The sequence below is a fragment of the Anser brachyrhynchus genome, assembly GCF_964034855.1.
Source record: "Anser brachyrhynchus genome assembly, chromosome: 1".
In the NCBI taxonomy this organism is placed as follows: domain Eukaryota; kingdom Metazoa; phylum Chordata; class Aves; order Anseriformes; family Anatidae; genus Anser; species Anser brachyrhynchus.
The window spans coordinates 128,287,758-128,340,935 of record NC_137694.1 but is presented as its reverse complement, the minus strand read 5'-3'; the positions used below and the strand labels follow the sequence as shown (position 1 = coordinate 128,340,935).

Here is a 53,178-nt window from a genome sequence, read left to right as displayed (position 1 = left end):
ATGGGATCCCATGGCAACTCCACCCTCAGTGAAAGGGTTTAGATTGCTCCCAGATATGGGGCCACCTATAATAGATATTTCCAACTTTGTTAAAGGAGTGGCATGATGTTTTTGGACATTTATTTTATCTTAAAAATATATAAATATAAAAAATATATATATAAAAAAAAAGGTTTTGTCTTAAACTACTATTAAATTGAATTTCAGTTTCAATAAAAATACAGCAAAGGATTCAGTAACCTTTCCGGATAAAATCAAATATAATTAATTACCAGACCACATTTACCAACCACCAGCGTGTATGAAATCCACCATTCAGGGCCAGAATATTGCCACTTCATTATTACATTGCTGGGTATAAGACTTGCACTTAGTCACAAGTCTTCTGTATCTTTGAAAACATCTACTTCATAATTACTGCACAGTAGCATAGTGGGAAGTGAGTATAACATCTGAACAGGCCTGTTTATTTTATAAATGACTTTAGTCTGCTTCCAAGGACTCAGAAAAACTGAATTTTACCAGCTTTAACTAATCTTACATCCAACCATTACTTTTTTCTCTCAGGAAAACTATTGGAGTAAAGTAATGAACAAAGCTGCAGTACTTTTTGAGGGCTGAAAAACTGGTATTAGTGGGAGTTTCCTTCATAGTTATTAATGCATCAGTAGTACTAGGCAGCTCATAAACCAAAAAAAGGATTTTTTGTTATTTATTTATTTATTTGCCAAGCACACAATTTAATCTGCTTCACCTATAAAGCTAAAACTCATTCAAATGAAATGTGCACACGTTAGGGAAACCTGGATTTAGTCAGATGAGCGAAAGAAATTTGTTTCAACATGTTGGCCCTAAAACTATTATCAAGAAAAATACAACTACTTTCCTCAGACAGCTCTCTCTGATTCCCTTCTCTCAACAACATCAATTTTTTATAATACAAAATGGCCAAAGTGCAGGATTTTTATTACATATTCCCATAAATAATTCACTGACAACATGGAACAAGAGATAAATGAAAGAGCCATCCTTACCACTGACGTGATCACACTGAGCACAGTCCCGGTAAGATGCCACTGAACTCAGTGAACTGTGTCTCAGGGCTTTGATTTTGGGAGTTCACTTCCACAAACACCGTTCCCTGTAGCTACAGATGTTTTACTGGTAGATCCCATTGTGAGAATATCCTCTCAGCATTTAGATGGGCCTCCCCATTTCTGTATTTTGTCCAGGTGTGGCCTTTAGTCCTTCATTAGTTGGTGCTTCTGCCTGGGAGTCAGCTCCCTGTCATGTGCTTGTAAATGGATGAGTAGAGCGGGGCCTTCCTTTTGCTACTAAATATAATAGCTTATACCACCAGAGAAATACAAAACCATTCTATAATTCAAGAATGCATAAAGCAGAGCCTCCTGAGTTTTAAGGCAAGCAGCACTATTTGTTTTAGAAATACAGAAGCATTATAATCTTTTAATTGGAAATCATTAAACTAGAGTCATCACTTGAATTATATTCAAACTCGTCAAAATTTTCCGGGTAGCAGTAATCGCTACTTTTTCTCTACCTTTATCTTTACCTCTAAGTTAAATGTGTTTGGATTTTTCTGTGCAGATGATCAGAGGAAACATTAGAGCACATTTTTGCTCAGTGACCAACGACTGAAAGTGTCTTCCATGTGCTGAGGTTGTGATGTCTCATACTAAATCCTTTTCTGGAGGCAAAGCAATAACTACTTCTGTTTTTCTAAGAGAACTTATCTCCACCATGTTATTGAATAGTCTGTCAGAAAAATATATTTGATTAGATTAAAGAAGTCCCTCTTTCAGAATTTGTAAACAAACAAACAAACACAAATTACAGTGCAGAGAACCAGATAGAAAGTTAGCAAAGGAAACTCCTCCTCCACTGTACATGAACTGAGCTTAGTGATGCCAGGGCATTATTATCCCTTTGATTTACTGCTATGCCAGCACCATGCAGAGAACAGAGCAAAGGGATGATATTTAAATCTCATAAAGTATGTTAGGGGATTTCGGGTGGAGGGGAGTTTCTCTCTGTGGTTCATTTATGATAAATGTCTATTTTGCTGCAGCCATTTCTCTATCTTCACTGTCTAGAGGTGGTCGTGTATCATTTCATTAGTGAGGTGTCAGATAGCTCTTAGTGAGTTTGGTTCACACCCACGAAGGCTGATGTGTAACCAGATGAAATAGGTATGATTTTAGCAAGATCTGTTATGTATTTTTGTACTCATCCTGCACTGTAAAACCTCAATCTTTTCTTAAATCTGTGACAGAATCTAACGTTTGGGGTGCAAAATTTTGCATGCCAGAAGAATGCAGAGTTAATGGGACATCTTTCACTGGTCTGTGTATGTGTGTATGCCCCGCAGTCAGACCCTTACATAAGATTTAGATGAAAAGTAACAGAACTAGCACATGCTGGTTCAGACCATTTGTTATCAGTGTACTAGCTAAGACATGGAGATCCTTCATGAGCTCTTTTTGTGTTATTTTTCTTTCTTTCTTTCGTTCTCTTTCTTTCTTTCTTTCTTTCTTTTCTTTCTTTTCTTTCTTTCCTTCTCTTTTCTCCCTCCCTCCCTCCCTCCCTCCCTCCCTCCCTTCCTTCCTTCCTTCCTTCTTTCCTTCCTTCCTTCCTTTCTTTTTCCTGACACTTAGTTTCTGACTCTATGCTTTAATAAAGATTCATTGCAGTGCTAAGACATAACTTGGGGTCTTTGTGTGGGAATCTCACTGATCCCCTGTGCCCCACAGTTTTCAACTTCAAGACAGTTTAAAATTATATATATATTGAAATTTCATTTAAAATACAAATCAAGCTAAGAAGATTATTATCATTATTATTATTATTGCCATTAAGATGTTTCTATGGTCACCAGTGGTACTACTCCACTTTGGAGGAAGAAGTTGAAATATGGCAAAAGATGCACACTTCTGTGTCAGGGATAGATATTTTCTTTTACTTATTCAGATGCGATGACTTACACAGGAGTATCTGAATCTTTACAGTCCTGTAGGTTTTATAGGTCATCCTACAAGAAGATAGGCAATCTTCTACAAAAGCAATTATGAAACAGGGCTTGTTCACTTCCTGAGTGGAACAGGATTTCCCTTGCTGTGGTCTCTGACCACATGCGATGTGGGTCTAGCCTTTGAACCATGGAGAGGGCAGGGCTAACGGGACATCTCCCACTCATCCTTGTGTAGTGCACTACTAACATACAGAAGAAAGCAATAGGCATCTGCTAAATAAAGGACAATTCAAGGACAATGATAAAAAAAACCTTTTGTATGGGAAAGAAAATTCAGAGTGGATTGAGTCAGTAGGACTAAACAGTTACTCAGTTTATTTTATTTTATTTAATGGGGCTTCCCCATCGCTCCCAATTCTCCCCATGCCCTGCAATTTCAGTTATGAATGTTCCTAGTTGTGAAAGGAGGGGGAAAACGTGGCTTTACCTTTCTGCAGTTCTCTGAAGTATTTTTAAAGTGAGTAAGGAATAATAAAAGCAGAGTCCCTGACTCATCTCGCCTTCAACATGCTTTTGGCTCAAAGGATTGTGTTTTCTGCTCTTTTTATCACTTCCATATTGGCAGGAACAATGCAGTCCAATATCAGTGACTGATAGTGCAGTGTGTGGGAAAATTGTTCATTTTTGATTGAATAGACATGTTAATCTCATCAGTATGTAAATGAAAGGTGCTCCTGAGGCATTCTGCCTCTTGACACTTTCACTTCAACCTGTCTTTTGGGGATGTTCGCCTCCAAGGAATGCATTTAGAGAAATCAGCCATAAGCATATAAGGATGAAGCAGGATACTAAGCAATGTTGGTAGCACATATTGAAAGTAAAAAATACAAGAATGTCCTTTGAACTAAGCTGCAGTGAGTAAGACTCCTTTCTAATTTCCTGTACAAAGCCATGCAAGTATGTGTAATAACTTAAAATATAAAAATATTGCCAGTCAGTATTTGTACTTTGTCAGGTAGCAGACAAGAATTAAATGGATGTCATTGTTAGCAACATTCAACTTGAAACCTGTTTTCTAACCAGAATAATCTTCTTTATTTTAACTAAATAAACAAGAGCCAGGCAGAGAGTTTCAGAGCACGTAGAATATTTTCGATCAGTGGTAGAAGAATATTATTACAAAACAGCTCCTCTCATCCCTTCACAGTAAACAACACAAGAGAGACCAAGGAAACACAGTGTATTAAATTTCTCTGACAATAAGATTTCATTTCCAAAAATAGAATCTGCATTGAACAGTCTTCATTTATGTACAGTTCCATATAAAACAAGTGTCAGGGACTATTCATTATATGTTGGTGTGATCATACATGATTTTCACTTAGCATCAGTATTTCAATGTCCCCCTTTTATTTGTGCTTTTGAAGATAGTGATCCTTGAGCCTGCATTCATGAACATGTTCCTTCAAGGCTGGTTGACCTGTTTATTTGTATAAAGGTTGCAGGTTTTTTGTCAGCCAGTTCACATCGTGTACCTTTATTGTACAATGTAAGGGTGAAGCATAAATATCAGAACATCAGCACATTTTTAAATTCCCAGGAAAAAGAAATACTTCGGCTCTGCCATGAGAGAAGAATTTAACTAAACTCACTATAAAGACCACCCCTTTTAATATTTTATCTTCCTATTACACAGGATTCATGATTCCCATTCTAAAACCAGGAATACAAAACTAGAAATCAGACATTACATTCCTCACTCATTCTGCATTTTGTGAAATCATTTTTAAACTCTTTTTTTCCATGTTGATTTTTTTTTTCAAAAGGAAGGAAACCAAATTAATTGGAAATAACGATTTTTTTTTTAAAAAAGTGTTTATTCCACCTTTTTTCAAACTTCTAATTACACTATTCCCTGTTCTCAGATTAAAATCATTCCTGAATATATACACATTCAGTATTAGTTACTGCATTCTGTTTTATTTCGTCAGTGCTTTTCTATATCAAACAAAATGGACAAGAAGAAAATGTTGACATAAATGTACAAAGAAGATGCTTCCTATGGGGCATTGCAGAGTTAGGAAGTTCATAGTCTTCATACAAATATATAAAACATTTCAGACGATCTCCATTCATTGGAATCTGTTCAGTTTCTCTTGTCAGACCTGTGTAACAAATACAAGACCAGAAATTAATAATTTATCAGGGTACTAACAGATGTTTTGAGAGAATGCAGAGAAGTACCCGTAAGTTGTGAGGGGGTGTGTATTCCCAGCACCTGCAATTTTGCTTTCACTGAGTGTACTTGTTTACACCTGAGCTTGGGGAATACGGAGTGGGCGTGAAACAAATCGTTTTGATCCACTAGCTTTTTCCACCCACTCTCCAAATCTCCATCTGATGAAACTTCATGACTCTCTTAAGAGCTCATGATCTCTTTGCAGAGTAATGTTTTGTCCTCAGTACAGGGTATCTGCCACTCCTGCCCCATCCTATTTCCTTGCTGCCCCCAGCTGCCTGGTGGGCCATGGGGGGCTCCTGGGCTCCTCCAGCTCCAGCCCCAGCCCCAGCCCTACATCAACCCTGGGAGGCCCCTGCACTGCTTCTGCAAGCACAGGCAGCAAATCCTGCAGCACGGCACAGCAGGATTTAGGATTTAGTAGGGACGCATCAGCTGGTTAGAAATCAAAGCAGTATTTACTTTTACCAGTGGCACATGTAAATATTTAAGATGCATATAAATATATATATATTTTTTCAACTGCATTGATTATCCTCTTCCCTTGCTTTCTCTGTTCTGTCCATTTGACCCCTGAGTGGTAGCAAGTCTCCTTCTTTGTCTCCTTTCCAAACTGGACAGTTGCAGGGTTTTTCAACATCTTTTCTTATGGAAGTTATCTGTCCCTATAACTATTTTTGTCACATCTTCAATCCTCCCCTCCTTCTGCTTTAATTTCCAGGAGTTGCCAGCACTGAACACAGTATTCTGGATGTGGCAGCACAGTATTTTCTGTCCTGATTTTATATATCCTATCAGTGTTCATTTATTTACTTATGTGAAGCAACATAGGGGGGTGTTTAGCTGCTGTCTGGAGAATGAGCAATTTCCATTGACCTGTCTGCAGTGACTCTTCCCTATGTTGCCACAGCTAATCTGAAACCCAGCATAGGGTCTATTCCTGTTCTCTTTGAAGTTAAGAGGTATCAGTGGTTGCTGTTGATATCGGTGGTTCCAGATGGTTCAATACTGAGGAAAAGAGGTTTTGAAAGTAACTTCCAAAAGTTCAAGACGTTACCTTTCACAGGGTATACGTTTAATTAGATAGGATGTAAATATTTGGGGTGAAAGATTCTCTCTAATTTCTCATAAATTTTCTTGAACTCATGAACCTATATGCTCAGAAAATAAAGAAAAAGTCATAGGGCAGAGAAAAATTACAACCTTCTATATTTGATGATGTGTTATATAAACTGGAGTTTTGCTGCTCCTGAGCATGCTGGGGGCTGCACACATTTGATCAAATATTGGAGGGACATTCAAAAGGCTGGGACTTATAAGCTTTGATAAGAAACAGTTCACTGGAGAAAAGAGGTGCTCGTCAGAAAAACACTGCATGGCTTATTCGAACTCCTTGAAAGTGTTGGTGACTTTTGAATAAAGAAGTTAAAAGTTAAATAACTGGGCTTGAGAAAAGTGAGGGGGTGTCGATGTCCTAAGGAAGGAGGTCAAAAAACAACACAGTGCTACTGGCACACTCCTGCCATTAGCAATCAAACTTAATCATCTCTTAACCTGACTCAGTGAGGCAATGTGCTAGTCTGCTTCAGCTGAAATTTCCTTCCAATCAGGTAATTTTATGTACTTATTCTTCAGATCTCAAAACCAAAATCAAACCTTAGAGCTGTATTTGATGGCTCCCCGGGATATGCACGCACGTGTAATCCCGTCCTGTATAATTACCGCCTGCCTACACACGTTCTCCTTGCGTTTCAATCCAGTATTCTCTTTCTCTTTCAAACTGTGCTGTGCCTGTTCCTGAATAACACAAGGTGACTGTTTTGCAGTGGTGGGTGGATAAAACATTACTAGCTATGATTAAACACAAGCACTCGAGCCTGGGCTCAGAATAGAGGGTATCTATTAGTGCCGGTGTGCACAGCGCAGCAGGCACCCTGAAGCATAATTGGGCACTCGGTTTCACAAGGGTTTCCTGATCCTTCCACCAAAAGAGGCCAATGCCATGCTCTGTCTCTAAATATATTGTGGGCAGGTTCATGGAGTGAGTGACAGCTGTAACTCAGCATTCTCTTTTATGGGGTTATGACATTTGTTACACCATTCCAGCAGATTCATTGCCTCAGATGACAAGGCTGTGTTTCCTGCAGGTGATAACCTGTAGGAGACGTGTGCCCTGCACAGGAGAGCACCACGCTCATCTTCCCCTACCTTGCTCTCCAAGTAGTTCAGCCTTTCCTGAGCTTATAACACCAACTGTTCTGTGCCATGCACACCAAGGCACCAAACCCAAGCGATTTTGGGTATGAAGACAATAGAGGTGGACATTCCTCAGAGGTGCCCACAGACAGGACAGGATATAACAGGCACAAACTGAAATAGAGGGAATTTAATGTGAACAGGAAAATAATTATTTTTTGTTTTAACTGTAAGAGTGCGCAGGCACTGGAGCAGGTTGCCCTGAGAGGCTGGGTAGTCTTCACCCTTGGAGAAACCCAGCACCTGATGGGACACAGCTTGGAGCAGCCTGCTGGAGCTGCCACGGCTCTGAGCAGGGGCTGCACTGGGTGATCTCTGCCCTCAGCTGGTCTGTGAGTCTGGGCAGAGCCTCTGCTGGTCCCAGGAGAACTTGTCCTCTGCTTGCAAGGGTCAGGATGGTTTTGTGATCAAGGTGCAAGGTCCCTGTTTGCCCCTGCTTCTCTGTTGGCCTGCCAGTGCTAACAGACTGAAACAAAAATGTGTTAAGTGCCATATTACTGAGTAGGGTTAACAAGCCAAGTAATCTGGCTACTTAAATTACTTTTAGCCTCAGGCTCCATTACATCAAATACTCCCTTTTCCCTCCCCAGTTTTCAATTTTTTCTTTTCTTTTCTTTTCTTTTCTTTTCTTTTCTTTTCTTTTCTTTTCTTTTCTTTTCTTTTCTTTTCTTTTCTTTTCTTTTCTTTTCTTTTCTTTTCTTTTCTTTTCTTTTCTTTTCTTTTCTTTTCTTTTCTTTTCTTTTCTTTTCTTTTCTTTTCTTTTCTTTTCTTTTCTTTTCTTTTCTTTTCTTTTCTTTTCTTTTCTTTTCTCATGGCTCACAGACATTTGACACCCACCTCCTGATGAACTCAGTATCATTTAATACTTTTTTGACCTCAAGCCTTAAGGTTCCCAGCTGGCACAATATCCCATCCAGCTGAACAAGAACCTCTCTTCTTCCCCCTCCCATGGCACAGAACTCTCACTAGGCATTGGATCCCCCAAAAAGGCCCAATGTCTCTGCCTCAGAGCTCAGGTGCTGAGGAAAATCAAGCCCACTGTTCTCAAATTTTGTCTGAAGCACACTGCTGGCAAGCATTGCTATTTTAACATCTGCTAATAATATTATCTTTCTCTCAGGTGTACTTCCCGCTCTCTGGTTGCTTATAATTGCCACCTGAACTCCCTTGGCAGTCAGTGGACCCTCTATTATCTCCCCGTGATGTTCCAATCCACTCAGACCTCCCTCTGGCCAGCTACAATTCTCTCTCTCCCGGCTCCCAAAGGCATGTTATTTTTAGAGTTCAAACTCCTCCAGAGATCAATGGGAGTCTGTAAACTCAAAAATAGGTTGCTTATGGTACATTAATAATCCTCACAGTTATGTTCCCTGGTTATTCTTTCAGCCGCTGCAGCTTATCTATCAGTGCCTCTCTTGCCACTCCAATCAACCATATTCTACTGAACAACACTCTGCCATTTAAAGAAAACAGAAAAGCATGTACTTGACAGCAAATGCAAGCTTAAATGTTGTAGTGATTAAGGACAGACTTAAGCACAGGCTTAGGAGCTTTCTTGAATCATGGAATGAGGCTTTTTTTTTCAGCCCTCGAGACTTTCTTCATTCCCATTTTGACAATCTGCAGGGCTCTGACTGTAGTCAATGAGATGCCAGCGCTAGCCTCTGTGGCAAAAAAGGCTGGGTCCCAGCATTTTCCAACCATGGGAAAATGTGTTACTATTTTTATGTAAGAAATCATTTAATTTATGTGTTGTTCAACATAGATACAGCTTGAAAACAAATATCTAAATAAATTAATGAATTTTAAAATCTCATTTTTTTTCCAAAGGCATAGTTTTTCATGTTGCATCTCTTTTTTTTTTCCCCCTGAAAATGTACCCAAACTAGTTAACTCCAAACAAATGAAAGATTTCCTCTAAAAAAAAAGCACCAGTAATTCCAAACTATCAGTATTTTCCGTCCTTCTAAAACTTGCTAGCTGAAAGTAGAAGAAACAAGAAATGAACTCAGATTTTGGCTGTATCCCCATATATGCAATAAAATGACCATGTTCAGCACTAGCATTATATAATTAAAGACTGAACATGAATCACCTGAAGGCTAAGTAAAATGTGTCTTTATCTGAACAGTTTCCAGCCCTATATGTTTAACCCTAAGATTCTGATAATGCAGCTGGTTTTATAAGAAGTTCCCTTACAAAGGAGAAAACAGACATATCCCATTAGCACTTCATAGAAAATCAGTGATTATAGCAAGTGCACAAAGGTTCAGTAAATGCCTCCTACTCAGCAAGCTTCCAAAGTGAACGACCACATGATGTTTACTCCTCACCAGAACCCATTTATAGATCTCTTACTCACCACTATCACAGTCATACATGCAATATTTAAGAAAAGACAGCAAGAAGTCTTCTATTTGGGAGAGGATGGGGGGTTACAGTGGGAGAACGGGGTCTTTTCTTTAGAATATTATTTCACCAAGCAGTGAAACGTGATTTAAAACATATAAACTCTAAAGATTATATAATCTGAAAGCATTCATTACGTACCCTGGGCTATACATGCTGTCAATAAGCATGACTACTTGGAGAAAATTTTGCACAGGAAAATTTTGATAAAAAGGATCAAAAATGTCTCTTCAAAAGAGCAAGTGGGAAATGAAGGTAACAACTTTCTATGGAGTTAGGAGACCCGGGAAAGGCTTTCATTCCCACAACTTTTAAGTGACATCTGGGCATTCCTGGTGAATAAGCACCATGGGAATGAAAAGGGTATTCATTTCAGTAAGGTAAGAAGGGGACAGAGGTCATGAACTTTTATTAGTGTGGAGCAGCGTTAGCCTAGAATTCCCAACACACCAGTCTTCAGAAGGAAAATTTTGTGAAAAGAAGGTAAATCCAGCGACATGCTTTCTCTGATTACTCTAGGGAATTAGGAATGTGAAATAAAGTTGGACTATCTTCTTTGACTCCCCAGTTCTATTACTCAGCTGATAAAAGCCTTGTCCTTCCTGAGATAGTAACCTGAAGTGCCAAGGGATCTGCTTTAATTCAACTGCCCTCACTTCCCGTCAGTGGGCACCACTTGCAAAGATCATCTTCTCCTGCGCAACTGCTCCAATATTTATATCGTGTCTGGGTCACTGTCTGTATGGACAGCGGAAGAAGCAGTAGGAAGTCAAATGTGCTCCAGGTGAACATACTTATACTGTGACAGGGCATCAGAAAGAGGGTTCGGGTTGCAAAGGGGGGGTTCATCCTTTGAATCCCTCTCAGTGGTAGCTGGTTGACTAAATTAAAAAGTCTACTTTAAATTAAAACATGTTTTGCTTTCTTGCGTGCTTTTTGCAAATTATTTCAACACATTTGTCAAGTTTCTATCAGGATAAAAGTAGTGAGTCTCACATATTCGAGCACCTCTCATACATCTCAAATATATTTTCTCTGATATAAATTTTTTCTTGACGTGCTCCTGGGCAACCAGCTCTAGCTGGCAGTGCTTGAGCAGAGGGGTCAGACCAGATGACCTTCAGAGGTCCCTTCCAACCTCTGCCATGCTGACACTGTGTGATTCTGTGAAATACTGAAAACATTAAATAGTTTCTTCCTTTTTTCTTCATCTTACGTAAAATGAAATATATTGGGAAGCAGCTAAAAAATAGAGATTCAGGTTACACACATACACACAGAGTTTCAGTACAAAGAGGGGCAGTTTTATATTTTTTTTGAGACTTATCCAACAAAGAATGTTAGACACAAGTGTTGAAATATGAAAGTCTTTTTTTTTGTTTGTTTTTGATAATGAGCTTTTCTTATCTTTGTCATTAAAAAAATCCTGAAAGCCATATGTGCTTTCTCACACGTGTTGTTCCTCCAATTAATTTACATCTGTCTTCAGACAGTGTAGGATGGGCAGCTAAAGGCAATGTTGACCCTTTGTACTCTCTGTAGTTCAGTATGTGCACAAGGAAGCTGTAGCAGAGTATTGTGTAAGACCATGTCCAGTCAATAACAATGGACCTTTTCATTTAGGACAACAGCAAAAATAATAAATAAATAAAAGCCAAGCAAAAGCATTCCACACATTATATCTTGCTACCTACCCTGACACAAAGCTTAGTCAGCAAAGAAACTTGCAAAAGAGAGAAATTCAGTGTGGTGGCTCTGAAGTGACAGCTATTGAATGGAGGTCATTCAGATCAATATGTTATGGCAGCAAATTTATCTCCTGCCAAGTAAGGAACAAATCTCTGACATTTTTGAAAGGTATAAATTGGGCACTTAGCCAACATAACACAATTAAGAAGAATGGCATTGCGCTGACCTAATGGCTGCCATAACAGTTTAAGTGGTAAAAAAGACAGATTAGATAACAGTATGTGTTGGAAGCTCTTTGGAGGATTTTTGGCTCAGTGCAGTTGTATTAAACCGTGCATGGTTTCCAGGCTGTTCTCTTAGTTATTTGGAGATAGCAACTACTTGGGCACAGTGGTTGCGTTATGCAAGTGGTTCACGGAGAGCTAGTAAGCATGAACAAGAAACACAAAATCGTGAATATTTTTTATGGTGAGGTTTGTGCATGGACTCCTGGTTGAAGTCAGCTGAAGGAGCAGCTAGGCTTCTTTACCTTCTATACATCAAATATTTTTTAACTTTCTAAAGCAAACGATCAAGCACTGTGTAAGCACAGAATCCTATCAGTTCCGTCAATGACCAATATTTGCGATGAGCTGTCAGTCAATTAATCATGTAACAAAGGTAAAATCTGTGATTTTAGTTGAATACTAAGGAATCTCTCACGCTATCTTAGTCATACAAAGGATGGATTGGTTGTTCTTTGGGAACAGTTCTTATTCAGAAGGAAACAATCCATTATGAATTTTTCAGGTGGAAAATTTGTTCTTCACTAATTCAGCTGCAGGCATCTCATCTCAAGTAGACAACAGTGCAGCTGGCTCACCCAGGGTGTAACATCTTGAAGTCTTCCTCAAGTTACTTTTCTTTTTTTTTTTTTTTTTTTTTCCTCAAGCCTTGATCCCTGCAATGGGCTGGATAGCCAAACTGAGATGGCAGCTCTTAGAGGGTCCAAGCCAGGACAGTGTCCCACAAACTTGGAAACTGAGGTCCTTTCTCTGTCTAGGGATTTCAGTTCTCTTACTTACATGTAGAGGTTCTGAATCACACAGAAATTCTGGGCTCATCCAGATTTCTGGTATCTCCAAGTTCCCAGCCCAGCTGTGGATTTGCAGTAAGGAGCTGGGCAACCCTCCGATCCATAGGTGGAGCTGGACCCCTCAGAGCTCCTTGATTCTGTGTCCAGAATGAGGAGTTTCAGGGCAGCCACCCCACACCTGGAAAGTGCCCAGTTTGCCCTCACCTCCCAGGACATGCCCAAGAACAAAGACTGATGAAGTCCTTGGGAAATATAAAACTGAAATATTTGTATTTTCTATGATTCTTCACTGAGTTACGCTGCTTTTCCTTTCTGTTGATTATTGGAACCAAGATGCAGACAATGCAAATTTCATATGCAGTTTCTAAAAGACCAAGGTGTAGCAACTAGTAGCAGTTTCAAAAGTGGGAAAAAAAAAAAAAAAAAAAAAAAGGACCAGATTTCAGTCTTTCCAGTGAAAAAGAAAGAAATTCTTCCCATAACAAATGCCACTACTTCTTGACTTGTACTAATTCAGAAGGTTTAGTATTTGTATCATGTCACAGACATTATACTCTCTAGATCATGGAAATGTGCTCTGAACTTTTCTATCATTTACTCAGTTGCATCGGTCTTTTTTTTTTTTGTCTTTTTTTGGGGGCAGCTCTTGGCTCAGATCAGAAAGCCACCAAAAGCAATACAACATGGGCTGCTAGTTATCATCATTTAAATGAAGTAGCACCTTACTGAACACATTTTTTAGCTTAATGATTCACAACAGTAAATTTGCTGCTATAAATATGTTGGTTTTCAGGATGAAAATCAACAGTTTCTTAAAATTGGGAAAGCATATCTTGAGGTTTATCACAGCCAAACAGTTCATAGAAACTGAATTGATAAGGACTGATAATGCATAACATTTCAAAATGGTATTACAAAGAAAACATATGAGCTCTGATACAGTTTTTATTATTGCCATTTCTACCTCTGCTGTGACTTTCTCTGGAACTACCTTTCACATTCTCTCTGCACAGTTTATGTGTCTGAAAAAAAAAAAAAAGTGCTTGTTGCATATGTTTACATCATGTTAAATTCATTTTTTTGCTTCATTTTTTTGCTTCAATTTTATGATTTTCATTAATGTTTACCCTCTGATGTCTTTTAACCTAAAATGTCATCCCTATAAAAAGATTTTCAGACTCAATTTCAATTGCTTTGTGAGTCTATGAGGTCATTTATGACTTTTAATGGGAACCAAATACCGAGCTGTATATACTAAATACTTTGATTAACATTGTTGATGAGAAGCTGCAATAGCTCTTTCTACCTCTGTCAGTGAGAACTGTGCTGCAGTACTCACTACCTTTGAAATTAATACCTTCAGAAGGGAAAAATACAGCTTTTCCTTTGTGGCACTTTACTAAGGCCTGTTAGGTTCATGCAGGTGTGCGCCTATAATTACTATCCTTTGTAATTATAAATCAATATAGGGGGGAAATTGTTCTCTGAATGCATGTTAAGCTATTTTCATCCACCTATACCACCTCTGCTTTAAAAAAGCATTTGAGTTTTCTATGTAGGATCGCTCAAGGGCTTGTTCCCCTTTAAGGTATCATCCTGATTGCACGAGCAAGTATGTCCAAACAGCCTGTTAATGAAGCCACATGACTTAAAGGGCTTAAGTAGTAAAAAATTTATAGCACTAAGATTAGAAAGGAATTTCCAGGACAGTCTAGTTTTATTTTATTTTCATTCCCCGTAATAGCAATTTGGAGTCTCAAGACAAAGCCTTACAGAGATGATGAAAGTTCAGGAATTATTGTTGTAGCAAATTTATCAGTAAGAAACTAAAGGTCTAAGAACAGAACCTGCAAAATACTTATTGCCTCCTTTGAGGTGCTACAAATCCTATTGATTTCTCCAGTGATAGCCAAAACCACTTATCAGCTTTCAGGCACAGGTGAAAAACAGACAGTAGAAAAGCACCTGGGTGGTGGTGCACCATGAAAATAAAAAGAAGTTGCTAGATCCCACTAAGAAATAATAAAATAAAAATTAGAATTAAAAAAAAATACAGACTCATAATTTTGATGCCTTCAGATTGAAGATATACACAGAAGGAGCCAGGCTAAGCACTATAAGGAATAACATAATGATTGGCAAAGTATATAAAAAGCAGCAATAAAAATCAACTACTAAAAGAAAAAGTCCAAAAAAGCAGTGCTATTTGAAACAACAGGACATCTCTTTTTTGTGTGCTGAAAATGATGAAGGCTCTGTAAGGAGGCACTCATTGATGCAATATAAAATGCACATACTGAGAGTTAATTACATGACTGGGGTTTCTCAACCAGGATGTGTCTCTGAAAGCAAAGTTTCCAGCTAGGAGAAAATGTATATGGTGGTGACTCCTCTCACTGCACAGGCTCCCTACAGTCAGCTCTTGGTCACCCACCACAGAGATAACTGGGGGGAAATTCCTCACAGGTGTCTGCAGGTGAAGTACAGGAGGAGGAGGCAAGAACATAATGACTAATATTGCACTATGTAATCTGGATTAACCATGGGCAAACTATTATAAAGCTAAAAAGCAGAATTCGTGGTTTTCAAAAGTGACTAATGATTGGGGGAGGCACAGCCTTTGGGGAAGGACAGTCATGAGATAACCCACCACAAGCAATACAGCTCCAAGGAGCCAACCTCTCTCATGTCCCACGTATGGCAGCGCAAGCTGTGGGACCAAAGTCATTTTGCACTCCTCAGAACCTCGTCACCTGCTCTCATGGCATCCTCACTCACTTTGGTCATAGCTTCACCCACAATCGCTAATTCCAGCACAACCAAAAGCCCATGCTTCCCATCTATTGATTTTGCCATGGAAAGTGTTGGAAGAACTTATTCTCCTTTTTTTTTTAGGGTGGGCAGGAAGCTGGAAATCTAATAAAACAAAGCCTCTAGTGGAAAGTGCCTGATTTAGTTTAAAAAATATATATATTCTTCAACAGGAAATTGAAAATCCTCAGATGTTCTGTGCTTTTCTTTGAAAATTCAGGCCACCTAGTTTTGCTTTGTTGTTGTTGTTGTTGTTTTGTTTAGAAAAAAGTTTGATTTGCGGGGGCTGAAATTTGGAGAAAGGTGACTGTATTTTTACTGACATTTTTATGGTTTTATAATGACTGTTCCAGTTAAATCCTTTCAGCAGTCTTATCATAGTCAAACAGTGCAATAAAAGTTTTGTAGGGATGGGTTATCAGCCTCAAGAGTATGCTGTTTCATGCCATATGAACTCTAAAATGAATAACTGTGCTGTATAGTTAAATGGTGAACAATGGTTTGAGGCACTTGCCTTAGACTTCTTTTATGCTTGCACTTCATTTGGTCCTAGCTCTCCAATCAAATATTAAAACTTTAAATTATACACAAAACTTTCTCGCTACTCTAAATGCAATGTATCATACAGCAAAATGCTGCTGCTGGAAAGGCTCTCCGATTTTACACCTGAATGCTCATGTCTTTTGTTATTGTCACACTGGCTGCCACTTAGTACCACATATAAGTTGGCGTTTTCTTCAGAGTGCATGCCCAGTGGTAAGCAACACTGCTTGGTATCTGCATGGTTTTCACATGCTGAGAAGGGTTATAAAGTCTACAACTTCCTCGTGAGGGGGAGTGGAGGGGCAGGGGACCTATTCTCCGTAATCACCAGTGATAGCACCCGCAGCAACGGTGTTAAGCTGAGGCGGGGGAAGTTTAGGCTGGACATCAGGAAGAGGTTCTTCACCGAGAGGGTGATCGCACACTGGAACAGGCTCCCCAGGGACGTAGTCACTGCACCAAGCCTGTCTGAATTTAAGAAGCGATTGGGCTGTGCACTTAGTCACATGGTCTGAACTTTTGGGCAGACCTGTGCGGTGCCAGGAGTTGGACTTGATGATCCTTATGGGTCCCTTCCAACTCGGGATATTCTATGATTCTATGATTAGTTGTATTTTTAAATACAAATTTGTAAGCAAGAGGTAATGTATTTTTATTTTGTGGGAGTGGTAGAATCGCGGGGCAAAGGCTGTGGAAAGTGAAAAATCTGGCATGCTGTGGATTGCCATAAAGTCCTCGAGCAGATCCCCTCACTAATGGCATTTCTAAAGTGCCACTGGTCTTTGTTGCCTACTCACATCTGTGGAGTTGGTGGCTTTTTCCTTTTCAAAAAAAAATTGAGAAACTAATTAATAATAAGCACATATTAAAACAGTGTTAAGTTGATAAATGACTCACACAAGCATCAGCTAATCAGTTAAGACTGAACACATAGCCTAATAGTGCTGATTTGTATTCAGAAATTAAGATATAGGTACCAAATTTTCTTTCATCTGTACTTCAGGTGTATAGTCAGGTCATTTACTTCAGAGAAATACTGGTATGTACACAAGGTGAATTGGCATTATTGCATTCACACAAAATTTTGCAGATATGAGATGGTCAGAGGAAAATTGTTTTAAGCTGTAGTCTTCAGATAACACTATATAAGGCTGTACAGGATGTTAACTCATCTGCACCAGTGAACACATAAACACGCACCCTTAGCTTCCTGACTTTTCAGTTCCTACCACACTTCAACATTGTCTGAACATTTTTATTTCATTGTTCCTCAGAATTCACATATCCTCCAGGATGCTAGTTCTGCCATTCATTTTTCATCACAGACACTTTCCATCTCTCATGGAACTTTAATGTTTGAGGGGAAAGGTCTAAGCATTAGATGTTAATTCATTAGGCTTTCAAAAGCCACGTTTGAACCTTTGCATGGCAGACTTTGTCTTTCATTTGTCCCTGAAGAAAATGTGCACTTCATGCTGTTTTTAGAAAGGAATATTTCCAAGCAAACAGAAATGTTTTACAAAACAAAGTCTGATCATGTGTGTCCTGAGAGTAATTGAATTTTAGTGCCATTTGTACATACATAATTTGGGATTAAAGCTGTACGTATTTATATCATGACTGTTCATGAATTTCAAATTCCTGGGCAATGAAACTAGAAGCAAACAGCATCTTGGTGTACTGCAAACACAACCTTTCTTCCTTCAGTGAAGCGAAAGGGGAAAATGGCAAGAGAATTATTAGGTTGGATAATTACAGGAGAAAAAGCAGCGTTTGCTTGATTTGTTGTTTGAGAGTTGGCATGGTCTGAAGCTGTTGAAGTTTATTTAAAATGCAATGAGCTTTTGTACCTTGGAGTATGCCAAGAGTCAAACTGGTCCAATATTTTCTGATGGAACATCTCTCCACTGGGAAAGGTTTATGCTTTGGAAGTGTAACTTTTTATGGAAACATCTTGCTTTCAGCAATTCTCCTGATGCAGCGTGGAACATTGAGCATGACTGGGCTGGGCAGTTTCTTATCGGCCCCCGTGTTGGCTCCCCGGCAGCCTGCCAAGGTGCTGGTGCAGCTCTTCGAGGTGGGCTTCCAAGGGCCGACAACTTCTGGCCTGCCAGACTCCCAAACCTTAATTCCTGCTCAGCACTCCTACCAGCCAGAAATTGCTGGAGACAGTTCAGTCTTGCTAATCAGGGGAGAAATAGTCTCTTTTTCAAAATCTCTGTAGTATGGTTTAACCCCAGCTGTTCTTCTGTGTTTGTGGTCCTGCTGAGGGCAGGGCCCAGCTCTGCAGAATAACATAAAATTGGCATTTCCAAACTGGCCCTGCAGCCCCCGCCTCATCTCTGCTTCTCGCTACGTTGATCTCCAGCTTCATTCAGATGTGTGACGCAAAACATTTAAACACTGCCTTCAAGATTATTCATTCTGACAGCTCCAAGTCCTGAAAAATTACAGCGTATGCCCCATCTCCCCCAGACTGTGAGACTGGCTCATGAGAAGTTAAAACCAGGGGTGGGTGGGGTGGGGCTCTGTTTGTTTAGCTTGCTTCTTGGTGTTTCAGCCACATAGGTTCACTTCTCTCCATTTTCCTCTGCCACTGCAAGGGTCTTTGTAAACATCCCACAATGAATGGGTCAGAAGCCAAGCCCCATTCAGATGCTAAGCAATACTCACACATAATAAAAATAAAAATGAAAAACAAAAACAAAAAACCTCTCCAGTCCAAAGTGATTTCCAGTACACAATAAGACACAATTGATGAAAATAACCACTTTGAGACATAGGGAGGGATAAGGAAATGCCAACTCAGTTTTACTGGATATAATAATTAGCAGAATACCAGCTACTTGGCTGTTGACACATAAAACAATGAATATATATATATATATTTATGAAATAGGCTTCCTGAGCCATATTAGGAAAGTATTTTGAAAGTATTTAGCCAGTTAAAGATGCAAAACCCCCACGAGTCAGACAATTAGCATGTTTTTGGGAAGTCCATGAGGTACACTTAGCTGCATCTTAGCTTGAACTGTTTTAGAAGTCTGCCCTCTAGTTGCCTATAAGAGTTACTGGTCACAATGCATTATTTATGTAACCGTTTTAACTGTGATTAACCCCTCACTAACAATGATTTCATCTTCTCTACATTAAAATAAAATAAAATAAAATAAAATAAAATAAAATAAAATAAAATAAAATAAAATAAAATAAAATAAAATAAAATAAAATAAAATAAAATAAAATAAAATAAAATAAAATAAAATAAAATAAAATAAAATAAAATAAAATAAAAATTAAATTTATTAAATTAAATTAAATGATAAACTAAAAATAAAAAATATCGCCAGTAATACATGGTGTAAAGCACCTAGATTCAGCATTAACCCTTTGGGCAATGTTTTGCACTAGAATCATAACGTAGCACTGGTAAAAGCACAACTTCATTTGCAAACGCATGTTTTGAAGAACAGCCTTTATTAATGACATAGCAAGCACAAGCACAGAAACAACTGTCAGAAAAGAGCCTTTTGCATTTTAGCACTTCTGACTGCTGAAGGAGCAGCAGGGCATGCCTCTCATGTACATTATTACTGAGGAGGGGGGGAAATAGCATTGACTTGTACAAATCCCCTTCCTAGAAGGACAGAGAGAAATGGCAAGAAATGCCCAGCTGCCTGTGTCGGTAAGCACAGAAAGCTCTCTGGCAGTTAAAAATCACCATAACAAAACAACAGCAATAAAAAGGAGCCCTGGAGTCAGTGCAGTGCCCAGCGGGGCTGTCACAGAGCACTCCCGCTGCCCTCTGGCCTGCAGCCTCGGCCTGCCTGCCCAGCCAGGCCGCAGCAACAGATAGGGCTACAATGGGGTTGTTTCTGCTGGTGGATTGCTTTGTTTCAGAGGCAGACATCAGGGTAGCAAGCACTCTGCCAAGATCTGGGTTTATTTTAACGGGATTTCACCACTTCTCGGACAGTTGAAACACAGCAAGGCACACCACGCTGCACCATGCTGCTCACCAGCTAAAAGAGAACATGTGCCCAGCAATGGCAGGGCCAGGCCTGTTGGGTAAAGCTCTTCCAGTGGCCCTTCCTGAGGTGCCAGGGCAGAGTGGCTTTCCTCAACTGGGAGGGTGATGTGGAGCCATGTGGCTCGCCCTGTCAGCGCGGCTGCGCTGTGGGGCCGAGGATGGGGAATGCAGGGGTGTCAGGGCTGGGGCAGGGCAAGCGCCACCACTCATGAAGTAATACCCATCACTGAGCTCTCTCAACTTGATTTTATTGCTGTTAATGCAAGAGCAGCAAGTTGTTTGATCTTGGAGACACCGAGAAGGGGCTCCTCTCCAAGAAAGGAAATAGAAATTTCAGCCTTCTCTATCTCTGGGCAGCAATATCCAATTTATTCATCATGAATTCTGCCTCTTCTGCCACCTTACCCAGGCTGTAATGCAGATAGCCCACATTTGACTATCTGTGCTACTTATAGTTACTAAAAATGCTGCTTTCTCCTGGTCATATGGCTTCTTCTCAACAGAATTCATAATGTGTCAGTGTCATTCTATATAAATATAGTGCACATCTGATATGTCTACAGATAATATCACAGCATGACTGAACTATGATTAATCATGGTACTATTCATCCACCTGTTTTACTTCAATATAATTCTAGCATGTGCAATAAAAAGGGGGCTGAGACAATGGTCCTATCCCTGCAAATATAGTTACAGAAGAAATGGAAGTTGGGTATGGTATTATCAAATATCAAATCAGGACTGGGAGGTTTCTGTGCACTTTGCAAATACTATTTTTTTTTTAAATGCTTAGCACTTAGCATGAAGCAAAACACAATTAAAAAGTAGAGCAAACAGAAGGAAAAGGATGTGTGATAAGAAAGTGATTGCTAGCTGCCAAAAAACAGCAAACAGTCTCTCTAACCCACATTCTCTGCACCCTCTTCTGAGTATGTAACACTCTTGTTCTGAATTTTGTGGCCCCCTTGCCATAGGGAAGAGAGAGGTCTGAACAGGTTTGTGAACTTTAACAGCCATCTTAGACAAAACTCACAGGACTTCTTCAGAGATGGATAAGCATGAAGGCATGACATCATACTCATGATGCTAATTTAATTTGACATATAACTGACTGTATTACAAAACTGTGTATTCTGACACCTGGTCTATGCAGTATATGCTTAATTTCTTGCATTATCTTGTTTCTTTAAAGCTACTGCAGGTCATGTGGTAATTATTTCTTCTTTGGAAAGCTTATAGTTAATATTTTATACATACAGATACACTACAGATGAAGCTCTTTCATGTCAGTAAACTATATATATGCATGTTGTGTTTATAGTTTTTCATCATTTATTACACCTTCCAATATACATGTTTTCTTGAAAATATTACGTTTTGGAAAATTGGAAATATTTGAAATATTACATGTTGGAAATTGGAAATGCTGGAAATTGGAAATATTGGAAATATTACGTTTTCTTTTGTTTTCTACTCCAAAACATAAATGAAGGCATTGCAGCATGTTTTCTGTACAAGACTGTACTGTCAATATGCTTCTTGATTTTGCAGTCTATGACAGGCAGGCATTTAGAAATGAGGTATTAGGACTGATTGGAAGATATATAGTAAAACTAAACTTTTCTATGACATCCTGTTTCACAATACAAAATTAGTTTTTGACTAAACAAACTGGAAAAAAAAATATGTTTTCCACAGGAAAATAAAAAGAAAAGATGAGAGGAATGAGCTGCTATTAAAAACAGGCTTCTAAGACTGATTAACTTTTGATTTTGAATTTTCACTAATGTGATCCACAGTTTCTGTGGAAAAGATTTATTTTGCTCAATTAGCTCTACAGACAGGCTTTTCTCAGGATTTACATAAAACAGTTCCTTTTGGAGCATTCATGCAGCTGTATCAGTATGTGTCCTGGATCGGGTTGCAGAAAGACACAGAGGCGCATTCACTCTTAACAATGAACAATATGCAATTCGCACATACAAATTTGGAGTGGGATTTTGAGAAGTACGCACTTAAGTGATTTCAGAGCATAGCTCCCACTGAGTGGCAATGGGATTGTGCTCTTCAATAACGGGGGCCAGAACCCTAGTGGTTTAGCTGCCTGTGGTGCAACAGGGACCTAGGTGCTTACCTCCGTAACTGTGGTCTAACTATACCATAATCTCAAACTGTGCTCAAACTTGTTTACAGATACCTAATTTTTCATAAACCTGCTCAGCTGAGTACCAGGAAGATATGTAACACTGAGCAGCACCCAGGAGCATGATGGGTTTCCACAGAGACCTTCCTCTTCAGCACCTACCCTGTTGAATCAGGCTTTGTACAAAACGCAGCAGCAGCCACCCTAGCTTCTTTTAAAGCACAGCTTGAGGAAACTATTGCCACATGAATTAGCCTTAAGACAAGGCATACAGCAGTCCACATGCTAAGGCACAGGGAAGCAGGTTTCCCTACTGACAACTGAACTCCTTGTTAAGCTGCTGTCAGGCTCACAGTCTACAGATTAATTTTAATTCATTTCTGCACAGCAGTCTTGCTTTAGTTCAAAGTCTAGAAAAGGCCCCCTCTGCCAAGGTAGTCTCCAGTCTCCACGGAGGCAAGAAATGTGGGGTTTAATCCTTTTGAGAAGAAGGAGTTGAACTGCTTTATTCCTGCATCCTGGGTGCATGTGATAATCGCTGAGCCAACGCAGAACGGGGGGGGCTACCAGCACATTCCTTCTCTCGCTATGCTTTCAAATTGCTCTTCTGTTTATTTTAAAGAAAGTACTCAGGTGCAAATCTGGAGGAGATGGTTCACACTGCAACCCAGTGTGAGGGTTAATGGCTCCTGGCTCAACTCAGGATGTTGCTGAAGCCCCAGAGAAGACAATATGATTGTTTTCAATTATTTTTCTATTAGCTGTATCTAAACAGCTCTCCCCTAAAGCCTCAAGATGCTGGTTGCAGAAGTGGCTCAAGGATTCTTAACAGTGTATGCAGCAACATCTCCTTGAGATGGCAGGAGAGTAGGCTTCTGCAGGGCAGGTTTCCGAGTGGACCTATGTGAACAGAGACACCAGGGGCTCTGGGTGGGAACTGGGGACTCTATCCTGTAACCTTGTACGTCTCCTTACGGCCAGTTGCCTCTTAGGAGAGACCAGGACTTGTCCCTGAGCAACGCAAGTGCACCTGGCAGCAGAAGATAATGCCGGCCTTCCCCCAGGCCTTGGGACACAGCAGTCAAGGCAGGAGTGGCCTGGTTCTGCCAGGTCAGTGCTGTAGGCTCTGGGACATCTACTCTCCACTCATATCTGCCCCACCACCTGTGTGTATGGGGCATTTGCTCCTCATTAGCTCCCCTCTTTAATGGTGCAGGCAGCCAACCAGTAGGTGTTTAACAGAGGGTAGCATCCAGGCAGTTTTGTCCACTAGACCACCATGCAAAAGAACCACCTCCATGGCAAAGAGAGACATGGGGACATGAAGAGCTTTTAGTGCCTCTCTGAGGCAAATAGGTCCACCGTAGTGTGGTACGTAGTTCTGCCATCCTCCATGGCTACCAGAAACAGCTGCCTACATAGATCGCTGAAGGACAATGAAACTTCAGCTTGAGAATGAGGCCTTTAGCCTCAGGTCAGCCCAAGCTTCTCAGGGAGCCAGTCTTCAGTCACCTCCATGGCATCTATTAAGGTAAGGCATTTAAGGAGTTGGAGCTAATTGGTCTACTTCTCATCCTGCCTTAGGGAAATAAATTTCTTTAATTTCAGCCAAACTGCAAATGACTTCACGCTTGGACATGTGATCATGTCACCCCGCAGCTCAGCATGCTGAAAAGCAGCTGAGCAGTGCTGTTTGGCCAGGCTCAGCCTCTTATTCACTGCACACGTGAAGCTGAGCATGTACGGCCTCACCGAGCTTTTATGCTCAACAGCGATTCAGGCGTTGTTTACTAATGCGTTTAACTGCAGTAAGTTGGCAGGCAACTGATTTGCCCCTGAAATAATTGTTCAAACATCTAATAGGAAACCCAAGACATGCATTTAGCACAGAAGAAAAATAAGAAAAGAATATACAGAGCAGAAAGGATTACAAATCCTCGTTGCCTAATGTCATTGCCTAATCTGGTACTTTTTGAATGATGGGCTTAAACTTTAAAACAAATATGTGAGGTACACCCATCCAAATTAACTCTATTTTCAGCAAAGTGAGTTGAAAAAAAACTGAAAATATGCCCCTTGTCTTCAAAGGGAGAGCCTTTCTTGTCTTAAAGACAAGAGAGGAAGATTACTTTTTTTTTTCTTTTTTTTTTTTCCCCCAAATAAAAGCTTCTGTTCAAACCCTGAAGAGACAGATCAATTCAACTATTTTCAGAAAAAAAAATCCAGGAAATTTAGAAATACAGAAGTATAAGATCTGAGATCCTTAAGTAAATGCTCTGTACAACAGAGGACCTACTCTATCCCAGTATTTGACAGTCTTTTGGAAGGATACTGCACTCAAGAACAGCATGATTTGCAAACACAGAAACAAATATAGGCTTGCTTTTCCCTGTGTTCTCCCTATTTAAGCTCAAATGTTTAGTTTCAAGTCTTCAGATTTTTATTATCTTCCATTTCAGCACACACTTTGTGTTGGTTTTGTCTCATACACAAAGGCTGTACCTTTCAGAGCCTTGAAATAACACCATCTAGCTACTGTCATCACGTACTTCCCTTAGAACAAGAGCAGTTTGGCTTGGGGGAAGCTTTTTGTTCTTTGATGTTTCCTCAGCAAAAGCAATTTTGCCATCTGCTTGTGTACGCCAGTACTACTGCTACACTGCTGTCAAAATGCACTTATACAGCATCTGACATGGGCCAGTTAGCCTGCTTCTCCCTGGGTTCATTTGTGAGCAAGCAAGGCTATTGCCCCATACAGCTACTGCCCACTTCTTCCCTAAGTGCATTCACAGTTGCATTTGTATTTGCAATTGTTCATGCCAAGATTACATTTCTGTATGGTGAAAGACTCTGTACGGCCATGCAGGAGGAACAGCAATTTCAAGACAAGGTTTGCTCTGAGGCAGCAAACAGGAACAAAGACCCAGGAGAATTAAAAGATGAAGGACTTGATTTATTTTTTTAACCAATTGAATAACTGCATTATTAAATTAAAAGCAATGCTATGACAACTCTACCAAAGTGAGGGCGTGAGGTTTGAGCATCAAGTCTGAGGGTTTTATTCTGCTTTTATTGAATCCATGTCCGTATATGGAGCTCAGCCATTTGTGCAAGAAACAAGCACAGCCACACTAATTTAACCACTAAATGGAGACAAAATCCCAGAGTTTATACTCGTTCCCAAGTTTAAGCAAAGTTTAGTTCAGCTAAGTTTCATTTCACGTAGCTACAAGCTGCAGCAAATAAAATGCGAGAAATAAAGTATGACTCACGGGAAATGTTTATTTATGTTGTGTAGTTCGTTCTCCTAGTGCATGGAAATACATTGTATTTGAGACTGCTGCAGCAGGTCAAGGGGGAATTAGGTGGTTAAAACCAGAGCAGATAGGGAGAGCAAAAAACAGATATCTACAGAATAATTTGCAGAATAATATTTCCTCAGTAGTGCTGCCCAATAGCCAACAGAGGTTGGAATTACTGTCATGGTGAGCTCTACCTATTGCTGCCATTATATGATGCTATTTTTTCTCAGAAGGAATTTGCAACCGAGTGTGGAATTGAGATAGCCTTGACACTACAAAGCTGTATTTTTTCAAAACAAGGCACACAAGGAATAATTGAGTGGCTGAAGCAGGCCTAATCCCAAGTATAGAAAAGGGTTTGTGACACTTGTAGATGGTCTGCTCTCAGACGCAGATGACAAGGCTCATGCAACATCGAGCCAAAATCCTGAATGAGATGCCAAAAATTCCAAAGCACGGTGATGCAGTAATTTATGTGGTTCTTGAGCACAAGGCTGTGAAAACATAATTAGGTAGTCTCTTATAAAATGAAACGAATAAAAGCTATAAAACAAAATGATGAGGCACTAAATTTAGGGGAAGAAAATTCATTTGATTATCACATCAGAGCCATGATGTTTCAGATCATACTGTCAGCTTAATTGGCTACAATTTATGTAGGTCTGATAAAACCAGCTGAGCTGTTAATAATGTAGGAAGTTGCACTTCATGTATTCAAAAGCAGTTAGCCTTTTTAGTCTGACAGAGGCACTTGAAAACCCTTGTGCCCAGTTTTAACCCATAAGGTTAGTGACTGGAATTATTTGTTATTTTGGGTTCCAGATGACACCTGTCATCACAATGTCTGAGGGCTCCACACATACCGAAAGCTGGCAGAATGGTTTCTAGGTGCAGAGAAATAGCCTTCATCTCATTCTTTTGTAGTGTTTGGTACCATCTCTTTCCTGCTGTCCAAATGGTTTCTAATGCCCGTGGTTCCCAACTAGCTCTGCATGGTCTCCTGCGTGTTTGCCTCAGGGTAAGCTCCATGTAAGTCAGAGGGCATTCTCCAGATACTAGGGTCTGTTCACCAATAGCCCTAATCGAGGCCTAAGGCTGTAGGGATTTCTAAGATTTCCAGGTAGAATACATGCCAGTCATACTTATTTTTTAATGTTGTGATTAATTCATGCTATCTCTTACTACATATAGCAGAGATAAGAAAGAAAAAAGCCTACTGACTGTACCCCACCTTCACACTTCAGTCTCTCTATATCTGATAACTTCAGGAGGCTTCCGGCCTTTATAAGTTTCATTTTAGGAGTGTGGACACAGCAATAGTGTCCAACTCAGGAATTCACTGAAAAGTGTAGTTCTTACAAAATCTGTCAGGAGCAGCACTGATGGAAACGGGATTATCTACAAGGGAGTGTGACAACAGAAGTTCAAGGCTAACTGATCAACAGAGGGATCACACAAAAGCAAGTACTGACAGCAGAGACTCATTTAAAAAAAAAATAATTTCAGCTTTCCAACCAAATACTTGGACCTTTCTCCCACCCTGAAGACTGATGGTTCTCATCTGAGAAAAGAGAAGAGATTTGTGAGACCAGATTGCCAGTGTGGGAAGTATTTTGTTACTTTAAGAGCATTAATGTGTCAAAGTGAGAGGCTCAATGAAGAAATTTCTTCTGTGTATTTGTTGAGGCCTGTTGACCTCTACATGTCTGCAAACTCTCTGAGTGAGCCCTGAATATGGCAATGGCAGAGTAGTAAATAACACGATCACGTTATAAAAATTAATAGAGGCTTCCTGTCACACTCGGGCTCCTGGGAAAAATGAGAACACTTTGAGTTACTACTTTGTGCTTGTCTCTTCCAGTAATAAAAACACACTGTTTGAAGACATAGCTTGGAAATGAAAGATATTTGTTTTGCATATTTTATGTTTTGAAAAAAAATAGTATCCATTTTTGTAGCTTGCGTTGGAGCAAAATGTTTTCTGATTTTACGGGGTTTGTTTTGAAGTTATTAGTTAGTTTTCAAAACCACAGTATACAATCTTTTTCTGTGTAACTACTTCATAGGGAAGCATTTGCTGTTCATGGAAACATTCCCTGTTCTTTACTCACTAAAATCAGTCTCCAAATGCATATCTTTAAGCCCTGTTAGGCATTTAGAAAGCAGCCTCTCCAGCCCCTTTACCTGCTCAAGTCCACCATTGAACAAGTGAATGTGAAGGCAACCTCTCCTTGATCTTCAGAGGCCCAGGGAACAACATGCTGAGGCTTACTGCAGCATTTCAGCAGTGGTAGAGAAGAGACCCTCAGTTCATAATGGACATCTGCAGGCCATGTTAGAGACAATCAACTAAATCTGTACTTTAAAACCCAGAAATTCTGGGAAAATAAAACATGAGTAACATTTATTTTTATTTCCCTCAAGGAAAAACATGATTCCAAAGGTTCTTCTTTTATCAAACTATATCCTGGCTATTCCAGTTTTCTCTTTTAACAGAAATTTCTAGCTCTTTTGTTTTAAAGTCTAGAAGTAGACTCAAAAAAAGACCTTGGAAACTTTGGCACATCAAAAGAACCTTAAATATGCTATTAAATAAACAAACAAACAAACAAAACCCACAACAACAACAACAACAAAACTTAACTACTTAGTTTCTTAAGAAAATTTTGCAAACAGAAAGTTGCCTGGCAAAATTGATGACTGGCCATGAAATCCCCAAGCACTCCTAATCTGGAAATTCCACCACTGAAAAGAGCCTGGCTCTGTCCTCCTTGCACCCTCCCGTCAGGTGTTTATGGACATTGATGAGATCCCCTTCTGAGCCTCCTCTGACTTTGACATAGAGAGACTGGTAGATTTTCTTGCAAACAATTCTTTTTCTTCACCCTGTTGTTCCCACCTGTGGTAAGGAAGGAGATCTGAACTCCTGATCTGAACTCCCCAACACCCTCTGAATGTAGAATTTCCATTTCTCACACAAGGTTTGGCTAATTGGGCTTAATCAAATAAACACAATTTCTTAAAATCATGGGGCTGTTCCAAGAGCTTATAGCATGTCAGAGGTCCTCTACTAGCGAGACACTGGATATGTTTGCTGGAGAAAACATCAGTAACTTTGCTTGTTACTGTACAGCAGCTTAACCATGTTCTTCTGGTCTACCTGAGCATAGGAATGAGATGCAATCATTGAAAAGTGTATCAAAGCAGTGATGTAAGGAGAGGTAGATGGCTACCATTCAAGTGAGATGCAGTTTAAAAGCAGTACATAGCATGAAATTGTTATTAACATCCACAGTACTCAGTGGGCAAAATTATAATGTGTATTTTTAGCCCAGGGTAATTGACATTTTTTTGCAAATAATTAATAGTGACACCAAGGAACATCTTTTAGTATGGATATAAGAGCTCTATCTTCTAAGGGACTTCTGTTGTTTTCCCTTCCTCTCTCTCTTTCTTCTCCAAGCGATGCCAATTTCAGAGGTTGCTCTGCTGACAAGACTCCTCTTTTTTTTGTGAGACGGGATTCCCGATATGCTGTAGAGGAGGTAATGCTGCAAGTCTAAGCTAACCTGGGGAGCTCTTACTAGCTGTTTGTTCTTATGCCCTCAAAATACAACTCCCATGCTGACAACAGAACTAACATTTGTTGAGCAGTGGTGCTCAGACTTCCAGGTAAAGACCAGGGCTTACCTGCAAGTATTGGCTATTTCTCATACCGTGAACAGGACAGGCACCCTGTTAGTGGGCAACAGCCCAGGCATAGCTTAACAACCTTGTCTGACCAAATTCTGAGTACATTTGTAATTGGGATTGAAATGAGAGCTTTCTCCAAACATGTCCAGAAGACAATGCCAGAGTAAAGGATATAGAAAGAACCCAAATATTCTATGAGTTCTGGTACTAACTGGCTGCAATTAATACAAACTATACTTAAGAGAAATGACAATTTTTGCTCAATCATTATTTTCATGTGCAATCACCATGCTAGTTATCACATAAGGTATCACAACAATCAGTAACAAATCACAGCCATAGCAGGCTCCTTTTGTCAAATTAAATGCTTCCTACAATGGCTTTCTCAATAGGACATATACTTAGCCGATTAGTGTGTGCTATTGTGTTGCTATTTTATTTTGTGTATGTTTCACTCTTACGCATGTAGAAATGTGCATATACAAAGGGAGCAGCAAAAAAAATGTAGACAGAGAAAATGAAAATGAATCACAACTCATTTGTATACTAAAACTGACTCCATCAAACTCATCGTCTACAGTTCCATGGAAGAAAAAAATTTCATTACGACAAAGCAGAATATGCTAATGAGTTAATTATAGATGATAGACCAGCAGTAAGGGATGACTACTGGAATATCTTAACTGATAAGCACTTTATGACCTTCACTGGATCCAGCGTTATGACATTTTACTAATTATATCCCTCCCACAAACTGTTAGACTCACAACTATGATTTTAGTAAGTCTCTCAATATTCCCTAATTTGGTGAAAGAGCAAAACCAAAAATATTTAACAAAAGTTACTCTAAACTACAAATTATGCAGGAGTAGATTTGTAAATAATGGACCAACATACTGTTATTCATTTTTTATTTTTGCTGATAGGTTTGCACTCTAAAACCAAGCAAGAAAACATGGATCAACATTTAAACAAAATTGGCCACGTTGACTTGCAATTTACTGAAACTATCCATTGGCAAATGATAATACTAAAAGGAAGTGTTAAAAATAATTGCTGTAGTTATAAAACCTTTGATATTTTTGACGTTTTTATGTATATTTTTGATACTCTTATGATATTTTATTATAGAATCACAGCATAATGGAAATTATCCAGAGAATTTGGAGTTATTCCATCAGTTTCAGTGGGTACCTACAGCATACCATGAGAAATACAAAAAATACCAACAAAGGGAAATCCCTCGACTGTGAATATCTGAAGAGTTTATTGTACTGATGTGAGAGAGAATTCATTTCCAAACAATGAAATCCAAAGAATGCACTCATTTATCAGTATGCACTCTGCACAGACATATTCTATTGACCAGTCAATGTACCATTCTTTAGAGAGCATCACATCTAGAGGATGGTCAGTAACCCCTTCTTGGACATGAAGCAACATATCAGGCAGATGTGAGTATGGACTTGTTGCAAAAAAAGATAATCTTCACTGGCTTGGAATGGACAGTCATAAAACAACTCACTGACTACATCACATTTTATATAAGGCTGCAGGCCATGCCTAAAACAACGGAACTGATGAACATCCTGTATGGGACACAGCCCTTAGATTAGTCTTTTAGTCCCTTAGATTAGTCCTTTAGATTAGATTAGTCCCTTAGACTAGTCCTTAGATTAGTCCTTAGAAAGATACCTTTCCAGGCTGCTGTATATGGCAAGTGATTGATTTACATTTCAATTTTATGTAGAATTTATGCATATGCTTAGTTCTGCACTGCAACTAAAACTGAACTCCTAGTCTCCAGTGAGTACCGTGTCTGAAAATCTTACAGAAATTAAGTTTTCAGATGTGATCTGTGACTGTACTATCCAAAATCTAGAAAGCGGTATTTCTCACATTAGCCAGATAAATAGGTAAACGGTGATCATATTTAGCATCATTGCAGGAATATCTGGAATCAGAAACACTCCACTGTTTATCTCCTGGCGGAGACACCTCCAATCAATCACACGCACTTACAATGAGTAATTACTTAATGGCTGAATGTGTGCAACCTCTGATCACCTCCTGCTCCCAGCTGGACAATGTTATTTCACACAACCATTCCCTTTTGCCACCCTCCTGTATTTCAGAGTCCCCTCACCCTTTCCTCCTTTCTGCCCTTTCCATGAATGATGTGATCAGCCATCCCATCTGTGTCAGCGTTGGGACCTGATAATCAAATACAACATCACAAGAAGGACGGAGACAGAAATGACTTCATAATGACCTCACAGCTTTCACTTTCACTTTGCTGATCTTCCTGTAGAAATCTTTTCTTTACAGTGAATCTCTGCATGTGCCCTAAATGTTTTTGTCAGACTCTCAGAAGCTAATTATAAAATAACAGTTTTAAACATTGAAAATAGCAATCACCTGAGACTAAATATGGGGTTAAATTTCTATCTAAATATCTCTTACACAAAAAAATAAATTAAAAAAATCTTTAAAGCCTCACATTAAAAATTCATATTTCTCTGGGCACTGCTTTAGTGTGATGATGACAGTGTTACATTTTACAAAATGTTAATCTTCCTTTTCCCAAGTTTCCTGAAGAGAAAGACTCTGTTGTTGCTTCAAAAATAACATGCACATTATGGCAGAGCTGGTTAAAAGTAAGAAAAAAATAAACATATTTTCCCTCTAAATGGCATATTTATGCTGCACATAAAAAATAAATTAACGTACAGTGTGTATTGGGACAATTCACTCAGATTATACGCCACTTCTTTCAAGATTCCTGGACCACACAAGATTCCTTCTGTGTTCACAGAATCCTTTTGCACTGCTTTTTATTTTCTCTCCTTTAATGTTTCTGTGCAGTAAATTCCAGATGATGTTCTTTTACTCAGCTTAGCTCCTCTGTCTCTCTTCATGATAAAAAGGACTTGTGTCAGGCACAACTGGCAATTCAGATGACTACTCTGTGACACAAATATATTTCTTACTGTTGTTGTTTGTTTTGTATTGAAACTTCTCTATACAGCTGAACTTTCATTATAACTTCATCTTTACTGACTCAGGCTTTTCAAAGAAAATAAAATGATAATTTCATTGATGGAAAACATTATTAATTATTTTATAGCTCAGAATGTAAAACAACAGAGGTTTATTGGCCTTGTTTGAAATCAGATTAAAATAATTCTGAAATCTGCGTTAACATGCAAGGCCCTGCACTTGGGTCAGGGCAATCCCAAACATGATTACAGGCTGGATGACAAATGGATAGAGAGCAGCCCTGTGGAGTTGGGCTTGGGGGTTCTGGTGGACAAAAAGCTCAACATGAGCTGGCAAGGTATGCTTGGAGCCCAGAAAGCCAACTGTATCTTGGGTTGCATCAAAAGTGTAGCTAGTAGGTTGAGAGAGGTGATCCTCAAAGATATGGTGCACGTCCTTGGGTGCCACAAGTGGCACTGGGTGCATTTGTGTGATCAAATGCATGGAGCCATTACTATGTTAGCTTTGAATTACAGAAATAAAATAATATCCAATCTCTAATGTTCTAAAGGAATTTTTAAAAATACTGACCTACTTGTCCCTCACTGTAATAAAATTATTTGCATTGTAATACATCTATTAGTAGTTAGTGTACAAAAATACAAGTCCTGTATTCAGCAGAACTGGACCTTGTGCTTGTGAAGCATGAAGATAGTATTTGTTAGCTGGCTTCAAAATAATAGCCAAATACACTTTTTGTTAGGTAGGTTAATGGGTGCCATGTGTCATCAGGTACAGTCTCCTGCATGCTCCTTTTTAGAAATAAAGAAGTATTCCAAGGATTATGAGACCTCTTCTACACATTATATTTTGTCTTTGAAAGGCGGAATGTGATTCCAGGTCCTTTTTAATTTTTGAAAAGACATCTTTTGACATAAAAATGTTTCTGGACCAGCCTGCTTTTCCTAGAGCTATGCAAAGAACCTCTCTTACTCACCTGCTTGTTCCAACTACTGTTCAGCTCTGGGGACAAATTTCAGCTCACTCTTTACGTTCTGAATCTCTGATAAGTTGACAGCAGGACCTGGAAGTTTCTTAGCCCCTGGGAGATGCTTCTTTTCTTTCTCCTCCTCTGTAGCAGGAACACTCTGCACAAAAGGATATCAGTGACCTTGCTGCTGCAATAGAAAATTCTTGAGCATGAGCATAGGTCAGTTATTTGAGAAACAGAAAAGGATGTTTTTATACTAAATTCAATCACAATGGAAACCTCTGAGGGGAGGGGGGCAGGAAGAGATGGAAAATTCTGTTGGTTGTTGTCCTGAATATCTAAACACTTTACAAAAAATATTTAGAAGGTGCTCGGTGCAGAGGAATATGGATCTTTTTGTAAATGGTTAAGAATTTACAGTGTTGGATCGTTAGCATAAAATTAACTGAGTGAGGTATTAAAGACAATTCCCAGATCTTTCATTTTTTAGAGAAAAAAAAGCTGAAGAACCATTTTTATTATCCAATTTCTTACAGTCTCATAGGTGCTGGCCAAATGGGGAGGAAAAACATCACGCATTTCCCCAGCTCTGGAGACCAGCTATGATAGTAGGTTATGGACCCCAGAAGCTCCATCCAAGCTCAGCTTGAGTTTATGTTTAATTTTTCTTAACCTCATTGGTAAGAACAGAAAAAAATTTGTCACTATATTTCAATTTAAGGTAGTCCCTAATGGCTATTTTGCTGACACTGTAAAAATAACAGCACTTAACACAAAAACAGCACTTAACAGCGAGCATCTCAGCTAATTTCCTGATGGACCACAGCTTTTCACCCTTTGGTACTTCCTCTGATGTACTATTGCTCCTAGGTGAGGTAGAGCATATATTTTAGACTATTTCTGTTCTACACTGAGCGATATTTTGAAGGAGTAGCTTTCCAGTAGGGAGTTTAAGGTCTAGCCAGTCTGTTCTGTATTTTGTACAGCAAACATACAGGGGGAATCATGTAGGATTAGAGGTGAATGAATATTTTACTGCCAATAACTTCACAATGCAATTATTATTTACTTATTTTTAATTACTCTGTGAATGTCTTCTTGGGATGGGCTTTTTGTAGTTTGGAGTTAATTTAGTATTCAGATGTATTAGCCTGTGATCAGCCTGTTCCTAATATTTAACTTCATTTTTAAAATTTCCAAGCTATCTGTCAATTATTATTGGTCAGTAAAAACCCTTTTTCCTATTGACTAAAGGACTACATACTACTAAGGAAGCAGACTTTTACAATGTCAAGTAGCAAATAAACAAAGAATTGTAGAAAACTGACAGTTTCTTCTTACCTGATCTTTCAGAACTTTCTATAGATCAACATAGAAAACTGCAGCAACAATTACGTTGCTTGGCTTATTAAATTTGTATTATCTTTTCCCACTTTTTAGCTAATATGATGTTAGTTAATATAACCTAATATTAATTAACACCATTATACTATTGTTTCTGTTTTGATAATTTAAGATCCCAGTCGGTAGTCCTGCCCCAGCCACCACACGTACTGTCTATTATCTAGCTTAATAATCTGACATCTGGGAATGGTGGCAAAGCACAACAAGAGAATAATTAGACTGACACAAAAGGTGTTTGGAGGGATGCACAAAATTGTATCAGTAGTCAGAAGTGTCATGAGCTTGTTTTGTTTCCATTTACAGTTTTCCTGGACAGCTTGCTAATCTAAAAAACAAAACAAAACAAAACAACCACCATTCTAAAAAGAACACAGTTCTTACTAGTAGATAGCAGACACCATGTTAAAAAGACTTTTTCAAGTCCTTTGCTATAGCATTCCTTCTTGTAGTACAAATAGTGTAAACTTTGACCATGTTTTGGAGATTTTGCATTCCATAGATCCATGTTAGTTTTCCATCCCAGTCTCAGGTGTGTGCTATTTATGACTGCATCTCTCCCTAGATCACTCACTCTGTGAGCAAGGAACAGCTGAGATCAGACCTCGGCCTTCAGTTTTATTGAAGGAAGTCTGCAGATTGATTTAGATGTATGACATGAGTTAACAAATACATGCATGAAAATGCTCTGACGGAAGAAAAGTTATATTCTCAAATTCCCACCTCCCATTTCTTTTGCATGTTAACATGTCCTCTCCTTTGACCTTCAAAAATATGCAGTCCCCTGAGACCACACCAACCCATTGAGTAAGAGCCATATTTCCCTCATCTCCTTTGCCAGGGTTTTAAAATACAAAGAAAAATGCTAAGGACTGTTAGCAAAAGGTGTATTTGTCTAAGGCTGCTTTAAGGACTCACAAGCTCTATTGCAAAGCTTAACAAAGTGGTAGCATTTTTATTCTATTCACATGAGAAGAGCTGTCTCTGTAGTCTCTGCTACCACTGGTTTGGTTGAATATTGACTATAAAACCAGGAGCAAGAACTTTTATTCCATAATGTCTATCTCATGTATAGCGCTCACATAATTGTAAAGCAAAGCAATATTCAATTACCCAACCAAATCTAATTATCAGCACTTGTCATTTATTTTATTTCTCAAATACCACCAGAATTCACTCAGACAACATTAGTTGCTACTTAATAACTTGCATTTCTCCACCAGTTTAATTACTGCAGAGAGAATGTGGTTTGATTTCTTTCAGGGGAACAGTATGTGTTTAAGGTCACTTTCTATGTTTTGTTTTGTTTTCTTTTTAATCTTCTTAAAAAGGAGTTAAATTGGGCTGAGTTTGTTTTCTTCAGAATAATTCTCTGTAAGCAGAGCACTATTTATATCAAATATGTTGAAATTCGGAAAACAAACCTGTCTGATTTAGACTGAAAAGGAAGAATTAGCTATTATGCAGCCAAAACCGTCACTGATAAGTGCCTATACCATGTTGGAAGGAGCTGATGATTTGTCCAAAGCAAACCTGGTTGTTTCTAGTTGGGGGCTGCACCACCAGCACTGTCACTGTGTGCCTGGAGTGAAGTGGCTGGTTCCCTCCTTCCTGGCCCTCAGGGCTCTGCTCTGTGTGAGGGCAAGGCTCCCTCCAACCACGACAGCCCTGCTTCACCCAGAGCATGGCTGAGAGTCCGCCCAGCAGAGTCCTGCCAGAGCCAGCCTGGCTGAATGGGTCGATCTGAGCCTCCCCTGCCCTTGGCTCCAAGGAGCATCAGCAGCTCTGGCCCAGCAAGACCAGTTCTGAGGTGGGGATTATGCAGCCAGACTAAGCCACCTGGCTAAGAAGCCCTAAGCACCCATCTTACTTATGTCTTTTTCTTATTTGCACTATTCCTGTTTCTCCACTGTTGGTCTTAGTTCTTATTTATTATAAAAGTTCCTAGTAGATAAGATGCTTTAATATCATCCAGAAACATGATATCTGTGATCAATGTTGACTAAAGAATAAATTTAACTTCACGTTCAAAACTCAATGTTAAATACTTCCAGTAAACATCGCAGCACAGAATTTAATCTGTCAAGGAGTATTTTCATGCTTCTGCAGGTTCACAATTTCTGGTTTTAATTTGCAAACGTATAGTCTTCACATTCAATCTCTACTTATTGACAAATAATCCCAAAAGGTCTCCAAATGTTGGGTTTGAAAACCTGTCTAATATTGTTAAGCTGAAACAATAAATTACATCACAGGGCAGTAGGTAGCAATAGACCCTTCCAAAGCCTTCCTATAACTTTTCCTGCTGTATTTCACCAATTCCAGTCTAGATAAATACTGCTCATGAAATCCTGACAGCAGATATCATCCTGTTGCTTAAGTGGAACTACATACCCTTGAAACAGCTCCTATACAGGCCTCAGCATCAAAAACAGAATGGTGTATATAGGAAGCCTTCAGTAAATGGCCAGTTACTCCCATGAATGATCCCTGTATGTCAGCTGCGGTACCTAAGATTGGTAGGTAGTGCTCTAAGGTTGATTTAAAAGCTTTCTTACATTAATGGTAGGGACTCCCTTAAAAATAAAAATCAAAAAGCACCCTTTTTTCTTACCTCCTCCACTTCTTCAGGTGTTAGTTCTTTTCTTTTATGAGGGTGGCCTGCACCAGGTCGAAATGCTCCCATTGGGATGTTAATATTAGCCTGCGAGAAGGAAATTAGGATGTGTATAACAGCAACCGATAGATAGATGCACAATGGTAAGTGGCAAAACTCCAAAGGGGTGCAACCAGGGTACGGACATCATTGTGGTTTCTGAGCACTTACGGCATCATCACTATACTCCCATGGTGAGGGCAGAAAACATTGCCTATGGAAGAACAGCAAAAATGTATCTGTTTCCTCATGTGACCCAGCCTGGCTTATTTTAAAAGTCAAATGATGTGATCAACTAAATGCACAAATTATACCTATTCTTATCTCGTGATCTCAGAAGAGAAGCTGCTCGTAGGAAATGTCATCAAAATATCATGACTCCCACTTGTAAAACCAGCGGGTGAATCGGTAATGTTATTGAGAGTAAACAGAGAACCTTCAAACAGCGACCTGCTTTATTGTCGTTTACCATCTGACTGGTTTGCACAAAATGAAGATGAACAATCCCCTCCTTCTGCTCAAATCCTGGCCCTGCAGATCGTGCCCCAAATTGGGTAGCCACAGGAACACAGCCCACTCTTCTTAGTACCAACAAATGTTCTGGCAGCTGCAATCCAGCATCAAACAAATTAAGAATCCATTTGCCAAGAAATAAACACCTTTCCCTTTTTTCATTTTTTTTCACTTTTATTTATGTACAGTGATGTTACCATCTCAGTGGGGCTGGCAAATGTCTGTAGAGCTGTGTATTTTATAGACAACTGGGCATTCATTTCGTATGCTTTTTCACTGAGCTTTAGTTTATATATTGCAAAACCTTTCAGCTGCACTTATTAAGTTCCCAGGAGACAAGGCATTTTCAGCCTCACAGTACTTAACCCATTATTTCATTTATGAGTGGAAAAAACCTGCTCTGCTCTTTTTAATTTTAAGCATCTCCCCAGCCAGGCGCTGGTATCTCCAGTCAGCTGCTTTTTTTGGAATAGGAAACAGTTTAGTGCTTTACCGAGAGCGTGGCCGTACAGGTTTGCAGAGCTGAAATATCAGAACTATTCCCAAGACAGATCTCTCCTCCTGGTGCTTGTTTTGAACTCGGTCATCCGTTCCCCTTGGAGTCAATAAAGCAGAAGTCAGCCTCCCACTGCCACCTGAGGCTGACCACAAAACCCTAATTCTGATACCTGGTCCTTGCATTTCCTACTGTGACTAAAAATGGTTCAGGAATAAAAATAAATCAAGTGCCAGACTGCTAATTAAATTAAATAAGCCATTCTTTGCTCTGCTTCAGCATTTTCAGAGTGCTCTGTGTCACACTACAGCGGTTTGAACTATTTTATCTGCAAAGTGCATTCACTTCAGAGTTTGGACAAGACATAAAATATTAACTCGGCAAAACAAGCAGCCTTTAAGACACAGTTTAACACTGTCTGGATCTGGTAACACACCACACTATAACACACAATAAATTAAAATATTCCTAGTACAAAATAAAAGTGTGCCTAATTTCCTAGCAGCTCCTGACCAGAGATACCAGAATCCTGAGCCATAAATCTCCCTCTTAATCCAAGGCCAGTCCATGCCAGTGGATAATCTGCTGTGTTATGGGTGAGTGGTGGACTAAGTCCTGTATGCCAGTGCAGCTCTGCAAGGACTGTGCTGTGCTGTGATCAGCACAAGTGTGCTGTTGTGTTTTTAAAATCCTCTTCGGAGCTCTTGCAACGTGGCTGCTGGGATGGAGATACGAGTCTTGGTGACCTCTTCTTTGCCTGCTTCTCCATCTGGTAAATTGCTAAATAGGACATTTTTTGTTCCACACTCCTGAAGGAAGCTGTAAATAATAATTGCTGTAGACAGACTTTGTAGATGTGGTTATTATTTTTAATCACACTGATTCTTACTGGGCTTGCATCTTTCTTTGTTTCTGGAAAGTGCCTACCATATTTTGGATGTCATTGTAGTTTTCATGAGTGGAAATGTGTACTCATCTACTCTACTAAGATCTTTCTGAATGGACTTAAGGAAAAATATCTGTAAGCATGAAATACAACATAAATTTCTGATTTGTCTTGATTAAACCGATATTTAGAGATTTGTTGGTCTCCCTTTTTCTTTTACAGAGAGAAGGCATCTAGATTAGGAACTTCTGGATCTTATACCACTGGTAGCCAAGCATGAGCTTAGGGACTCCAGTCTTCTGTTACCCCAAACTACTCTTGGGAACCAGCTGCTACCCTTAGCTCTCCCACGTCTGTATTTAGTGGCTGTGGGCATGTGAAACCTTTAGTGTATGTCCAGTACAGTCAGAAAGAAGCCACTTCTGACACGGAGCAACATCGGATACTTCAGTCAGTAAGGTGGCATTACATTTCCATCACTGTAGCACTATGTTTATCCTCCAGGGGATGTCGATTCTACTATAATAGCACCTAATGGCAAAGGATCCTAATATATGAATCACAATATATAAAAGTAATGTGACATTTTGAGTCACAGTTCTCAGAGTTTTCAAAAAGAGATAGGCATCAACTCAAGGGCATGTCTCCCTGCTGGAGCAACCTTTGACACAATGTTTAATAGATTTATTTAAGTTTGTGCAGTAGTTTTCCTAGGGATTCAAATTGCCTTTGCAAAAATTAAAGTTTCTTAAAATATTAAACTTATTGCACTTTCTTAAGAGACAAACTAGATGAATTCATTCACATTTAAAAGTTGGAAGGTCATCAGAAAACTAAAAAGGAGTTGCTACTTAAAGGAAAAGAGTAAACCGAATTCATTCCTTAAAAACCATTGTACATACCTATGAAGTTTAAATGTAAAATGTAAACACTTTCAAGCTAAAAATTATCTACAATTTTTCATTAGTCATACAAACATTTCCATAGCCTCTATATGAGGCACAATTTCAACTGAGTGAAATCAATGGCTTCTGCTAATTTCAAATGAATTAGTATGGTAGCTTGAATGTCTCTTCCAGTACTCTTGATGATGATGATGGTCAGAATTAGCATTTTTATGTTGCCTTGACACTTCAGTATGCTGTGTAGCCACTGGGAAATTAGTCTTGATGCCCCAATCCACTAGTTTAGTATTACCTTGGGGAAACAGACGGTAGGTCAGAAATTCTGTTTAGTGCTTCTTACATATTTTCAAAGGAACCTGAACTCATGGGAAAAGTTGATTGCAAGTGCATTTTACAGAATACATGGAAATTCTGCACAATTCTGCAGCTCACTAATTATTTTTGCTTTTAGAAAAGAATCAATGATAGCATGACTTCAATGCAGTTTAGCTACTTTATGATGATGCTGGGATAATTCTACAGGTGTTTCTTTTACAAGCATGTAACAATAAACTTCACCCTTATGAGCATATGCCATTTGAGGAGGTATGTGACATACAAGATTTTTTCTGATGAAAACATCAACTTTTCTCTCATTTCATTTTGGCTTTAAAATGTTTTTAAATAAATATTGGAGTTTTTTTTTTCACTGAGGAAATGCAGAAATGAAAAACTTTAATTAGCTATGCCATCTTTTTAGCCTTCAGTTCTTTCAAAATTACATAAATTCCGTGGAAAATCCAATAGTTGCAAGAATTAGTTTTACTCATAATGCTGATTGGTTTTGCAAAAGTATCACCATGTTTTACTTAGCTGATACACCAACAGACATAAGCTAACATTGGAAAGAACATAGAAGCAAGGAAGCAAGCAAACAGCCTGTCTAATCTGTCTTTTTCTCAGCTTAGATCATAAGATGCTCTTCAGGTCAACATTTTTCAATGCTTTCATAACTACCAAGCTTTTCACTTTGAAAGAATAATTCCCAGTTAGGACTTCTGCAGTGTTTTGTATGATCAAAATGCAGTTGTCAAACAATGAAGGTTGAAATTTATTATTTTATTGTATTAGAAACATAAATACTGTCTCTTACCTGAATGGCTTTGACATGTGACGCTGGCTGCTTTGACATTTTTAAGACAGAGTCTTATCCCTGCAAGCAAAATGGGAAAGTGTTACAGGCTCTGACATTCTGATAGCTAGGAGAGATAAACTAGAACTTAACCCATGCTGCTTCTTGATAGGCATCCATTTCACCTGCCCATCTCCTGTTTCTGTCTCAGTTTCAGGGTTGCTTAGGTATTCCTTCTGAATAGCAGAAGGAGACAGAACACCTGAGCTTCTCCAATTAATCTTTCATAGCCACAAATGGAGCTCTCTCTTTCGCATTAAAAACAATAATGAGTAGAGATAAGGAATCTCTCAAACCTTTAATGGCATCGTAAAATGAGCAAGAACTAAAGGAAGCATCTGAGGATAAACAATGCATGGTTATCTCTGTCATGGTATGTACAACAGAATTATTAGAACTCTAAGTTTAAACCGTCCTTCAAATAAAACATAACATGCTACAAAGTTTTGATAAGTGAAGCAATAACCATTTGCTGACTCACACATTCGTGTAAGTCTTTAATACATATAGACTGAAAATGATCAAGATGGTTAAACTGTAAATTCTCTTTGAGAATTGCTAGGGCACAAAGTAACTTCTTTTCAAAGTTTTAGATTTATTATTTTTCTTAGCACTAATGCAAAAAAAGAAACAGAGTTTTTCATATAATTTTATGCATGTGTAGAGATATGGACTGGTACAGAATTAATATGCAATAACAAAGAGAAACACAACAAAGTCAAAGGATTTTTGTAAAGGTTAAAAAAAAAGGCAAGAAAGAAATTTACTATCCCTTTAACTTCAATATCGTCTCTGCCTTTTACTCTTTCACTGAGATTTACTACTTTAACTGGACTAGACCTTTATCGAAGTCTGATCATTTAACCCAGCTCAGTTTAATAAAAAATAAGATAGTAATACTAAAAGGTGGTAAGTAAGTATACATCCATCAGAGAACTCATTGATAACAACCAAATTATAGCATGTTTTGGCTACAGTATTTTACCTGAGATTGGAAAGAATATACTGAGAAAAAAAATAAATGATGTAAGAGAGAAGAGCAGAAATATACCAAGAAGTCACAAGTGGGTCAGAGATTTTGGTATTCCAAAGAGCATAACTGTCCCATGGAGGTAGTATCAGAGAAAAGTATAGATCACTTGTAGGTTGGCTTCAGCCCAGAATATCAGTCTGAAACTGTATCCCTGGAGCTGCATGGAAGATTTGCCCTTGCCTACTCTCACATCAGCTTTATATCTGTGCCTAATTTGGAACAGAACTTAAAGTGCAAGTGACTTGCCATTAGAGGTCTCTCTCTGATTGCACACTCAACTCTAAGAGTGCTGGCCAAACCAAAACATAGCCCTAACATCAGAGGGCATAGGCTTCAGGGTTAAATTGGTTCAGCTACATCAGTAAATGAATTTAAAAAAAAATCCCACCATGCAAAATGAAAACAGCACCGTTCTGGAGAATTTTACATTGTGGCAATATTTTGAAGTCTTAGACAGTTAGAACAACCTCAGAATTCAGTTTATGGGATGAAATCTTGGCCATTGGAGTTCATGACAACACTTGCACAGATTTCAATAAGCCAAAATTTCAGCCAAAGAATTTATTGCATTCTTTCAAAATCTTTGCTATGAATGGAAATAAGCATTTCCTCAGGATTGCCATGCAGCTTATACTGATGCGTTGTGCTGTTAATCAGCAGTTGTATTCCAAAGACAAATGCAAAACAATCCACCAGTTTATTGGAAAGATAGGGCTTATAACACGTAAAAGTTTAATTAATTTTTCTTATCATTCTTTCCTTTTTCTAATCAGAATGAAAAATGGAAACAAAAGCATAGGAAATTAATATACAGCATTTTAAAACACTGTGTTTCTACTTTCTAAACATAGTCACAAAGAAATTCAGGCCAAGATGTACTTTTCCATATCTTTTGCATTGCAAAAACACTGCTCTGTGCTTCTTTGGCCACCTTGAGCTAAATGGGCAGGGATTTACATGGGATCTCTACTTCAAAAGAAGCAGAGCAATCGCTCTACCAAGCGAGGTGCTCTGGGCTCACAAGAAGTCTGCACTTGCAATGATTGCAATCAGACACCGGTTCCTAAAGATGGACGTATGATACAATTGTGTAGGACTGCTTTTGGAGGAGGTGATTTTCCTTACCAGTTTGTGCTGTCCTCATTACTGCTGAAGAAATCAGGACAACAGCACACCACTGAGTAAAAATAGACAATCTTTCCCGGCTCTGTCCCCTTCCCTCCCTTTTCTGAGCTTCCCTACAGAACAATACTGACCATCAGCTGTAGGAAAATAAACCCCAGACTGCAGATGCACCTATTACTGAAATGATTATTTAATTTTATAAATTTCTGTATTCTTTTGCCAGGTATATCAGAAAGTCCAGCGTGCTGCACTGATTGCGTTATTTCTGGCATCCCAACCAGATCTGCAAAGTTAAACAAATAGTCTCCTCCACAGCCGAATCTCCCACGTGCATGCCCAGAGAAGCACAGAGCCGTGCAGACTTTATGCTCCGGTGTTTTTTTGGCCACCCCACACCTCACCTCTTACCTTTTATGGTCTGCATGCCGAGCCAAACTTAGGAAGCAATGGCAACAGGATTTCAGAGCTGTTTTATGCCAGGCTGCCCCTGCCAGTTCCCGTGCTCTCCTGACTTCCCAGTGAAAGTGACTGCTACTTTTTGCAGAGTGACATAAAGCCGGATTGTGAAAAGACCCTTTAAAAAACAAAGGACCTATCTACTGTCCATCAGCTAAAAATAATTTCTGACAGGGCTGCAGAAAGATAATAAGCTGACTGATTCAATTTGCTTTAAATACGACTTGATATCATAATGCCATCTTTTGTAATCTGTACAAGAGATGTACAGTAGCTGATACACACCAGGAGGGACACACACACACACACCCCAGCTGAAAGCTGCCCCTTTCTGCCCTGCTGTACTTACGGCACCAAGCACAAAGGGTGTATTGGGCACAGAACTGCAGTGTATTATCTTATTAAAAGGCTTTGACAGGAACTACACCACTGTGAAACCCAGCTAGCACAAATAACGAAGAGAAGCCCCCACTTCACAGCTTCCAGACTGGTACTACATGATGTAGGCAAACACCGTAATATTTCCTGTAATGAAGTTGTTTCCACCACTGTTACCTGTTAAGCTTACAATGAAAGAGCACCATTCTTAACATCAAATCTCCCATGTAACATTTCACTAGCTACAATAAACATATAGAAAACAATAAGCATGTACCTCTGTACATGCTCGAATTAGCGTTCGAGCTAATACAGTTATGCTTCTTATGAGTCAGCAGGTATTTAAATGACTTTCTGTTTTAAATCTTTTAAGATCCCCATAGACTATGAAGCAATAACTATAACAATTTGCTCTGAATACACTGCACAAGACATTAAAACAGGAAGAAAAACAGAACTACTGCAGTCACCTCACAGCCAGCTATTGAGTTTTCACAAGTCTTCTGAGATTTTAATTGACCCCTTCAAGATTATCTACTTATCTACTTATATAAGAAAAGTTCCAAACCGTCAAGTGAGTATATACACCTCCTTTCGATGCTGAAAGAGGTAGCCTCTTCCACCAGCTGAGATATTGACTGTGATCCTTTGAATGTGTCTGAAATAGCTCCGATGCTTTCAGCCTGGACGGCACCGAGAGCTGCTCCAGGCTGCAGTGGAACTCGGTTGAGAAGCAAAGTGTAAAAGAGAATTCCTGTCATAGCTTCCAGTTGTTCTTCCTAAATATAGCGTTTGATTCACCCTGCAGCTCAGTCCCCTGTGACACTTGACCGTCGTAAAACCAGGGCTCAAGTGTCAAGCAGTAGGTGTTGAAGGAACACACCTTTGGGTCCTTTTCCTGCCCCCCTCTCCCTGTCACCCAGGAGTGAGGCGTACGATGGTGGGAGGTAATGCACACCTCCTCCACGGCGTGTGGGGCAGCGCGTGCCTCCCTCCTGCCTCACTGGAGAAGGAAATAATTACGGAGACATAATTATGAAGAACTCACCTCGGTGGGACTATCTAGGGGAGGTGAATGCCACACCAGTGTGACTGTATCACTGCTGGGTTGGGAGCAAGCTCGCACGGCAGCTGCCTCAGGGTCTTGGCGTGGTGCTGGTGAGCAGGACAGCCATGATGGCAGGGAGGAAGAGAGCTCCTGAAGCCGTAAGGCCATGGCTGCTAGCTATTGAACAGCAGGGGATGTGGATGAAGCTAAAGGGTGAGGGGAGTTGATAGAGTTAATAAAGAAGTGAACTGTTCTTATACAGTTGTGCTCATGCTAGCCATGACTGCTGTCAGTGAAGGCTACTGAAGGAGACCTGAAACAGCAAGTCGCATGTGGGGCACAGCCCCATGTTTCCACTCCCAGAAATGCAGCCTCCCATTCACTACAGCTTCAGAGGAGTGAACTTGGGTCCCCTTCCTCAGCTGTGCCTGTTTTCCACTGACCCATAACCCTAACTGCGGCAGCAGCAGTATTGCTGTCGGCAACGCTGCACAGGCCTCTGCTGGAGAAGGACCAGAGAACCTTTAAGTTCAACAATTTTTAAGTTCAACAAGATCGACAATTTCAAAATTACTGCCAAAGGTATATCTAACAACTAAATAATAATGGTTGGGGTAGTGATTTCAGGGAGGATTTTCCTTGACTTTAATTTATTTCGCCCACCACTCTTTTCATTTCAAGTACCTCCTCCAAGGGGAAGGTGACCTCCCAGACCACTTCAACAAGCCTGTGAATGACTCACTCTCTGCTGCCCTCCTTCCCAAGAGTGCTGCCATCTGGAAGCAGCTTATAAAGTTGGTGACTTGCTCTGGCAGTTTGTGGCTACTCATGGCCACCCCCTTTCCAGTACGGACACACAGGTAGGCATGCCACGGGCACATACATTTTTGCTAGGTCCACACAGGTGAAAATACGCGTGGCAATCAGACCCTTCCTTAGAAAGGCTGGACATGACTGCTATAAAATGTCTTGAGGGGTGGAAGACTATGGCACTTGAAACACGGCAGAGTTTGTAACAGAGCTCACAGTCCTATCTTTTGCCTAGAATGAAGGAGTTTGCTCCGTCACAGTCTAAGGTCATGCCTTCCAGGTGGCTGAGACCATGTTGAAGTATTGTTGGTGCCAGATGAGTGACTTTATTTACCTTTTTGTGAAGGTTCATATTTACAACAGAGGTTCTAGAAGGCAATGAAAGAGATGGCATATTTTTGTAACATGGTCTTGTACATGAATTTATTTCAAATGCTATTACAAATAGTTATATTACAAATCAGCTCTGGGATACAAGAAGCATACGCAGTTCTTTTTCCTGTGTGCCATTAAATTAGCAAAGGTTTTGTAATACAAACCAGGCCATTGCTTCCATTTTATAATCCCATCATCTTACAGATATGCTTGAGGAAGATCAAGTCAACACTGTTTCCTGCAATATTTTTATAATTTAGTAATATAATAGGTAACCTTAGTGATGTGCAGATAAGAAGAGAATCTACCTATGTCACTCACCTAACACCCATAAACTATCACAACTAAGCTGTACTAAATTTTGATGGACTTGAAGGAAAAGCCCATATTTTATCATTAAAATCAGAAAATGTAGCTCTGCATAGATTTTAAAGGAAAAAATATAATTTTTACAATAATTTTGCAGAGTAACACTGCCTTTGAATAACCATTAGGATGAACAGCCCCATGACTTGCAGATTCATCTGCTAAATACATGCAGCCGATGATTTAATAAGTAAATCATGAGACATATGTGCATTTCAGATGATAGATTAAAAGCATGGTGTGTTAGGCCCAGATAGCTGTACACTGTCACACAATGTATAAAATTATTGCCTTGTGTACAAAGATCCAAAAGAAATAGTAATGATATATTTAAAGTAGGAAAATCCCAATATAGTCCAAAATATACTTTTGCTGCATTTCTAGAAGCTTGTCTAATTAATATGCTTCCTGGAACAGCTTATTAGTTTAGAAAATGAAGTTGATGGTTAACAGAAACATGCATGTATCTTACTTCTTGACTGGGATATTTCACTGTATAATGTCAGAATTGTTTCTTTAGTCTGTCAATGCTTACTTAAATGTTTTCCTTTTTGAGAAACCTCATGAGCACAGATATAACTTCCCTGAGGCTCCCAAAAGAAAAATATTTTTCTATAATAGATCAAAATGCTTTAGCTTAATGCAAGCAATGTAACACAATTGAAACTGCAAGTCAACAAAGGAGCGGTCACAATTTCAGCTAGCTTGAAATAAGACTAGTTTTTACAGTAAGAAGTTAAAAAATACATTCCTGGAGTTTTGCTTCAAATTACCAGGTAGTAGCAACATATTGTAATATGTTCAGCAATGCAAAACTTTGCATCCTATCTTAAATTTAGCTCTATAAAATACGGTTTATTACTGGGTAAAATAGTGGACTCAGGATACTAAGTATTTGGTTAATTAATTATCTTCATTTGAATTGTTTGGCAAAGAATATGAAAAGTTAGGCTGCAGTGCAAGATAAACTATTCTCCTCATTCAATACATTTAGGTTTGAAAGTTATTGATATATTTTTTTTTAAAAAAATCACAGTTATGACTAAGGTTTAAAAATAAGAAACCTGCTATCAGACTGATTTATCTGAGGACTAACCTAGAGGATCCTGGAGAAAAAAGAACACCATCTATCTTCTAACTTACATAAATTTTATTTGTACGTCTGGGCTCTTTTCCCTTAGCAAGGATGTGTCTACTGCAGGTAATAACTATTTGGCACGGAGGCTTGATGAAAGAGAGAATTTTAGCAGTGGTACCGTCATATGAGGTTAGACAGAACAACAAAAGAAATTAAAATACTCCAGAGCTAGCAATCACTAGGCATTGGAGCCCATTCCTACTCTTGCTTTAAAATAAAAATACCTTTGCATCATAGATTTTAGAAAGACTGACAGACCTCAGCTGCTTTGTCAAAAGAAATACTGTCTGAGGAAGTATCATCTACTCTTTGATTGTTTCTCCCAGTTTTCCCCAATCTATACGTTTCTTAATATCAAGAAAAAAGTAACTTTCTCTTGAGTTTCTACAGGTACAGCTATACCAACAACAATAACATCAGTCTGTTTCAACAGGGAATAGCATGCAAAAATGTTTGATATTATCTAATGGACAGGAAATCAACAAACACATCTAAATTAGCTGGTTTTGTTTCTGTGACATTCCTGAGCTGCTAAATATTAATTCAGCTCCTGCATGCTCTCTTTCTTTTCCATATAAAAGCACGGTGATTATTATCACCGACTTTTCCATCAAGAAATAATTAGCCTTGTATTAGGAAGATGGTCTCACTAGAGGCTACCAGTGACCTTGTTCTAAATTTCAGAGTTCCAGCATCTTTTAATAGCTTTGTTAGCATCATAAGAATTTGTATTAAGTTCTAAAACCCGCATTATGAATATAACCCAAACAAACATTAGAACATCATAGCTTTAACCACTGAATTACCCAAAAGCCATATTCTCTGTTGCTTTGTATTCTGTAAAATTCTTACATGCTTTGACTAAATGAAATATGATGGTGACATAAAAATAACAAATTTGTTTCCACTTTCCTCCTGGGAAATTTTAGCCACTACATCTGGCAAAGCTGATATCATAATAAAGAGCACAAGTACTGGCAGATTTTGAAGGCAATATGAATTTTTAAGCAACATGTTGATTTTGTAAACATCCTGTCTGCTATAATGATTCAGCATAATTTGGAAAAGATATGAAAAACATGACATTGCACCATCAGATTTTGTTCTGGGCAGACAAGTGTGACAAAATAGGAACTAACCGAATCATTACTGAAATTCTGTACAGAAGACCATCCATCTTTTTCACAAATCAGGATAATACAAATCGAGATCTATTATCTTTTTTTACTGTCACAACAGGTTTCTTCTGATGAAGGCCATCCCCATCAGTAAATTACATCTGCTGAACAATATTACATCTCACCTTCAATGGTCAGATGAAGAGGCCTCACCAGACAGATGGTAAGGAATTTTGCCATTGTATCCACCTGGCCCAAAGATGAACGAGAACTAGGTGCAGATATACCAGGGGATCTGGGGGCTCAGCACCGCACAAAGCAATGTATTTATCTCCTACAATAAAGCATGAAATTAAATTGCAGCTGTGCAGGTGTTCAGCTCACACACAGCTATGATCCCGCTGTGGGAGCAAATGTAGTAGACCTGAGTACAGCAATCAGCCAAAGTCTAAAAAAGAGAACAAAGACTAATTTCTGATGATTCTTCATCTAAATGGCAGATTAACAGGAAAAAAGGCATGGCTGGGACATGAAAAATCTGCCTGGATAGAAAGATGGGCACAGAACGAGGGAGATAAGGCAATGGGCTGGAAGAAGCAGAACATCAAGGGCAAGTTAAAGAAATTAATACCTTTAGATTAAAACAATGACCAAATTCAAGGACAACTGCACCAACCTGCTGAGTCATATGTAATTGATCAGTTGCTATCTTTGGTTTCTATCTGCTGAACAGAAAATAAAAGATGAAGATTTATAAACTGTGGGTGTGAAGAATTTTGAAGTTTGAATCAATATCAAGACACTTATCTTAGTTTCCATGAGTCATAGGGAAAAAAAATCCTTAACTCTCATAGCTCCAATGTTCAGAAAAAAAAGAAGAAAAAAAAAAGAAAAAGAAAAAGACAGCTAAGAATGAATGCTTTCCACAGTGAAGATATGAATAAATCTACTAGTCGTACCTATCTATCAAGCAGTCAAATATGATCTATATCAAACCTTACTTTTATTGAATCAGATCTGCTACAGGAACATTTTTCAATCATTTGTGGTCTCCTGCCATGCAAATATTGGACCCATTCAGAAAGAAATTGTCAACAGAGATCAGTGCTGGCACAGGCAGATCACTAAAGTCTTCCAGCTGCTAACTTCTAAATGATGTTTCTTGACACAGTATCAAATCTCAAGTGTTAAAAATAGTATAAACAATTTCTGTTAGGAAATTACACAAAGTATTTTTAAAACCTTCAGGTATTATTTTACACCCATATGAAGTAAGGTTGTGGACTGGCAATATCTTCTATCCAAGGGTAACAAGGAACCTCAAAAAAAAAACTATAAATACTAAGCTGCCTTACTCAATCAGATCAGGCTGCGCAACACAGGGGGTAGCCCTTTGAAGTGCAGTTCAGTTCTCAAGAGCTGGAGGCTGAAGCTAACAGTGGTGCTTGAAAATCATCTGTCCTGAAAGTGACTTTTGAGAACTGCCAGCCACTCTGCATCTCCTGTGCCCACCAGCCATTGGTGAGGTGGTGGAACATATATCTTTATATTCTGGTTAGAGTATGCAGGAAGATGCTTGCAGCCGACTTGCAAACTGATCATTTATTTTTATTAGGAAAAAAAGAAATGTTCTTTATGTTCCTAACATAGATAAACATATGTTAGGCCAACAAAAATGTGGTTTTGTTATAGATTGTCCCCAGGAGCTATGAGTGACGAGGGGCAGGGGGGATTTGTAGCACTGGCACATCAGTGACGATTCAGTTTATCTGCTGCCTGGAGGGCTAGGTGGACATGAAGCAGCTGCTCCTTACAGCCCGGTCCTGGAGGCAAAACAGAATGAGTGCTGGTGTAGCCAAGTGCTATGCTGTATGCTGAAGCAGCTCAGGAGCTGCTTCACCTTCTGTACTGTCAGGGCAGACAGCGATAACCTCACCTGCTCCTCCTGTGCAAGACATTCCCGTTAGAACAGCTAAATGCCATATATGCAGAGGAGAATAAAAGTGCTACAGGCTTGAAGTCTGCTCAGCAATAAACCAAAACCTGCTTTGTCTTCTTCAAAGTGTTATCTCACTGTGACTTACTCAAGCTAAGTGCACTTTTTTCTCAAGGGCTCAAAGCTGCCCTCCAGGTTTTGGAATTCAAAATAGATAGGTCTAATACTATCATGTGCGTTCATTTCAGGTTACGGTGAGCATGAAACAATACCCATTAGAAGGAAACTATTTATTTTGCATTCTGCTGTAGAATAGAGGTTTGTGTACCTAGGGACTTCACAGGTAATTTAAAGCGCAGAAAAGCAGAACAGCTGTTTGGCATCATCTTCCCATGTGTGCTCCCCTCCTGCACTGACTGAGCTCTTTGTTTTCTGCAGTTTTGATAAATCTATTTGCAAGGACAGAATCCTAATGTTGTAAAAGTATCCAAGCACAGGAGCTAAGGCTGAATAGCTACTCTGCAGAAGATATTCCATGCTTTTTCTCATGTATAAACTCTAAACAGTTGCAGAGGATGCAAAGCCAAACAGTCTAGCAAGCAAGACTATCAGCTAAAATGAGCAGAGGAAGCACAAAACTAATATTCTTACAGCACTGAATTCTAGAATAACATCTGAGCCATGGCTCTCAAGTTTCTCCATTTCCTTTTTTTTTTTGTTTCTTTCTGCTTCTATCCTTAGAGTGCAACATCCTTGGAGGACCTTTAGATGTAATTTCAGTTGTAATGTTCCTAATAGAATTGTGATAGATGACTAAATGCTGAGCATTGATAGCAATTAAGAAAGACCTGTAATTTGTTTTGTCATAGATCAAGCACTAGTAATCAGCAATTGCTGAAAAAGCATGTACAACTACTCTTTGCAGCAGGTGAGTCCAGTAAAGGCACATTTCTATGAATGCTTCTGCTTCTCTTTTATTTACATTGTTCATATGAATAGTGCCTTAAGAATAAATTTCATTTGTTGGAAGAGTCAAAATCCCACCTTTCCAGCACATATTTTTGATAACCGGGTTAACAAATGCAAACAAATTGTGCTTAATTTAATAAAAAGGCAACTTAACAGAATACTTTGATCTCAGTTGTATTTAAATGAAGATTGTTTTGTACTTTAACTGGAACACAAACTATCAAGAAAATTGTAAAACATTCTGCTATTGTTTTCCAGGCATAGCAAGGATCAGAGATTTTTTTTTCTTTCCTTGTTTGGGTTTCACTTTAAAAAACCCTGTATATTACATGTCTCCATAATTCTCATTACCTGAATTTCTTTCATATACTGAGATTTTTAGATAATAATTGTAGTAAGTTAAACGAAGAGATGGGTAGTGGTTGTTCAAACACTTATAAGCAACACAAAAGACGTCTCTGTAGTGTGCCAGTCTCTGTATCTCTCTTGTGGCTCAGATTTATTCTTTACTCTGATCTTTTTATTCCCTCCAGCAGCAGTATCCAAACCTGCATAAGTGCTGAATAGACCACCCATTTCCTCTTTGCCCATCCGTTTCTTCTTTCATGCATTCTTCTCTGTGCTTGAAGTTCCAGCTAGACTTGGGTGCTCATTCTGCAAATGTACATGTGCTCCATGAAAGCACCCCTTCATTTCAGGTTAAGCTACCACATGAGCTTTTGTAGGATCAAGGTCACATTTTGTTCCAGCCTTCCTTTCTTCTGCTTAGCTTATCTCAACACCCAACAACTTAATATCAAATACTACTCAAAACATACCTAAAAAACCATTTGTTGTCCTCAAGTCTCAAACTCTTGCCCAACCAAGTCACATTCTAATTGTATTGTCTTCAAACTGTCAAATTCCACATCTTAGCTGGTTTTAGGTCTAAGCCTGAAATGAACTGTGAGAAGCTGCAATTTCTCTGGAGCCCAGCAAACCCCTCTAATGTTAGAGCTTTTGAAAGCATTTAGACTTATTTTATTTTTAGTTTGCCATGCATCATGTGTCTTGTATGGCAATATCTGAATAATCCCTTATAATCCCTTATCTGCTTCAATAATAGGTGAAAGTTGAAGAGATCAACGATCAAACATGTTCATAATTAATTTTTTAGATAAAGATATTTGTTATTTCTATAAAAAGATGCTTATGATATTAATCCACTAACTTGACAGTGTCTTCACTCATGTATTATTTAGACATTC

General features: G+C 39.0%; 1 protein-coding gene across 9 annotated transcripts; it reads right to left on the bottom strand.

The window, feature by feature from the left end:
* Window positions 1-4,213: 4,213 nt before the first annotated feature.
* On the bottom strand, window positions 4,214-45,052 carry SMPX (small muscle protein X-linked). 9 transcript variants are annotated; one of them, XM_080588077.1, is made up of 5 exons: window positions 44,740-45,045; window positions 41,141-41,200; window positions 37,167-37,256; window positions 33,158-33,308; window positions 4,214-5,154 (listed from the first exon to the last, which is right to left on the bottom strand). In XM_080588077.1, exons 2-4 carry the CDS (start codon window positions 41,177-41,179, stop codon window positions 33,171-33,173), a joined length of 267 nt encoding a protein of 88 aa, XP_080444203.1. In that variant the 5' UTR covers window positions 41,180-41,200; window positions 44,740-45,045; the 3' UTR covers window positions 4,214-5,154; window positions 33,158-33,170. The 9 variants fall into 9 exon arrangements, with proteins under 9 accessions (XP_080444203.1, XP_080444202.1, XP_080444206.1 ...); XM_080588076.1 differs by having other exon boundaries at window positions 44,760-45,044; XM_080588080.1 differs by lacking the exon at window positions 44,740-45,045 and adding an exon at window positions 43,746-44,095.
* Window positions 45,053-53,178: the final 8,126 nt, after the last annotated feature.

Bases quoted from the DNA above. Each gene is read 5' to 3' on its own strand.
- SMPX (XM_080588081.1), bottom strand. From the start codon at position 41,179: ATGTCAAAGCAGCCAGCGTCACATGTCAAAGCCATTCAG. The intron at 37,257-41,140 runs GTAAGAGACAGT...TCCTTCTCGCAG, and splicing joins CACATGTCAAAGCCATTCAG to GCTAATATTAACATCCCAAT. The intron at 33,309-37,166 runs GTAAGAAAAAAG...CCTTTTGTGCAG, and splicing joins CACCTGAAGAAGTGGAGGAG to AGTGTTCCTGCTACAGAGGA.